Below are 60,561 nucleotides of genomic sequence, written 5' to 3' on the forward strand. Positions count from 1 at the left end.
ATTGTGTAGTCTGCCAGGAGGAGCAGCCAGAACCACAACCAAGATCAGTCCTGATGGGGGAACGTTTACTTTATTCAAGGGGGGCTTCTGAACTTTTGACCCACCTATGACTTGAGGGCACAAGCTATTTAAGGTTCGGTGCCAGGTGTATGCTGGTAAATGACAGCGTGAGGTCACTGAAGTCTTACATCTCCCGGAGAGCTCATTCCAGAGTCCAGAATAGAGTAGAAAATGGATTGCTTGCCCCCGGGTCCCGAAGACAAAAATGTAAGTAAAAAAACTAGCTTCTGACGTTTCTGAATGTAAAATGTGGGTGGTTTCCATAGGACAATGCGTCTAACATGCGCCCAGTTTACACGTTTTTTTGACGCTGATTTTGATGCGGACACAAATTCCTACTGGAATTTTGAGGCAGATTTTTCTGCCTGCAAAAAAACTGTGTGAACAGGGCCTTAAGGTGAAAGTCGACGAAATGGGTAATTTTCACAATTTTCGACTGACCATAATGTTATAATTTTACGTAAATGATTGTTTGCAATGACCGACGGCAGACTACTCTATTCAACGTCTAGGGGAATTACGAAAACAACCGAGGACATCGTTTAGCTGTTTCCGTCATTCTCATAGATCGTGAATGGAGTGACGGGCACATGCTGGACCGTCAACTCCATTCAAGCTCCTCCCCGCTTTGGTAGTAAGGAGGATCTGGGGGTTCGAGATCCCTATTCTCATGATCGATTGGGGTCCCAGCAGTGGGACCCCCAGCGATCATAAAATGATCACCTATCCTGTGTATAGGTGATAATCTATGATTTTGGGAATACCCCTTTAATACCCAAGAAATCCTAGTATAGTAACGGGAAAATTGCAAGTAGTCAATACAATCTCTTTCTTATAGTTTCTAACAATATATATATATATACACTGTTTGGGGGATCATTTTGCCTGTATGGGGACACAGTAGATAGTAATATGAGGGCATTTTGGCAGGACCTGTTTGGGGGCATTGTGGCTAGCAATGTATGGGGACACAGTGGGTGGCACTATATTGGGGCACTGTGGCTGGCACTAAATGAGGGCATTGTGTCAGGCCCTGTTTGGGAAGCACTATGGCTGACATTTTATCATGGAATTTTTTAGCTGGTACTGTTACGGGGGCATTGTGGCTGACACTTCTAATGGGCATTTGTAGCTGGTACAAAATGGGGGCTGGCATTGTTATAGGGGGTATTTGTGGTTGGGGGCATTGTTATAGACACCTCTGCTGCTGTAAATTTCATTTTTAAAATTCATGTTATTTAATGAATGATTGATATGTAGCTCCTGCTTACCCTTTAAAAAGAGGTTCTGCAGCTTCCGAGCTGTAATAAGGAATACTGTACCAACTATTGTAAATGATTACAATTATTATAAGTCACCTTGGAGTTACGTGGCTATAAAAGCGTGATACTCTGTAATGTCTCCTCTAATCTACAGCAGGGGGGCATTTTATGGACCTAATGACAATGGAACAGGTTGGAGGGGGGCACAATATTCGTACAGCGATTGAATGGGAGAACTCGGGCCAGATTGGTGAGGGCATAGGGAGATGGGCATTCTGCAGCGGCCTGTAATAAATAAAACATAGAAGCCATGTGAGCTACAAGCAATACAAGAGTCTCCCATGCATGATTTATGCCCCTTCTTTAAGATCAGGTCTAAGTTTACTGGTGCCCCCAATGGCCACGTCTGGTGCCCTCCCTGCCCTGGATGGCAGCAATAACATTACAAATATAGCAAGAGCAGGGCACCTCCTCAGAAAAGGTCACCAGATGTAAACATCCTGAGATAGCTACAAAGTGAGCAGATGACGGGGTTAATAGTCGCAGACTGGGGGTGGAGAGATGTGTTCAATGGGTGGAGAAGAAGAGATCACACAGGGCTGGAGCTGCACTAAAGTGTGACATTCCTGCAGGGAGGATGATGAGAGGCGCAGACCCCCTGGCAGTGCAGTGTCAGGGGTCTTCATGAGCATCTTCCCAGGGTGGGAGCAGGAGGCAGCATCTCTGGGTGAGTACTGATGGATCACTGTGCGGCAATGCTTCCTACATACATAATGCAATGTTTTCTTGGCTTTTGCAAAGCAATGATGTATACTCATGTACATCTGAGTTTGTCAGATGTAGCAGAGCCGTGTTTGTCAGATGTAGCAGAGCCGAGTTTGTCAGATGTAGCAGTGCCGAGTTTGTCAGATGTAGCAGAGCCGAGTTTGTCAGATGTAGCAGTGCTGAGTTTGTCAGATGTAGCAGAGCTGAGTTTGTCAGATGTAGTTGGGTCTAGAATGTCATCATAAAAAAGCTCAGTTTGTCAGGTGTAGCAGAGCTGAGTTTGTCAGATGTAGCAGTGCTGAGTTTGTCAGATGTAAGCAAAGCTGAGTTTTTCAGATGTAGCGGAGTCTAGAATGTCATCATAAAAAAAGCTGAGTTTGTCAGATGTAGCAGAGCTGAGTTTGTCAGATGTAGCAGAGCTGAGTTTGTCAGATGTAGCAGAGCTGAGTTTGTCAGATGTAGCAGAGCTGAGTTTGTCAGATGTAGCAGAGCTGAGTTTGTCAGATGTAGCAGGGCTGAGTTTGTCAGATGTAGCAGAGCTGAGTTTGTCAGATGTAGCAGAGCTGAGTTTGTCAGATCTAGTGGAGTCTAGAATATCAAAAAAGCTCAGTTTGTAAGATGTACTAGTGCCGAGTTTGTTATTTGGCACAGCTGATTGTGATATTATGATATGCGTTACCTGTAGTCTTACATAGAACTGCAGGTTAACCTACAGCCTACTGCACAAACAATGCAGCCTCCGATAAGAGTTAAATAACCAATCCAGCTCTGCTACATCTGTACAATAATTTATATAAATTGGTGAGTTTGTCTTGTTCTGCTTCAGCATCCTTCTTGCAAGCAGAGGTGTTTTTATTTTGGATATTTAGGGGTTAGTGGTGTGTTTGGGTAAGTTTATTGGGGCTTCGCAGCTGTTTGTACGGTCTGTTGTACGGCCAAAAAGGTTGTATTAAGGAATCGCACTGCGGGCAAATCTCTAATATCGGATTCAATCCTTTTATAAGTGTAGTGATTCTCAAACAAACCTGCAAGACTACCAGCAGCGTACTGGCGCTGTTTATGGAAGCCTGTATCACAACTACCTTTCACGGAATACAGGCTTCCAAAAAATGGTGACTGCGTTCTACTGTTATTGATCCTGCTGGGGAATTTGCTTCCCCCCACTTTCTGAAGGGTTATTATTTGACACACGGGGCATCCACTTTTTAGCTGTTTGAGTCATGAAGATTTCTTCGGAAGCCAATGGAAATGTTGCCCACGGTCTTGCGCGATTTGCAATGACTTATGAGGTGTAGGACAGTCGTGTAATACACACAGAAGGCTTCATCTAGTCCTTAATGCTTATTATCACAAGCCCGGCTAATCCTACCACAAAATACCAGCGCCATTTATGGCATCCTGTATTTTGCCTATGCAGCCACAAAGTGAGACTGTTGTAAAACATCCGATGCCAGAAGTCATTTCTGAACAACTTCTGCATGTGATTCCAGTTATATATTCAGGTTCAGATTGTGATACTAGCGCCTGATATCAATCTTCCCCTCATTATACACTCACGAGGGTCCCGGAAGCTGAGATATGAGGATCTATTTGCAGTCACAAGGTCATCTATAGCAGCGATACAGTGTGACGACAGTTCTCCGTATCTCAGCTTCCTGGACTTTGTGAAATGGGGGTTTGGGGGGTGTTTGGGTAATTGCTGAATTTTTAAGTTCAGTGGCATTAGGCATTGATGGCGTCCACTCTACGTAGGCCACATAACATAGCTCTGACCACCGTCCTCGGATCCCATATGCCTGATATATTTATTATTACACTATCGGGATCATTTGTAAAACAAAATGGCGCACGACACCTCTTCTTTTTATTACAATGGCTGGACCTCATTTGGTGGCGGTACACCAGTATATAATATACTTGCCTACTTTTGAGAAATTAATTCAGGGAGATCCCGCACTTAAAATATTCAGACTTATGCCCTGCCTATTAATATATACCATGCCCCGAAAATGCCTCCCAAACTTATGCCCAGGAATTATGACAAGTGCACATAACTGCTGTTTCCCAGAAAACACATAACACTAGCCACAGTGCCCCCATAATAGTCACACCCACAGGGCCACATAATAGTGAGCACCTATATCAGAGCCAGTCACAGTGCCCCCATAATAGTCACATCCACAGGGCCCACATAATAGTGAGCACCCATAACAGGATCGGTCACAGTGCACCCATAAGTGACACCCACAGGGACACATAATAGTGAGCACCTATATCTGAGCCAGTCACAGTTCCCCCATAATAGTCACATCCACAGGGCCCACACTATAGTGAGCACCCATAACAGGATCGGTCACAGTGCACCCATAAGTGACACCCACAGGGACACATAATAGTGAGCCCCTATATCAGTGCAAGTCCCAGCCCCCCCATAATAGTAACAACCACAGTGGCCACATAACAGGGCCAGCTATAGTACATACCGTTGGCAGCCACATGCCCCTTCATTTGGCTAGGGCTTCTTGCTGTCATGACGCCATTGGTGGTTTAGTGATGGCAGCGGGGATCAGCGTTTGTACCGACACAACCATAACTGAACTACCGGCGGCGTCACTCGTAATCCGGGAGAAAAACCTGCTCTTCCTGAAGTTTGAAAGGTCTCCCCTTTTCAGGGAGTCTCCAGGACATTGCGGGCGAGTAGGTAAGTGTGGTGTGTATCTTGTCTTATTTAAAGGACCTGGAATTGGTGTCGTAATGATGCTTCTTATCGAGGGTCCCCGGTGTATCCGCTGCGTGCAGGTCACGTGTCTCGGATACTTTTGCGTGTGTAGCGGGGCTGGTATGTGTTTCATAGGTGTTTATTCTCTAAAAAATGATTTTATGGATGAGTAATTTCACACGGGAACCTGAGAAAGAGGAACTGACGGACTGTGAAAACAAATGATAACTAGCACTCCTGGAGAGTCATTATAGAAGATATTAACCTGTGGGGACTACCTGTGTGGGGGGGGGGGGGGACGACTACCTGTGGGGGGGGGGACTACCTGGGGGGGGGGGGACTACCTGGGCTCCCAATACTAAGATAGTACTTTCTGGTGTATAGAAGTGCATGGAACGCTTTATATAGTAATTTTCTTAAAGAGCCCTGACCCCTATAAAAATCAATCCTGGGTAATTCTAATTCACCTTCTTCTGCCAAGTCATAAAAACTATTCCGCTGTTTCTGCTTCTGGTACAGCTGAGCTGCCACCAATATGATAAACTATGGACAACATTACATAGATATTCCTGGCATTGTACTGGCAGATCTGTGAAAGACTCCCTACTGGTAGAGTGTGGGAGAGTTTTATGTTCACTGTGGCTGTCACTGTTCTAAGGATATTACTGTACTGTACCTGGTACTGCTATGGGGTCACTGTGCCTGGCACTGCTATGGGGCACTGTGCCTGGCACTGTAATAGGGGCACTGTGACTGGCACTGTTATGGGGCACTGTGGCTGTCACTGTTATGAGGCACTGTGGTTGTCACTCTTATGGGGAACCGGGTCTGTCACTGTTATAGTTATAGGGAAACTATGGCTGTCTGTGTTATGAGCCACTGTAGCTGTCACTTTTATGGGGCACTGGGACTATCACTGTTATGGGGCACTGGGACTGCCACTGTTATGGGGCACTGGGACTGCCACTGTTATGGGGCACTGGGACTGTCACTGTTATAGCTACACTGTGACTGACAGACAGTGTTATGAGTCCTATGGCTGTCTCTCTTATGTGGAAACTGTGAAACCCGTGTTTGGAAAGGCACCATATGGCAGAGCGCATACGGCTCTGTATGAGGTCTTAGGAAACCTGTGATGTCAGTGATGATGTCAGAAGTCACTATAGCACTGGCCCGAACACAACTTCCTGCTACAGTGCAAGGATTAAGCTGTCACTTTCACAGCCTAATATGGTTAATGGCAACATGCAGTGCCGTAACCATAGAGGTCACAGCGGTTGTGACCAGGCCCCTTAGTCCAGGGACCCACATACTCCTCTACCACATCAGGTCCTTTACCAGTCGCTGGCGCTCACTGGGTCCTGATGCTGAACAACAGGGTCTGGTATTGGATTTGATGTCTCCCATGTCCCCATCCTGCAACTTCTGCTTATATGTGTGCGGCACCATTGTCCCGGCATGCTATGAGAATTTATCGGATCATGCCGGAAGATTTTGCAGAAGTTGCGTTTTATTTATTGAAACTCGACCGGCAAGTCTGCCCTCCCCATAGCATCTACATGGAGCTGGTAAATGCTCAGGGTGGCATTCAAAAGTTTGGTATGGCGCCCAGCATTTTCTAGTTATGCCCTGGGCAATGTGATACTTATCGTGTGTATATATATATATATTTGTCTGAGGTTTCTGGCTAGGATGAATATTGAAGAACTTTTATACTTCCGTTCGGATGTCCAGGCCGTCATGACACGGTGCGCATCTCTATGTATTTATATTTTGTTCACTTTCCGTGTTGTTTGTCACAAGGATCTTTTTAGGGTGCGGTGCCCAAATGGAATGTCCCGTCTAGAGGTCTATGGGGGTGGCCCCAGCTGCTTCTAGGGGAGCCGATATCTCGACTTTGGCTCCTGGTGGATACTGGGGTGGCAGTCAGGAGCAAGATGGCTCTCCCTAAGCCAAGGGAGTCCATGGATCAGAGGCAGGGCCATCTGGCTCAGAGGTTTAGGGAATGTTTACTGGGGATCTTTCTACTTTCGGAGAGGGCTTGCGCCGGACCGCATCCTTGTGCACATTTTTCGTATCACTAAAGCAGGTACACGACTTTTAAATAAAACGTGATACGTAGCGTATGTAAATGTACATTGATATGATAGTGGACCCTTCTCTGCTGACGTATATTTACGTTGGGTGGTCGCAAAGTGGTACTTACACCAGTACTGAAGGGGTTAAGTAACGCAGACATTGGGTGTAAAGAAGTAGAAGTGCAGCTCTGTGTGTCTACATGTGGCCCCATAGTAATTCACATTCACGTGTAGAATCTCAGACTTTTTCATATCTGTCATACCGAAGGGTGGGGAAAGGTTATTGTCTGGATGTATAATATTGAAGAAGAGGGGTACCGGGACCAAGAGAAAGTGGGGGGAGGGTAGAGGGCAAGAGTAGACGTCACCCAGGATGAAAGGCAATTTCAGGTGGAATTGCCCTTTAAAGGGTTTTCCCATAACCATTATTTATGATTTATGCACAGGATAGGTGATAAATATCTGATCGGTGGGGCCCCCACCGATCAGGAGAATGGGCTTACCCTGCCGTTCCTGGGAGCCCCATCGGAATGGAGCGATAGTGCGCATGCTCAGCCACCGCTCTATTCATTTCTATGGGGCTGCCGAACGCTATCTTCTGCAGCTCCATAGAAATGAATGGAGCGGTGGTCGAGCATGCGCAGTACCGCTCCATTCCTATGAGTCTCCCAGGATTGGCAAGGTAAGCCCATTCTCCTGATCGGTGGAGGTCCCAGCGGTTGGACCCCCATCGATCAGATATTTATCATGTATCTTGTGGATAAATCATAAATAATGGTTATGGAAAACCCCTTTAAGACCATAAGTTCAGTGAGGCGCGAAGCCAGCGTATCTAATACCTCACTGGGTTAAGATTTCTCAGAAAGCTGAGTGACCATCAATCTGGCCAATTCCTACCCGGCTTCTATATCACAGCAAATTGTGTCATTCAGGACTCTGGAAAAGTGGGACCTCTAATGGCAGCCATATTGGTCATCACACAGCTTTCCCAGAAACAGATGCAACTAAGACACATGGAATTTTTGTCAGTAGAGGACAACTCAAGGACAAGTTCTTACAAATCCTATTCACCTATTGGATGAGAATCAATATGGCCACATTTACACCTCTAATTAGGATTGTCACCCAACTTTTTAGAACCCTGAAAGGCAAATATATCTAGCTATGGAGCAATATGAAAGCAGTGAAAATATTACTGAATAACTGGGCAAAATTAGCTTTTCAGGATGCCAGGGAAGCTGGGTGACAGTACTAATGAGAGCTTTACAGACGGCCATTGTGGTCATATCTATATATTCAAGTCTTATATATGTAAATTTTGTTCATCAGCCCGGTAGACGAGCAGTTGGCGACATGCTGGGACCTTTGGTCCTGTTGTATTTGACAGGCAATACCAGGCCTCAGTGTAGGATTCAGTTCTATGTAGGTCAATGTAACAAAGGTTGCACTGGCGTCTGGCGTCCGTTATGATTTTTCACAAATTAGGGAAAAAAGGAGGATGGGAAAATTAAAGGTCGCCCAACTCTGACCCGAATCATCACGTGTTCTCCACCCCTTCCCCAACTGTGCGGGATCCCATTGTGATCCGGTAAACAGAACCGCAGACTTATTTGTTAATATCAGTCTAAAGTTCATAGACCGGAGTTACCACATGAGGTCGTTACATAAAAAGTGAAAACATTTTGTGAAAGTCACTTGGCAAAGCGGGTATGATGCAGAACTGCCTGCTATATTGTTATCCGGGGCAGGCTGAGGGTGGACATGGGCCCAAATTGTCATAAGTGACATCATCGTACCAGACAAGAGGACCTGTCAGCTCTACTGACATGTCTATTTTAGTAAATGCATTTTGCCGTTCCTCTGTTCTTCCTCCTGGAAATGTATTCAAAAAATTGACAACTGGCTGTTACCATTCCCCTTGACAATAGGGCGTGTCCCTACAAAGTTTGGCACTGATTGGACAATGTCAGAGTGCATTGGGAAGCTCACTATTGACAAGGCGAATGGGAACACCCAGTTGTCAATTTATTCATACATTTCCAGGAGGAATAACAGAGGGAGAGCACATACCAGAGTTCTAATTAAAGATGCTCCTGAATGTGGACTACAAGTATTTACTAAAACAGACCTATCAGGAGAGAGGACGGGTCCTATTGAAGCTTCAGAAGTTATCTGATAATCCTTTTTTTATTCATTGGTGGTTTAGGCAAGATGGCGTCTTGGACAAAAATGTCACATGATAACCCCATGCATTGTGTCGCACTGATGGCTGCCATTCAGTGTCAGAATAATTTCCCTTGGTGAACCCAAGGAATCCCAGTCTGAGGGCCACCCTCTATCTATACAGAACAAACAGGCGTCCACTCCATTGTTCTGGCAGATCATGGGCCCCCCGGAGGATCCCCTGGCAGTCTGGTGGGCCAGTCCGACTCTGCTGCCACTGGAGTAGATTTGGCAGTCACAGTTTGAGTAGCACTTGGTGCACATGTTTGAATTTGTTACGGAAGAATTATCCCCTATTATTTACTATGTTTGCACATTCTTGTATTGCATTTAGTTTTATTTTTTTTTAATTTTTATGAGGGTTGAGGATACAACATTTTAGAGTACATACACAGGGGCGTACATAAAGTTGAGGATGCCCCATAGCAAAAAACAAAATTGGGTCCTCTGCTGGTTCATGCTATTAGAACCAGCCATCCTGGGACACTGGGGCCCAGAACTTGTGCCCACCTCGCTCTTCCTATGCATTGTAAGAAAGTAGGCTGGCATGACTGTATCCCCCTCGCTTGCTTAGTTGAACTGCTTGTGGATAGTGGGATTATTTAGCCTATAGCGAAGGGGAACAAGCTGGGCACCCTCTTCTTATGAGCCCCATAGCAGCTGAATAAGTTGTCTTTATAGTATGAACACCACTGTATGTGCAAAGTTAAAACAACCCAATTGCCCACCTCAAGTCTCAATATGGTGGAAACCTGCCCTGGTCCGCCAAGACCTGTCCTACATCTGCTGGGAAAGTCCCATGGTAGAAGCCATCTGGGTCCAGCCATGGTAGAAGATATGGTGGTCACCCTGCATGTTCCTCATGAACTCTCTTAGATCCACTTAGTCCATCTTAGGTCCAGGAATCAGAATGACCCCAGTGATACTTTGCATATCTTAAAACGTGTGTGGCCAAACTGAATATTATGATCAGTGTTTGAGGAATCCGAGCGGAATCACTTGAGTCAGACTATGACCCCCATTGTTTCTGGACGCCATATTGTATGCAAAGAGGAAGGAGCTGAAGAATGTCTTATGGCGGGCAGAGCCAACACAAATAAAACCGCAGGTCATCTTATTAGAATATAATGGTTCTCACGAAGAAGAGTAACTAGAAATCAGATTTACCGGCAACCACATGATGAAGATATTTACAGATGTAGCAGAGCTGAATTTTTTGAGCACAGAATGAGAGAGAACTGTCCTATGTAAAACTACATTATAAAACAATGAGCCATGTCCAATAACAAAGCCAGCTCGACTACATCGGTAATCGGCAGGTTCTTTGGTCTCCAATGGAAAATAATATGTAATTCCTGTGTATTGGTTTTCAGGCATTATATGGTTTTTGTAGTGATTTTGACCAGGAGGTTCTTAGAAAAAAGAGGCCCTATAGCAAAAAGTTTCATGCCACCATTACTTGTAGTAGATATGGGCGGCTTTCCCTACTCTTGTTCCTAACAGTACATTGTGGTGTCTGTGGATAGGGGGAGACCTTTGCTTGTTCACAATGCCCATATTAAAGGTCGAAGGCAATGGCATATGTGCCATAGAGACAGACCAAGCGGCTGGAGAGAGGGGGCCCAGCCATTGTTGGTCTCATCTCCTTTTCTACTGGATTGGGAGAACCTGTATAAAACTTTCCTCACCAGAGAACTACATAGTTAGAAATCAAGGGGGTTAGGAATCGGCCCGCGTAATAAAAAGGGTGTTGAAGTCGGAAAAAAAACCACTGGACCTTTCGGTCCTTGGTGGCAAAAACAAAGGGCTGATCTTGATCTTTGTTATGGGACCTCCTCTCTTCTATAAACACCACAGGTCGATGGCATCAACCTGTAGTGAGAATCCCCTCTCCACCGACCCCTTAGCAGCCAGAGGGGCAATCTTTTTTTCTATGCGCGCCCTTGTATTTCCGGTGTCCTGGCTGTGTTGCGGCATTTAAGGCTTGTGGAGTTGTGTTTTGTGTGGAGATCAGTGGGCTATGTAGTCCCATCTGAGCTTCTTGTTGGGGTATCCAGGGGCATCACCATAGCTGGTGCAGAGGTTACAGACACATCTGAGTTCTGAGAAGTCTCAAAAAGTCCCTCTGCCCCATTTGAGATCTGCACTACAAATGAAGTGTAATAGTTGGGGAGCCCGTTTCCAAATTTTGCATTGGGGCCCAGGAGCTTAAAGGGGTTGTCAAGTTCAGAAAATCCATTTCATATACCCTATTAGGGAACTTGTAGGTTAATAGAGGGGGGTCCTATGTTCAGGATCCTCATCTCTTGGCCAGAGTGAAGAGTGGTTATAAAGAGCGTCTCTTCCTCTGGAGTCCTGTCCTGTATTACACAGACAACCTGTTAATATGAATGGACACTGTGTAATGCTTAATTTCCCCTGTGGTGGCGCTGCAGAGAAATTGAACACTTACTGCCAGGTATTTTCACAGATTACAGCCGATCGCTGGGGGTCCCAGCAGGGGGACACTTTGTGATCAGCTTTTTGTCTAGGGACCTTTCTAACAAGTAGGAATTGTTTATGTGTATAGACTTCTTTATTTTTATGGTTTCCAATGACAACCAAGGCCCAACTTTTTGAATTTAAAGTATTTAATTTTTTAAATTGTAAAGTTGGCTCGTCTGAGCTAGTGACACGTTACCTGAGGCATGAAGCAGCGGTCACACTCGTTTATCATTACATAATATGTTATACATTCAGCTATGTACAGTAGCTGCCGCTCCTATACGATCGTTTTATATCTCTAACCTCTGACCTTTCTTATTGTTAAGAGTCGGTTTATAGATCACCGCTCGTCTCCGTGGTTAATCATTGACCAGTATAAAAGCTAATCAATAACTCCAAATTCTTCAAAAATGTGCAATGATGACAATCTATAAGTTTTTATATATATATATACAGTATATGCGCTCGTGACTTTTTGTGTGCATTCTTTATAGAGGAAAAGTCACGTTTGGGGGGGGGGGGTCTGAAGCCTTAAGCCTCCTCCTCATCTTGATAGACGTTTCAGTAAGGAGGAGCTCACACTGAGTTTTTTTACGCAGAAACCACGTCGGAAATCGCGCAAAAACACATCCGAAAACGCCTTCCATTGATTTCAATGGGAGGTGGAGGCGTTTTTTTTCCCCGTGAGTGGTAAAAAACACTCACTGAGAAAGCGGTTTTCCCTGAGTTTTTTGCCCGCGGCGCTCAATGACCGCTGCCAAAAAACGCTGAAAAAAATGCAGCAAACCGCGTGCAGGCAGGTCAGAATCTGCCACAAAATTGCTGATTTTTCCGCCTGCAAAAAAATTCTGTGTGAACAGGGCCTAACTTTATAGCTGGAATCTCCAACCTGTGGCTCTCCAGCTGTTTCAGCACACAACCGTCAGCGTGCCTTGATAGAGCTTGCTGGAGGTTGTTGTTTTGCCACAGCTGGAGAGCCACAGATTAAAGGCCAATGTTTTAGAATTGAAAGTTCATTATTGCTCATGATTTCAAAAGAAGGGATAAGCGTCTATCTCACACATCTGATGCCGCTTATCTTCAGAGAAAATAAAGGAAAAATCCAATTTTATCAAATTTGTTCTCTCGATGGCGGCTATTGGGGAACTTGTCTATGGCAAACTAAAGCCTGAGGTCTATTTTATTTGCTGTGCAGTTGAATGCAGTCTATTGTCCAATGTTATCAGCCATTTCAGGCTCGAAATAGATCATTATTCTTCAATGGTAGGACTGAGAGAAAATCCAGAAAAATCCCTGACCTCATGATCACTACTTTACATATATCCAATAGTCAGAAAATAGCCTGAAGAGTCTTCGCGGGACGTTTTTAGTCTGGTAACAGGTCCGTGTGACTATGACTCGATGATCCCAAAAATTTGCAGTTTGGTGCAATATTTCCACACCCCGGCTCCCGCTGTGACTTTTGCACCCCATAGAGGATAATATCAGAATTGCACAACCACCAAAGATATTTTGTGCAAAATTTTGATTACAGATAAAAATGTCCGATTGTGTCGCACTTCCAATGTCCTTACAGCGATCGCTCTGTCTACTATGCGTGGCATTTGTGGTCGGGAGGAGCACTTTATAATGACAGAGCTTCTTTGTACTCTGACATACTGACAATATTGTCTTAGGTAAAGGGAAGGATCATTAATTGGGAAATTTAATCCTGTTTTTTAATTGAAGAAAATTTTTACCCGTTAATTAAATTCACGCAGTACAAGATGATTCAGATGGAGTGAATGTTACTTTTGATGCCCAGGTAAAGAGGGAGATCTATCTATCTAATCTATCTAATCTATCTAATCTATCTAATCTATCTAATCTATCTATCTATCTATCTATCCTAATCTAATCTAATCTAATCTAATCTAATCTAATCTATCCTGCAATTGCAAAGTCCATCACACTGACGGAAACAGCCGAGCACAGCACGTCAGTGGTCAGTGCCATAGACTTTGGATGATGAAACTATCACTCTATAGAAACTCCTCCTTGCTGCTGTTGAGCGGCTGGAGGGGGGGGGGGGGTAAGGGGACCAGGATCCCCCATTCTAGTGATTGGAGGAGGTACCAGCGGTCAGACCCCCACTGAACTAACCTTCGTCACCTTTCCAGTTGATAGTTGATAAATGTTTTAGGCTAGAATACCCCTTTAAACAAGGCTGCTTTCTTCATATACACCAAAAATACCATACACAATCAGTCCATATATTGTTTGTGATATTGCAGCTTAGCTCCATTGAAGTGAATCGGCCTGAGCTGCAATACCACATACAACCTCTGGACAAGTGTGGCGCTGTTTTAGATGAAAGCAGCTATGTTTTTCTAGTCATGGACAACCCCTTTAACCTTTAAAGGGTTATTCCCCAGCTCTGGGTCCCACACTAATGTTGTGAGCGGGGGTCCACCAACCTCGTCCCTTCTGGTGAGTCGGCCATCGAACCCAGATGGAAAATAAATGGAGAGGTAGCAGTGCATATGTGTGTCTCTCTCCATTCACCTCTATTGGAGTCAAGCGTACCTCTCCCTTCATTCTCCTGGACGCAGTTACATGTACAGTAGATATATCATTTTTCAGTGAGAAGCCCTTTAATAAGCCAATCACATATGGCCAGACATTATTGCGCACATAATAACAATAAAAGATCAGTCAACAGCAGTTTGCTGACATTTTCCATGTAACAGCAAGAGATTTATTTTTCCATACTGAGTGAAATAAACGGACAAGTGAAAATAGTAAAAAGATAATGAAGATAAATTACTAAGGTGCTGGATGTTCTAATTTGTTCACTATATAACCAATGCGGAGCTTCACCTTCTCTTAAATATCCCCCCTTGTGGGCCGTCCATAGCATTGCAATGTATTTTTGAAGAACAGTCACTGAGGGGTTAATTGTAGTCAACCTGTGACTAAGGGAAGTCATGAACAAAGACTAAAGTGACATTTGAAGTTCTCCAAAAACATCACAACCACACGCAGATCAGCCCGTAGAAATTCACACGCACTTCGCACAAAGCGATCACCGGGGGAGCGGAGGGCTGCGGTTATTAGGAAACTTCCATTTTAGACTGATGTTCGTTCATGATACAGAAAATCTGAATATCATCCCCCAATGGGCTCTGCAAAAGGTCAAGATCATCTCATGAAAAAAGAGGAAGAAATCGGCTGGTAAATTTTATTTAAAATTTTAGGAAAATTGCCAAAAATAATCGACCAATGAGACCTCCGATAAAATCCAGTACAATCAAAAAGGAGGTTCTGTTCATCGCAACCAATCAAATTCCTGCTCTTATGATTTAATTTTTTTCGGCTAGTAAATACAAGGCCCTTATTTGACAACCCCTGTCTATATGCCTTATTAGATGGACATCGTAGAGGCGGGTCCCCACTTGGGCCGATTTTATTATATATATCATATATAAAGTGGTCGCCCATTTTGTTGAATGGACACCATATATAACTACATTTTCATGATGTGTATGTAATATATTCACATGTATGTTTCACCTTAGTGGGGGACAGAAAGGGCTGCAGTATCAGACTACACAAGGTTTGTTTGTAGTCTGTAACCATGGAGACACAGGTCTGCTTAAGTGTATTTCAACTGTACTGGATCAATATAAAAATGCGCTTTTGGCCATGATTATGTAAAAGTCGCCTTTTTTTCTTTTTGTAAACACTCGGCGCTAGTGGAAAAGAACACACTGGGATTGTCTCACGAAACTGTCCTCAAAGGGGCGGTCCTTTTACAAAGGTGGCATTTTTGGCACTTTTTGTGGCTTTTTCTTGGCAAACCTAGGATAAGGCATAAAAATGGCACACAAATTCTGGAAGGTATGCAGTTCAGCCGAAGTGCCAGGCTGTACTGCAGTTGAAAACGATGCCACCATGCTGTTTTACCACAAATCGGTGCTGGTTTTTCTACTAGCGCATTGTGTTTTTGTGTCAATTCTTTATTTCAACTTTTTTGTAAAGAAAGTTTGCAAGGGACATAATGAAGGGGAAGGATGTTGTAGGTGGGGGGGCATTGTCTTCTATTATTATTATTGTCGTTATCTTCATGATTTTTATACACTATATTTTTCTTTTCGCAGTTTTTCCTTTTCCCACGTCCATTCCTCTACATCCCTTTCACCACGTCCACTGTATAACAGGCCACGTCTGGCGTTCATCCTCCTGCCCGTATGACTGGGAGTCAGACCCTGCTGCCGTACTTCACGGTGCAGATCAACAAGATGGGGTCATTCCGGCGTCCTCGTCCTCGCTTCATGAGCTCCCCGGCACTCAGCGACTTACCGCGGTTTTATGCCGGCAGGCAGACTGTGCAGCTCAATTCCAGTGCAATGTGGAACAGGTAAAGTGACATAAAGATTTCTGCAATAAAACCGCCATCGAGATAAATATAAGAACATTCCACCTTAAAATAAAAATAAAAATACCACAAATATAAAAAAATTCTGTTCAGCCAATTTTACGTTATACCTTTTTTTTTCGGGAAATCTAGGTGACAACCTATAATATCGCCGTTACAGCTCTCACAGCTTTTCTAGAATCCTGCATTGCAATCTACCTAGGTATGTGATGTGGCAGATTTGCTGCTGGGAAAGTTGGATGACCGCAAAATATCTTTTTGGTTTTCTTTTTTTTTTTTTCAAGATTAAGCTATGAGGGCAATGTTGTGTTCTGTCGTGTATCTGTGCCCTTCTTCTCAGCGGTCTAGTGCCTCCGATGATGAAGTTGGGCGCCATTGACTGCTGCATTCTCTTAAGTATGTGCAGATATCTGAGCAACATTGACGGTGGTGACACATTTGCTGTCCCCCTCTGTGCTGCTTGCAGGAGCAGTAGAAATTGATTCGTCCTTCCAGGGGTGTACATAGGAGTTGCGGGGCCTCACTACAACAATGAAAATGGGGTGCATGTTCATACCATCACACCCCTATATCCAGACAGTGCTTCTTCCCCCTTCACATTGGGCCCCTGATCATTATGTCTGTTCTCCACTCCCCTTTTTGCAAACATTGTGGGGCCTGTCAAAAGGGAAGCCTTGGGCCCATGCCAGCAGGACATTCACAATGGGTATACAGGATGTGGTATGCTTTGAAGGCCATGGCAAATATGCAGCTTGTCAGAGGTTTCATAGTTCCCTCATAAGTGATCAAGCCATAGATGCCTCTATAACACTGCCAGCCAATGATGCCAACATAACCCTGTACCAGCCACAGATACCTCTGTAATAGTGTGCAAGTTACAGATGTCCCCCCCCCATAACAGTGTACAAACCACAGATATCCCCATAACACTGTAACAGCAACAAATGCCCGTGTAACGCTGTACCAGCCACAGATGTCTCCTTAACATTTCAACAGACAGGGTCGGCTCCAGGTTTATGTAGGCCCTTGGACGACACATACTTAGTAAGCCCCTTTGCGGGGCAACTCACGGCGTCACAAAAATGGCAGAAAATGTCACTTTGTGCCCCCATTTAGACGTTAGTCCCTGTTTATGCCCCCATATAGAAATTAGACCCCTATTTGTATCCCCATAAATTTCGTGCCATCTGTAGATAGTGCCACAGCCCCCCTCCTCCCAGGTAGTGCCACACAGCCCCCTTCTCCCAGGTAGTGCCACACAGCCACCCTCCCTGTAGGTAGCGCCTTTGGGGTTCCCTCTAGTAGTGGAATCCCCAGCCAGAGCATTGCCGATGCTCTGGCTGGGGATTCCGCTTCAGGAGAAACCCCTCATGTCACTGTCCATATACAGCTAGTGATGTCAGGGGCAACCTCAGAGCCAAAGTCCCGGGCAGAGCGCTACTAGCGCTCTACCTGGGACTCCTTCTCTCCTCCGAACATCACTGTCCATATATGGACAGTGATGTCAGGGGCTTCCCCAGAGATGGAGTCCCGGAACAGAGCCGCTTGTAGCACTCTGCCTGGGACTCCTTTTCTCCCTCTGACATCACTTTCAATATATGGACAGTGATGTCCATATATGGATAGTGATGTTAGGGGCTTCCCCAGAGACGGAGTCCTGGAGCAGAGCCACTAGCGCTCTGCCTGGGACTACTTCTCTCGTCCTGACATCACTGTCCATGTATGGACTGTGATGCCGTGACAACGGCAGCGAAAGCACTCGGCGGCCGAGTGGGCCCCCCCAAGGATAGTGTGCCCCGGAACTTGCCTGGTTTTGCCGGGTGCTGACGCCGGCTCTGGTACCAACCACAGATGCCCGAATAACACTGTACCCGCCACAGATGTCTCCGTAATTGTGTGCCAGTCACAGATGTCTCCATTACACTGTGCAGCCGCAGATACCTCTGTAATAGTGTGCCAGTTACAGATTTCCCCATAACAGTGTACCAGCCACAGATGCTCGTGTAACACTATACCAACCACAGATGTCTCCATAACACTGTACCAGCCACAGATACCCGAATAACCGTGTACCAGCCGCAGATGCCCCCATAACACTGTACTAGCCACAGATGTCTCCGTAATTGTGTGCTAGCCACTGATGTCTCCATTACACTGTACAGTACGGGACAGTTGTCTGGCAGCGAGGCAGGGACTCCTAGCGTCGTACATAACTATGATGCTAGGAGCCCGGCTCCCTGCACTGTGTTCGGTCCGGGACTTGCGGCCGAAATACATCCGTCAATTACGGACGTAATGACCTCGTGTGAATCCAGCCTAATTGTGTGCTAGCCACTGATGTCCCCATAACATTGTGCGAGCCACAGATGGCCCTCATAACACTTACCAGTTAGAGACACCTTTATAACAGCGAGCAAAGCACAAATGACCTCGTAATATTGGGTAAATGCCATTGCACCTCTAACAGTGTGCCAGCCGCAGATGCCTCCATAATAGTGTGCCAACAACTGATGACCCTGCCACAGAAGCCACCACACTATGCCAACCGCAGATTCCTCCATAACGGTGCCAGATACCGTTCCTTTTGCATAAGAGACTAATTGTCGCTGGTGTCCCCCTTTAAATGAGCCCCACAGCAGCTGCCTTGACTGCCTCTATAGTACGTATACCCCGGCTTCCTCAACTTATAATGAAATATAAAATTCTAGTTTGTTGCACATTGATATGGGAAGTTCTCTCTGGCTGATAAGTCTGATGTCCCCTCATGTCCCCTCTTCTGCTGCCTATGTTGCAATGCGGATTTAGCATTCAGGTGGAAATACCTTTCTAACACATTATTGAGTTCATTTCCCTATTGAGCGTTTCCCATGAAGAATTAAAAAACCTGTTAATATATCTTTGAGTTTTGCCTCTATACAAATTGTGGTCAAACACTATCTGTTTTTGGGAAAGCTGGGTGACTACCTGTATGGTCATGCCGCTTGTGACTTCGCAGGTAATGATTGTCTGTGTGATCGCATTGCGACATGCAACCTAACGCAACTGTGCCGCGAATGTTGCAAAAAATCCAAACTTGCTGGAATTTGGGTTGCATGTTGCAAGTTTTTTTTTTTTGTCGCGTATAGCGCTATCCTTAACTAGGCAGACTTGTCACTTAGGATACTAGGATATTGTCACTCCGCTTTCCCAGGCTCAGATATATTAAAAAAATTACTGAACTGTGTTTTTAATTTTTTTGTATCGAGGGGTGGGATATTCTATGAGGTCATCGCTTCTATATTTTCTTTTTTTCCTTATCAAACATTCTATATGGTGTTTTATTGCCTGTTTTTATATGTCACCACATTTTACGTTCACGCTGCTCAGCTGTTTCGGGACAGATGTCACATACTGAATATTTAGTGGTTTCCTTTCTCAGCGTACAGAACGCCGTCATCAATGTGTTCAAAGGAGGAGGCCTGCAAGCGAACGAACTTTACTCCCTCAACGAGAACATCAGGTACGGTGCGGAGGAACACAGCTGTGAGCGAGGTCAGCGCCACAAACGAGACCACAACATCACACGTCCGACATTTCTCACACTCGCACCTGCTGCATTATCACTAGTCTGAGGCTGAACTGTTAGGATGGACGCACAAGAGCTCGCTTTGTGGCAGTTGCGCAAAATTGAAGCAAAAATTTTACAAATTTCCAAGAACAAACATATACTATAATAAATTGCAAAATAAATTACATAATGAGAAAGTGGATAGTGCTAAAAATGTAAGCTTTTCCGGATTTGGGTTGACATTTTTTATTTTTTTTAAATAATAGATCTGTCAACAGCATCTTGGAGACCGTCTCCAGTTCTCCTACACAAAAAAAGTGAAAAAACGTATAGCGGAACCTACATATATCTAGACTGGTGACTACCCTGCCTACTCCTTGTTCGAGCCATGGGCGGAGCTTCACTATAAAACAAAAGTACTGATTGTATCCAGACATAGATGCTAATGTGTTCTTAAAAGCTCCTCCCATTCCATAGCACAACAAGAAGGTCTCACTTTACAGCGTAGATTGTAACAGACACCATCCAAGGCCCCATTCACACAGCCGTAATTTTGATCCGCGATTACGGACCGTAATTCCGGCTCAAAGTACGGACCCATTCATTTCTATTGTCCACGGACACCCTCCCGTATATTTACAGTTGTCCGGGTTGTAGAAAGGATCGGCAAAAAATAGGACATGTCCTATTTCTTGATTTTACGGACCGTGCTCTCATACTTTATACGGGGAGCATGGCCTGCAAATGCATGTGACTGTCGGCGGGCCGTAGCCCTAATCACGGACTGGGAGGCCTTAGTATTTCATGGTCTGCAAGTCAACGTGTCAAGGAAAATATCTTTTTTAAATTGTTGGTTATTTTTATTGTTGATATTAAAGATTAATTTCTATGAAGTTCAATATCATTCCGGAAATGAAAGTTGGTATTAGCAAAACATCTCAGGATCACTATGACTGTCCAGGTATATAAAAGAGCAAAACTGAAAGTAGGTGCGGAAAGTGTTAATGAACGAAAGAAGGAAGGTGTGGGGGTGGGGAAAAAAGCAATAAGTAATGTAGACAAGAGAAGAAATTCCAATTTTAAAATGTACAGTGAAATGTAGAGAAAATCCACTAAAGGAAACTTTTAATAGTGATCATGAGATCCACGCACCTGATACTACAGTGATCGCCACTCCTGTCAACAGGACAGGACCCACAAGGGGCAAATGGGTGACCAGGATCTAGTGCACCGCCATTTGCGTAACTACCAGGGGGTAGCAGTTGCTATGAGGCCCAGCAGCTCACCTCAACTATTAAAGGAGCCTTGAGACCCTTTTACACGGGACAATGATCGGGCAAAGCGTGCATACGTTCCTGATCATTGTCCTGTGAAAACAGGGTGACGATCAGCTGATGAACGAGCAAACGGTAGTTCATCGGCTGATTGTATCGTTTACGCAGCTCAAAATATTATCGTTGTCGGCAGCACATCTCCCTGTGTAAACATGATGGAAATGTATGGGGACGAGCGATCGTAGTAATGATCGCTCGCCCCCAATCGTTTCTGATCAGGAGCAAACAAGCGCCGATCAACAAGCTGTCTCGTTGATCGGCGCTCATTTTTACGGCCAAAATTGGCCGCTGTAAAAGGATCCTTAGGTCGGGTTCCCACGAGCACTGTATCCGATCTGGAACGTGCAGCACCTTCCGTCCGAAAAATTGCACCACATTGTGGAGCAGTTTTTCGAGCGAAATTTTTTTTTGAAAAATAAAATAAAATACGCCGATACTTACCCCCTTCCTCTTCTTCTTTGCGCGTAGTCTGGCCTTCTACCGTTTCAGGCCATGTGATGCTGCCACCTGTGATTGGCTGCAGCGGTCACATGGGATGAAACAGCATCCCAGGAGGCCTGACTGCAGGAAGAAGGAGGGCGTTCTGGGTAAGTATGATTTTTATTTGTTTTGTTTTGTGATTACGCCGCAAAAGTCGCAACGCTTGGCTCTATGTTGTGGGTTTTGCATCCACATTGAATTCAATGGGGGAAAACCGGCAACAGAAAATCGACAAAAACGCAGCCTAAATTGACATGTTGTGGAATATTTCGCACGGCAGGTCAATTTATTAACGTTTACGCTGCGTTATTTTTCCGCAGTGTGGTCATGAGAGTTTCAAAATATCATCCACTGCTACTGTTGATGCTGCAGAATTTCCGCACAAAATTCCGTTGCGGAAATTCCGCAGCGTTTACACTACGTGGGAACTTGGCCTTAGAGATGAGGGGCAGAGGGCAGAAGGGAATAACAAAAAAAGCCCAGGGGACAGAGAAAAGACCCCTTGCTGCAAAGACCCCATGGTTGTGTATTGCTTTTCTGCTGAAAAATCAGCTCCCTTGCCACTTGAGATTGGTTGAAAGGGATTAGGATGGCGCAGCGCAGATTGGATGCGAGTGTAAACAAGGCCTAATATTTCACATTTGCATTGAGTTTGCAGCTTGTCCCAGGAGTCTGTGTAGAATCTGGACCTGTCTAAACGGGTTCAATCATCTTCAGACTCTCCGCCAAGAAAGATTCTCTTCAGCAGACAGAATGTGACCGTAAAGCCCCGAGCGTACTGCGCCTGTCACCGTGACTTAAAGTGCGACAAAACGTTTCAGAATTATTCATGTTAAACAACACGCCGGCCCGCTAATATGAACGGAATTAATCAGTTTTAATTAAACTTCCCACTATACAATTAGAGCCATTCAGACATTGCGGTTGAGGTGCAGTTAAAAACCGCATTAAAAAAACGCACCAAATCGCTGTTAAAGCTCATGAAGTTTTCGTAATCGCTTTTTTTTATGTGGTTTTAACCGCAGCTTAACTACAACGTCTGAATGGACCCTAAGCCTCATGTATCATGACCGTCCCAGAGAAAAACGTCCTTGTTGCCCATAGCAACCAATCAGTGACTTCTCAGAAAGATGAGCTCTGATTGGTTGCTATGGGCAATAAGACCACTGTTGCTTAGAGACAGTTTTCATACAACATGAGCCCCATAGACATGGCAGGAGGATGCGGTGTAAAAACAATGGAACAGATAAATGAAGAGAAATATAGATCTGTATTGAGTGGTTTGTTTTTCAATTGGGCAAGGCTGCAATACCAGACAATGCCCTTGGAAGAGAGTGGCGCTGTTTCTGGTAAAACTCTCCACTGAAAGCTGCAGCCCCTTCATTCTCGTGATTGTAGGGGGTCCCCATGGTTGGACCAGCGATGTACTGGGTTCCTTGGGTTTACCAGCGGACGTGATTCTGAGGACCCACCTTGTCAGAGCCTGGGCCCATTGGAGGATTCTCTGGTGGGTCAGTCTGACCCTAAGCCAGACCCCCCACCGATCACACATTGATGGCATATTCAAAGAAATTTACCATCGATATTTAGAAGTACAGTACCCCTTTAAGACCAGGACTACACGGCGATTTAACTCGTCTTGATTATCGCACTTTGCAATCGCGTTGCATCAATGGAGTTAGGGGTAGCATGAAATGGCATGGACACATGCTGATCGTAAAAAATCTGACACCTACGATTTTACTCACCCCCCCCCTCCCCAGATGAACGTTAGTGGCGGTAATGAGCGATATCGCACTGTTATCTGCCACGATCCCAAAGTGTGATAATCACAGCGTGTGAATATGTCCCTATACTGTACGAAAACCATGCAGGGATTTCACTACTAGTCTATATAAATGACGCCGTATATATTATATAGCCTCATATATTAACCACGTTTTTGTGTTAAGGTGGAATTTTCCTTTAAGGGGTAAACAATTAGACCGTTCTTAGTTCGAGGAGATATTGGTAAAGTAGTGAAATCCTGTTCCTGTGGTCACGGCTGGTGCCGGGTTTCAATGCAAAGCGGAAAGATAACAAAGGAGGAAGATTCAGGGACAGTGGCGTCTTTGTTTTCTTTCAGAAATAACGAAATCGCACCGGCCAGCAGCACAGATCTAGATGGAGCGTCTCATCTTTTTCTTTAAAGAGACACAGCCCTATTTCTGATGACTAGTGCAGAGAAAAAAAATGTAGGCGTGGCCTACAGCAGCCAATCAAATTCTAGTTGCATGCAAATACAAGCAAGTGTTCGATTGGTTGTTTGGGCAATAGCACTAGTCCCCTATATAAGGCTGGTATAAAACGTTTTATTTTTTTTTACAGCATATGACCTTTAAAGGGGTCTGCCTTAGACAAAACGTGTAAAGTTGCCCTCTTAGGGAATATAATTATGATGGAGGGGGTACCCTATTTTAATAGCCAGAGTGGAAAATGGCTACAAAGAGTCTCTCTTAGTCTGGAGGACCTGGAACATCCCTGTATTGAATAATCAGCTCATTGATTTCTATGATAACTGTGTAATTCTTTATTTCACCTGCGGGGGTGCTGAAGAGGAATTGAACACCTGCCCCACAAATTATAGGTTATCGCTGAGGGTTAACCTGTAATCAGTTTATCATTGGGGGACCCTTTTACCAAAAAATTGTTGTCAAATGCATAAAGCCCCCCTTTAAATGACAATTCAACACATTAGTCCGTCCTATAAATTTATACATTTAAAAAACTTTACAACAATTATATTTTTTTGAATAATTTTTACTGGGTCTTTGGAGATCGTTGAGGCACTACGCACATTATGATTCTTATTGAAGGTTGTCATTGATTCTCATTGTATCGTATTATTACGTCTATAGCCAGCCTAAGCCCCTATATTTCTATATGACCCCCAGTTATTGTCTTTTGTTTTTCCAGACATTTGCTGAAAAGTGACCACGGTCCGTTTATCACTGATTACTTTCAGGTAAGTCATGAAGTTGTCGTGTAGAGACCTGCTGGGTTTGCCCCCGTAATTTCACAGCAGCTGAAACGGTCTCACCGCCGCCTCCTACTGTTCACCCCCAGTTATGAATCATATGGGGAAACTTATCTCTTGCTTTCATGGTTAGCCTCCTTAAAGGGACGCTAGACCTTCAGTCATCTGTTTATAAAAAGAACCATTTATACAAAGAGCTGCTAATATCCGTCACATGTATGAGCGGGAACGTCTTAGACGCTTCTCAGAACTGGAGATATGTGAGATAAAGTAGTGATTGTGCCGGCAGGGATTTCTCAGATTGTGATAGTCATTCTCTCTCCAACCTAAAATGATCACTCAGAACAGTAGACTGTATTCTGACTTTTTGTACCCTAATTTTCTTGCAATGTTTTGGAAATCGCACCAAAAAATTGTGACGATAACATGTGTGACTAAAGCCTTAAAGAGATATTTACCATGTTTACCAAGTCCCATCTCGAGGACCAGCACCTATCTAGAAAGGGGAATCCCTAATGCCCGTCCTACCTTCTGCAGCTGTCGCTGGGCTACGGCCGCTGTCTGATAAAATGGCCAACTTTTCTGTACACAGACAGTGCAACACTGTTTAAAGGAAATCCAATAGAAGTGAATGGATGTAGCTCTGGAGTTGCGGAAACAACGTAGATTGCTGTGCTACGCTATTTACGTACCTCCCATTCACTTCTGTGGAAGTTCCCGAAACAGCGTAGCCAAAAACGCGCTCGGCTGTTTACGAAAAACCTGGCCACTTTGTAAATTAGTGGCCGGAGCCTAGCAACCCCGACAGGACGGGGATCAGAGTTGCCGGTCCCAGAGGTGGGACCCGCATCTATCGGACATTTTTGCCATCTCCTGTGAATATGCCATAAATGTCCGAGATGGGAAAACACCTTTAAATGGGGTGTTCCCACCGTATAATATTATGTCAGGAGTTTAGCCCTAGGGACTGTCACAGTGTAATTTTAATAGTCTGACTGTTGTTTCTTAGCAACAGACTACAAGCTGCCACTTTGTCAGTACTACGTCTGTTACTAAAAAACCACTGACTGAGGTGCACGTGGGTGACAGTCCTGGTGTCAACTATAATGGCAGCCATATTAGATGTCACCCGGCCTTCCCAGATTCACGATGAATGGCATTTTTAAGAAATTGAGAGAAGGACTTCCATTTACTGGTGGCCTAACGACCTTGTATTTGGATCAGTTCTCCGTCACTTCTGCGTTTGTCCGTGTTTATTAATGACTACCACCCTCATGTATGATCGCTGCACTGAAGCCTGACCTGTTCTTTGTGTTTGTAGAATCAGCTGCTGTCAAAGGGTTTAGCCTACATGGAAGAGAAAGTCAAGCTCTACGAAGGTGAGAGATACTGACCGCCGGAAGACAGGACCGTGTGAGGGGGTATAAGGACTTACCACAATACCACATGCGCACGACCATAAAACCGTGGACCGTACCACGATCTGCGGTTTTACGGACCCATTAGATTCTTTTGGCTGCGGACACCTTTCCGTAGCGCTACGGATGGGTGTTCGTGACGTAGAACTGTGCCGGGAATTATGGAGCATGTCCTAATTTTCGTATTTTATGGGCCGTGCTCCTATACATTGTATGGGAGCACAGCCCGAAAATGTGGGCAGCCAGCCATGCCCGCAATCGTGGGCTGTGATTACGGCCACAGCCGTGTTCATGGGGCCTCACACCTACTCTGCCGGCATCATGACCCGCAGGACCCTGTCTGCAGTAAAATATAAATGTGACATATTGCTATCTTGGGTATAAGATATTTTTTAATCTGTACCCAGTCCACCAGCAAAGGGCCAATGTAATTTCCAATAAAATATCAAGGACAGGGCACAGTATGTACAAATAGGAAATGGAAATAGTATATACCAGTGGATCAATTATTGTGTTTATCAATATCTCACCAGACACCGTGTATGGTATATGCTACTTTCTTGGCATTGATTAAAGTATATACCAATGGGACACTATGGACTGCTTATAGTATATGCCACTAAGTTCCTAAGAATCTGGCACCTCATTTATCACTGGGTCCCCATAGATTGGGTATACTATAGACCACTGCGTCACGATTTATTAGTTATTGTATATACCACTGGGTACCATGGATTAGTTCTAGTATATGCAGGGGCGTAACTGGGAAAGACTGGGCCCCATAGCAAACTTTTGACTGGGGCCCCCCCTCCCCCGGGTGTCACACAACCCCCCCCCCCTTTGTAGATAGTGCCTTTTTTACAAACCCCCCCTTTTGATAACGCCATACAGCCCCCTTTGTAGATATCTACAGAGGGGGCTGTATGGCGCTATCTACAGGGGGACTGTATGGCGTTCCCTACAGGGGCGGGTGTATGGCGTTCCCTACAGGGGGGGCTGTATGGCGCTATCTACAGAGGGGGCTGTATGGCGCTATCTACAGAGAGGGCTGTATGGCGTTATCTAGAAGGGGGACTGCACTATGAATTTGTAATAGTATATACCACTGTGGTACTATGAATTAGTAATAGTATATACCACTTGTGTCACCATGAATTAGTAATAGTATATACCACTGTGGTACTATGAATTAGTAATAGTATATACCACTGTGGTACTATGAATTAGTAAGGCTGGGTTCACACGACCTATTTTCAGACGTAAACGAGGCGTATTATGCCTCGTTTTACGTCTGAAAATAGGGCTCCAATACGTCGGCAAACATCTGCCCATTCATTTGAATGGGTTTGCCGACGTACTGTGCAGACAACCTGTCATTTACGCATCGTCGTTTGACAGCTGTCAAACGACGACGCGTAAAAATACAGCCTCGTCAAAAGAAGTGCAGGACACTTCTTTGGACGTTTTTGGAGCTGTTTTCTCATAGACTCCAATGAAAACAGCTCCAAAAACGGACGTAAAAAACGCCGCGAAAAACGCGAGTTGCTCAAAAAACGTCTGAAAATCAGGGGCTGTTTTCCCTTGAAAACAGCTCTGTATTTTCAGTCGTTTTTGGTTACTACGTGTGCACATACCCTTATAGTATATACCACTGTGTCACCATGAATTAGTAATAGTATATACCACTGTGGTACTATGAATTAGTAATAGTATATACCACTGTGTCACCATGAATTAGTAATAGTATATACCACTGTGGTACTATGAATTAGTAATAGTATATACCACTGTGGTACTATGAATTAGTAATAGTATATACCACTTGTGTCACCATGAATTAGTAATAGTATATACCACTGTGGTACTATGAATTAGTAATAGTATATACCACTTGTGTCACCATGAATTAGTAATAGTATATACCACTGTGGTACTATGAATTAGTAATAGTATATACCACTGTGTCACCATGAATTAGTAATAGTATATACCACTGTGGTACTATGAATTAGTAATAGTATATACCACTGTGTCACCATGAATTAGTAATAGTATATACCACTATGGTACTATGAATTAGTAATAGTATATACCACTGTAGTACTATGAATTAGTAATAGTATATACCACTGTGTCACCATGAATTAGTAATAGTATATACCACTGTGTCACCATGAATTAGTAATAGTATATACCACTATGGTACTATGAATTAGTAATAGTATATACCACTATGGTACTATGAATTAGTAATAGTATATACCACTGTGGTACTATGAATTAGTAATAGTATATACCACTGTGGTACTATGAATTAGTAATAGTATATACCACTGTGGTACTATGAATTAGTAATAGTATATACCACTGTGGTACTATGAATTAGTAATAGTATATACCACTGTGTCACCATGAATTAGTAATAGTATATACCACTATGGTACTATGAATTAGTAATAGTATATACCACTGTGGTACTATGAATTAGTAATAGTATATACCACTTGTGTCACCATGAATTAGTAATAGTATATACCACTGTGTCACCATGAATTAGTAATAGTATATACCACTGTGTCACCATGAATTAGTAATAGTATATACCACTGTGGTACTATGAATTAGTAATAGTATATACCGCTGTGGTACTATGAATTAGTAATAGTATATACCACTGTGGTACTATGAATTAGTAATAGTATATACCACTGTGTCACCATGAATTAGTAATAGTATATACCACTGTGTCACCATGAATTAGTAATAGTATATACCACTGTGGTACTATGAATTAGTAATAGTATATACCGCTGTGGTACTATGAATTAGTAATAGTATATACCACTATGGTACTATGAATTAGTAATAGTATATACCACTATGGTACTATGAATTAGTAATAGTATATACCACTTGTGTCACCATGAATTAGTAATAGTATATACCACTGTGTCACCATGAATTAGTAATAGTATATACCACTGTGGTACTATGAATTAGTAATAGTATATACCGCTGTGGTACTATGAATTAGTAATAGTATATACCACTGTGGTACTATGAATTAGTAATAGTATATACCACTTGTGTCACCATGAATTAGTAATAGTATATACCACTGTGGTACTATGAATTAGTAATAGTATATACCACTGTAGTACTATGAATTAGTAATAGTATATACCACTATGGTACTATGAATTAGTAATAGTATATACCACTGTAGTACTATGAATTAGTAATAGTATATACCACTTGTGTCACCATGAATTAGTAATAGTATATACCACTTGTGTCACCATGAATTAGTAATAGTATATACCACTTGTGTCACCATGAATTAGTAATAGTATATTACACAGGGTCACAATTAATTGGTTACAGTATATACACCACTGGAATACCATGAGCTGGACCTTGGTATACCACTGGGTCACCATAGGTGTGTGTGTGTAGCAGAGCTGCGTTGTTAAGATGAAGTAGAAGTAAGTTTGTCTTCTAGCACAACAGCATTCTACATTAGGTCTCCAGGGACTGTGTTGGGAATAAAATAGTTTTAATACTTTTATATATTTCTATTCAGGTGAAAATTGCGTCTTGATTCTTTCCGAATTGTGGGATCATTTCTTCACTGAAATCCTGCCAACACTCCAGGCTATATTTTATCCTGTCCAGGTATTTTTCCAAGGAGCTTAAAGAAAACCTGTCAACGTTCTTGTCATGTCTGTTATAGTAAATATAGTATTCCCCATAAAATTACAATTCAGGACATTTTGCTGCTCCTCTGTTATACCTCTTGGAAATGTCTGAATAAATTGACAACTGAGCTTTACCATTCTCTCTACACACCCTGACACTGTCCAATCAGTGCTGACAATGTCAGACTATCATGTTTGTATGGGTTGTATAGTGAATAACCGTATCCTCAAGATAGGTTTTCCCATCTCATAAATTGATGGCATATAGCTAGGATATGCAATCACTTTATGATCGGTGGGGGTGTGACTGCCAGGACCTTCACCGATCCTGAGATTGAAGGGGCTGTAGTACTCCGTCCCCTTCAGAATTTCTTCCAGCATAGCCCCGCTCTTGCCACCCACTGTGCCAGGGAACTGTAGCCCGGCTCCATCCAGGTGACTGGGGCTGGGCACAGTCCGTGGCTGAGAGCGCCACTGTACAAAAAAACTGAAGCGCCTAACCAGGGCTGTCGGACCCCCGCCAATCATAAAGTGTTGGCATTTTCTAGCCATATGCCATTTATTATAGTGTATAAGCTCACACATTAACTTGAGCCTTGTACAACTTACCCTCATTAATTCTTCTTAACGTGGAAGTCCTGGTTATTAATTAACATTAAATTATATTTCTCCTTGTGGCTGCCGCTTAATAGCCGCTCAAATCTTCTAATGAATTAATGATTCGCAGCTGCAGAAAACGGGAGCATTTCCAATGTATTGGCAGAAGAAGATGAAAAGTAAAAAAACGCTTTAGGTCGGTTCCACCCGGTCGTAATATGGCTGCGTATTATGGCCGCAAGACACCCCCCCCCCTTTAGTTCTACTGAACCCAACTTAGATCACCATAAAACTCTATAGTAATCGAAGTTCAGTTCAGTTAACCCATGAGGGGTCCAGGTGTTGCGGACAAAATACAGATGCTAAACAGTGGCCGTAAAACATCCATGTGAAACTGGATTTGAAGTGAAGGTCCACCTTTTGACACCATGTCGTTTTTAGGACCAACATTTTGTGTTGACTAATTTATTAATATATATTTATAACTGTCAGAACTGAGTTTTTGTGATCCAGAGCTCCAAATCCCCAGGATAGACATAAAATTCTGTCTTTCTGCAGTAACCACTAGAGGGAGCTTATTGCATACTGTGTTATTATTGAATTCAATGCATGGACAGTCTGCATTAAGCTCCCAAGCTCCCTCTAGTGGTGACGGCAGGCATATAGAATTTTATTTATTCTGGTCTTTAGAAGGCATTTCAAGCTATATATTGGGAAAACTGTGCTTTGACTAATATAAAGATGTATTTTACAATTTCTCAGCACAGAATTTGGAACTTATTTAGAAAAATTAACCTTTAGGGGGCGCTTTTCACTGTAACGTTCAAAGTTTACTCTACCACTATTAAATGTGAAGACCCCAACAAGACATATTTTTGTTACAAATCATATTCTGTGTTTTTCTCTGTATCACAGGGCCAGGAACTTACTATTCGTCAGATTGCTCTCCTTGGCTTCAGGGATGCAGTTTTACTAGAAGTGAACCTGGACAGAACGCTGCCATTGATGCAGTCACCGATTCCACCACCGATTCTACAGATGCTGCTGGTCCTTCAGGTAGGTCAGAGTTTCAATCAGTTTCATATTTAGGGAGAAATATGCACACCAAATTCATTTAAAGTCTGATTCTACTATTTTTACGTATACAGCTCCTATGCAGAACTATGCGTCTTCATGATTACAGACTGCAAGCAAACCCTGTGTGTAGTCAGATCCTGAAGTCATGCGTTACCCTATTCCACCTGCAGCAATTTCTACTGTTTGTAGGTTAACAAGAATTGGGGCCGAGGGGTGGGGGGGTGTTATGAGCGAAGACAAATAAGTTTGCATCAGAGCTGTAGACACAAAACGGTAGAATTTTTTTTTCCAACACCTTATGCATAGTTGCTTTATTTTTCATTTTTGTTGCATTGGGCCAAGAGAAAAAAACGCTTGCAAAAGTATACATACCCGTTATCTGCCTATGTAAAAAGGCAAAATGACTTCCTAGTGCTGGTACCTAGTGCAGGTTATAACCGCTATGAGGCTGACCCATCAACAAACCATATAGAACTTGCTAAAAGTATTCACCTTAACATCAGGAATATTCTTCAGACAGTCCCATGATTCAACAGGATAAAAAGTCCTAAGAAAGGAGTTCACATGCTTAGTTCTCCAGATATGACAACATCATTATTAGGGTCAATTCACACGGTGCTTATTACGTGGTTTTTTTGCGTACGTAATTTGCACGCGGCAAAACCGCACCGTAATACAGTACCAGCAAAGTCTATAAGATTCCAGGTAATCTCTTGTCCACGCTGCAGTAATTCGGACGTAATGTCTGCATGGCCCCATAGACTAATATAGGTTCGTGCGACTCGCGTGAAAATCATTTCGTGTAAACAAGCCCTTATACTAAGACATTAGCGATACTGAAGTGTTTAGACAGTGAATAGACATTCCACGGGATGTCTATTCACAATCTCTGCACTTCGTTACTGTGTCTGTGGTAGTTACAGCAGAGGAAGCGTGATCCCGCGAGATCACGCTGTAGATGTCAGGTTACAACGAGATCACGCTTCCTCTGCTGTAACTACCACAGACAGAGTAACGAAGTGCAGAGATTGTGAATAGACATCCCGTGGAATGTCTACAGTATTCACTGTCTAAACACTTCAGTATCGCTAATGTCTTAGTATAAGGGTATGTGCACACACACTAATTACGTCCGTAATTGACGGACGTATTTCGGCCGCAAGTCCCGGACCGAACACAGTGCAGGGAGCCGGGCTCCTAGCATCATACTTATGTACAATGCTAGAAGTCCCTGCCTCGCTGCAGGACAACTGTCCCGTACTGTAAACATGATTATACTACGGGACAGTTGTCCTGCAGCGAGGCAGGGACTCCTAGCATCGTACATAACTATGATGCTAGGAGCCCGGCTCCCTGCACTGTGTTCGGTCCGGGACTTGCGGCCGAAATACGTCCGTCAATTACGGACGTAATTAGTGTGTGTGCACATACCCTATGACAGCACATAGTGATCTAAAAGGATCCCTATGCGCTAAATGACTAAATGAATGGAGAGGAGTGCATGAGGCTGATTGGTCACTGATTGGTCAGCGTCATACACTCCTCTGTACAACGCCCACTTGGTCTAAAGTAAAAACACGCCCACTTGTGCATTAAGCAACTCATTAGCATAAATCTAAAATCGCTAATAAAGTGGTGAAAACAGATCGTTTTTTTAAAATAAAAAGCATTACTGTCACCTACATTATAGCGCCGATCTCCTTATGTAGGAGCTAGGGCACTTATAATGGGGTGACAGAGCCTCTTTAAGTTCTGTCTTAAGCAAGTGAAATGCAGCTCGTTCGGGTTGAGATCTGGTGACTTGGCCATTGCAGAATATTCCACTTCTTTGCCTTATAAACTCCTGGGTTGTTTTCGCAGGATGTTTTGGGTCATTGTCCATCTGTCCTGTGAAGCGACGTCCAATCAAACTGCTTCATATGGTTGAATCTGAGCAGAAAGTAAATCCCTGAACACTTCAGAATCCATCCGGCTGCTTCTGTCTTCAGTCACATCAAGAAACAGTAGTGACCCAGTGCCTTTGGCAGCCATGCATGCCCATGCCATCACACTGCCCCCACCATGCCATCACACTGCCCCCACCATGCCATCACACTGCCTCCACCATGCCATCACACTGCCTCCACCATGCCATCACACTGCCTCCACCATGCCATCACACTGCCCCCACCATGCCATCACACTGCCATCACACTGCCTCCACCATGCCATCACACTGCCATCACACTGCCTCCACCATGCCATCACACTGCCTCCACCATGCCATCATACTGCCCCCACCATGCCATTACCCTGCCCCCACCATGCCATCACACTGCCCCCACCATGCCATTACCCTGCCCCCACCATGCCATTACCCTGCCCCCACCATGCCATTACCCTGCCCCCACCATGCCATTACCCTGCCCCCACCATGCCATTACCCTGCCCCCACCATGCCATTACCCTGCCCCCACCATGCCATTACCCTGCCCCCACCATGCCATTACCCTGCCCCCACCATGCCATCACACTGCCCCCACCATGCCATCACACTGCCTCCACCATGCCATCACACTGCCCCCACCATGCCATTACCCTGCCCCCACCATGCCATTACCCTGCCCCCACCATGCCATTACCCTGCCCCCACCATGCCATTACCCTGCCCCCACCATGCCATTACCCTGCCCCCACCATGCCTCCACCATGCCACCACACTGCCTCCACCATGTCACCACACTGCCTCCACCATGCCACCACACTGCCTCCACCATGCCATCACATTGCCCCCACCATACCATCACCCTGCCCCCACCATACCATCACCCTGCCCTCACCATGCCATTACCCTGCCCCCACCATGCCATTACCCTGCCCCCACCATGCCACCACCCTGCCCCCACCATACCATCACCCTGCCCTCACCATGCCATCACCCTGCCCTCACCATGCCATCGCACTGCCCCCACCATGCCATCGCACTGCCCCCACCATGCCATCACACTGCCTCTACCCTGCCCCCACCATGCCATCACCCTGCCCCCACCATGCCATCACCCTGCCCCCACCATGCCATCACCCTGCCCCCACCATGCCATCACCCTGCCCCCACCATGCCATCACAATGCCTCCACCATGTTTACAGAGGATATGTTGTGCTTTGGATCATGAGCCGTTCCGAGCCTTCTCCATACTTTCGTCCTCCCATCATTCTGGTGCAGGTTGATCTTAGTTTCATGCTGTTCCAGAACGGGGCGGCTTCTTTACATGTTGTTTGGCAAAGTCTAATGTGGCCTTTCTATTTTTGAGGCTGATTAATGGTTTGCACCTTGTGGTGAATCCTCTGTATTTCCTCTCATGAAGTCTTCTCTTTATGGTAGACTGAGATACTGATCCACCTACTTCCAGGAGAGTGTTCTTCACTTGATGTAAAGAGAACACTTCCCAGAATGCAAATCACCAGATTAAACTCTGTGCAGACACTGGACCAGCAGGGAATGCTGGCAGTTATGAGCTCTGGACTATAATATAGGTTGTAAGCACTTTTCATAGCGGGCATCCCCTATAGTGACTGTATATGGGGCATATTGATATCGGTATGGCCAGGTTTCTACTGCAATCAAATCTTTAAGGGGTTTTCCATTTTTAGGCCAACGTGATCTATTGACTTTTCTGCCTTGGAACTTGTTATACACTTTCTTGTTTTCTTTCTGTGATGTTTAGCTGGTGTAACTTGGCTGTGGTTCGGTTGTTTTCTCGTCCTGGGATATGACACGGCGCTGTGATGTTTTCTGCTTTGGATACAATTGTGTCTAGAAGGGATTTCTGTGTTGCAAGAAAAATAAACAGCTCTGATGATACGAGTTGTTGGCTATGAAAATGAATAATAATATTGTTATCCAGCATCTGTGGCATATTTTATAATGACTACCTATTAATCTTGTGCCACGTGCTGGGCCACCATTATTTGAGTGAGCATATTGTTAATAAATCAGCACCCTTAGGCTAGGTTCCCACGGGGTATTTTGCCGAGTTTTTTGACGCAGAAACCGCGTCGCAAAACTCTGCAAAAACGGCCCGAGAACGCCTCCCATTGATTTCAATGGGAGGCGTCGGCGTCTTTTTCCCGCGAGCAGTAAAACTGCCTCGCGGGAAAAAGAAGCGACATGCCCTATCTTCGGGCGCTTCCGCCTCTGACCTCCCATTGACTTCAATGGGAGGCAGAGAAAGCGTATTTCGCGCTGTTTTATGCCTGCGGCGCTCAATGGCCGCGGGCGAAAAACGGCGCGAAAATCGGCGTGCAGGGAGAGGAATATCTGCCTCAAAGTTCCAAACGGAATTTTGAGGCAGATATTCCTCCCCCAAAATACTCAGTGTGAACATAGCCTTAAAGGGTATATCCACCATTGCAATGGACCTGATACATGCTCATGTGAAGGAGCCCTTAGTCTTATTTATTTTTGGTCCTTTGAATTGAAATGTGGGACAGAAAAAGTTAGAAAAAATGAAGTTATGGCCAGAAATGGGCCGTTAAACATATCTTTTACTTTACTATTTCAGGGCTGCAAACAGCTTTAGAAGTTACTTAAAGGGGTTGTTGCTTTTTACAATCCCTATTTATTAAAAGGGTCTCCCATAAATAAACTCATCACAGGTTGTCCTCTCCTGGGATCCATAGCGATCATCTTTAATCTATGAAGGAACATGGGAGCAAGTGTTCAATTCTCCTGCAGCGCCACCACAGGAGAAATGAAGCATTACATGTTAACCATTGAAATAAATAGGCTGTCTGTGTAATGCATGGACATGCCGGGTCCTTCAGAGCAAGAGACGTTTTTTTTGTAGCTGCTCTGGCAGATAGACGAGGGTCCTGAACAGGGGACCACCCCCTTCTATTAACTCAGAATTCACTAATAGGATTAAATATTGTACGGACAATCTCCGTGTAGCTTGGATTTAGCTTCAGGATTACAGCAATAACCCAGTGACCTGGTCATCCATTGTCTATTTATAGGTCCTTATTTGGTAACCCATTAGTGTTGTATAAAGAACTAGTGTCCTGACTTTGTTTGATTTTCTGGGTCATGTAATTGCGTTGCTCAATCCTTTGAGAATATATTCCATAAAGGGTCAGAGAAAGCCTGAACGGATGAAACTGACATTGCAAAATATCTGCAAAGCAAAAAAGAAAAGACTCACAATGAAGATATTACAGTATTATCATATAGATAACAACGGCAAAGGATGAGCCTCATTAATAAGACATGAAACAATCTGTTCCACTCCTTACCTGGAAGCTGATAATCTGCTAATTATCTCCAGACTACAATCATGTTATTTAAAGGGAACCTGTGACGAGACCCGGATCGTTAAATTGGAGGGGTCTCAGTGAGGCATCTTATCCTTGGTACAACTACTACCCCTACACTGCCTTAGGAGTCATATGAGTTAGGACTTCTTTCTTTTAGGCTTCGTACACATCTGCGTCAGGACTCCGTTCATGGGTACCGTCGGAGCTTTCCGTCAGGGGAACCTATGAACGGAAACCCTAACTGAAACAAAGGGAAAGCATAGGTTTCCGTTTGCATCACTTTTTGATTTCAATGGTGACGAATCCGGTGCAAATGGTTTCCGCTTGTCACCGTTATTTAAGGGATCTGTAGTTTTGACGGAATCAATAGCGCAGTCGACTTCGGTATGGATTCCGTCAAAACGATGGAACCCATGAACGGAGTCCTGAAGCAGATGTGATCGAAGCCTTACCCCTCCTTAGGAAATTATGACTTCAAAGGGGCATTGAGAGAGTACAATTATCTGTGCCTATTTTGAACACCCTCCGTCTCCCCTCCTCCAGTGCTAGTAAGTGTGAAACAATATGAGAAGAAGGATGATTGTAGAACTTTCCACTGGTTTTTCTACCATGGTCACAAGTCATACTGCACCCTGAATCATAAAAGGGGATGTACGAGCATTAGTTATGGATGGTCTATACTTAGGATAGCACAAAACGAAAAGATTCCACAGCACTGGACTGCAAGTGGGTGCACGCCTCAATTAGACCTGGTCCGCAGTCCTGGATATCAAGCAGACAAAGAATGGACAGAGGCAGCACTTCCAAAAAGAGCAAGAGCTATTTATTCACCCATGCAACGTTTCAGTCCAACTGGACTTTTTTCAAGCACTGCTATACTTAGGATAGGGCATCAATATCATATCGGTGGGGGTCCGACTCCCGGCACCCCCACCGATCAGTTAACTGAAGGGGGCGCGTCCTCTTCAGTGTTTACCAGGCACATCGCCGTACACTTCTGTAGCGGCTATGCCTGGGGATCATTTGAATGGGACTGAACTGCAATCCCAGGCACAGCCACTACAGAAGTGTACGGCGCTGTTGCCTGTAAACTGGCCCCATCAATCAACTGATCAGAGGCTTAAGATTGGGTATATGTCCTTGAGAGAAAGAGAGATATGTTTTGATATTATATTATCTTCTCGGTACCTTGTAGACTTTATGGTGGCATCATGTGGGGTTCAGGATGACCATATGTTTTTTTTTCTTCTTTTTAAGGGTATCCATGAACCATCTGGACCTAGTGAAGGCTACCTGAAGCTGGAAGAGTTAGTGAAAATGGTGGTATCTCCATACCTGGCGGGATATGGGGACAGGAGCTACAGCCACAATAGTTCTCCCTGTCTACTTGGTAAGAACATCTCTACTCTCATTTGGCTATAACCCAATATACGTACCAACCTAATTTCTGCAGCCGGTGCTTACACATTTCTGAAAACGGATGTAAAAAAAGTAACACCTGTATTTTTGAGAGACCAAACAGCATGCAACAGAAGATCACGTGCGTTTTTCTTCTGGGTACTAATTGGTTTCCTATGACATTGGTTCTAATGCCACAACTGCCCCTCCATAAATATGACAGCTGGGTTGACACCCGCTAGGCATCTTGATCTGACATCTTCAAAAAGTCCTAAAACCTTGGTCTCCAAACTGTGGTTCTCCAGCTGTGGCAAAACTACAACTCCCACCCTTCCCTGACAGCTGCAGGCTGCTAGGAGCTGTAGTTTTCCAACAGCTGTAGAGCCACAGGTTGGAGAAAACAGCCCTAAAACAGAGAGAACCTGACCGGGGAACAGGATGCCTTAAATTTTGGTAATTCCAGACTATCTAAAGTAACAATGTCAAGAAGTATTAAAGGTACAGAAGCAGAGGCAACGGTGTAGCTATAGGTTAAGGGGGTTTTACACTGGGCGATTATCTGGCAGACGAGCGTTCATATAACTCTCGTTGCCGATAATTGCCCTGTGTAAAGAGGGCAGCGATCAGCAGATGAACGAGCAAACGATCCATCATCTGCTGATCGTATTGAAAAAAGTATTTTAAAAAGTGAAATATTATGATTGTCGGCAGCACATCTTGGGGTGTAAACAGGGAGACGCGCTAACGACATGATAATAATGTAATGGGACGAGCGATCGGAGTAACGACCGCTCGTCCCCAACCATAGCTCCGCGTGACAGGAGCAAACGAGCGCCGATCAACGATGTCTTGATGATCGGCGCTCGCTGTCAGACGGTGTGTAAAAGGCCCTTTAGGCAGAAGTTGAAATCACACTTGGGACTTTGGTGCCTGGGGGGGTTCAAAACCCCCTCATCTACATAAGAGTATAGCTGATATATGATCGTTGCGGGGCAGATATTTTGCATTGAGGCCCTGGAGCTTCAAGCTGTGCCTCTGGGCAGAGGTTTGGAAGGGCTGTGGACATTGAGTGCCATGTTGAGTAACTGAGGCCCCAGGAATAATTCAATTTTTTATCCGCGTCAACCAATAGCCATAAAAACCTTGGACTCTGTGACCAGATTAGAACAACCTCGGGCCATATGCAGCGTTCTCAGCCTCCGCAGTGTGGGAATAAAGCAGATTGCGTTACATATGTTCCGGTAATTAACCCTGTTTGCATACTTACATGTTTATGTTGCTATATAAAAGCTAATCCAAACCATTTAAAACGGAAACCTTAGTCAAATATTATTTCCGAATTCCAAATCCCCATCACGTCTGCGGATATGATTGAAAGGTCTGGGATATGTAAGCATCAAGGCCAATTCACCCTACAGATGGAAATTCAGTGGAATGTAATCACATTGGCCCTTTGGGGCTCATGCACACGGCCATATTATGGCTGCGTTTAGTATAGGGCTGTAATAGGGCACCCATAGGGGTGCATGAGGCCTCTACTGTACCTCCCATATATCTCTCATTTCATATGGTGGTATATGTTTTGTTTTTTTCTGTCTGTCCATATAAAGCCAACATTAAAACAGCTGTAGCGTGCGCCTTCGGACTCCGCGTGTACAGAGGTATTCTCCCCTAGAAGGCTTATTTTTTCAAGGAGGGAGTGCGACTCCTTAGTAGGGAATTGACCGCGCTAACATTTGGGAATTGCCGACAATGCGATACTAAAAAAACAGTGGCGCCAAATCAGAACTTCAATTTAAAGCTTATCTCCAATGCTCGATATGGGCCATAAAAACAAGCGCCGATCAGTTGATGGGCGCTCGTTTGATCCTTACACAAGGATCTATGTACGGGGACGAGCGCTCATTACTACGATCACTCGTTCTCATAGATTTCCATCATGTCGGCAGCGCGTCTCCCTGTGTACACATATAAATGTGCTGCCACCAACGATAATATTTCTTGCTGCATGAATGATCTGATCCGCTGATGTACGAGCGTTTGCTCGTTCGTCGGCTGATCGTTGCCCTGTTTACACAGGGCAATGATCAGGAACAGGCATTTTATATGAACACTCGTTTGACCGATCATTGGCCCATGTAAAAGGGCCCTAAGTAACATCCTGTGTAATAGTCAAGAGCTGCATTCACAATTCTGCACATTGTTATGAGAAACCGTTCACAATCTTGTCGACAGACATACCCCTAACAGCTGAACTTTGCCCTTTTATTGCCATGCTATGGGCGGCAGGACAGTTTGGAAGGGTTTGACCATAATAACAAATCTCCAATGAAAGTTCAGATTTTGTGTAGATTTTGATGTGGCATTTGATGCAGATTTGACTGTGAATGCAAGGGTGAAACTTTTCCACGACAGAAATGAGCATGCTACAGATTTTAAAATTTGTAGCAAGCCCTAACATTTTTGGAAAACCCCATTCGCTTGCATTGTGCGTCACACTAGAAAATCTGCAGCAAATCCACCCTTTGTGAACATAGCCATTGTGTTTCCTACATCCGATCACTGTTTGGTGATTTGCCTTCTTGGAAGTGAATTCTTTATAGGAAGCCCCAGAGTAAGGCCCCATGCACACGATCGTGTTTGCTCCGTGATAAACGGTCCGCATGTCCCGGACCGAACACAGTGCCGAAAAAACAATATGTACCCCCGTCGTGTTAGACTAGGGCTAGACCCAACATTTTTATCACTCGATTATTTTGTGGTGAGATAAATGCTCTGTGTGTGGCCCTAGCCGAATGCAAACCTATGGGCGGCGATTTTTTTTTTTTTTCACAGTGCAGAATACAAAGTCTTGGTCTAGCCCCAACCCTAGGCCAGATTCACTCGATCGTGGGGAAACCCCCATGGGGTTCCGTTTCACGGATCCCTATAGACTTGAGTCTATGGAGAGATCCGTGAAAATGGAACAAAATAAGACATGTTCTATGTTTCAATGGACCCTTCACACGGTCTGTTGTTTTAAGGGCCGTCACACGGACGTCCTCTACATTCGTCTGAATTTGGCCTTCGGGTGACTGGTCCACTTTAAATACCTTCCTGATATCCATTCCTGCTTCTAAGTAACCCAAAATGACTTGCTTGTTGGCCCTCGTTCAGCCGCACATGTCCTCAGCACTTAGAATGTTCTCCTTGGCTTCCGGCCTGATGTGATACATGAAGTGTATGGGACCGCGGCCGCAGCAAAGAGGCTCATGAAATTCAAAGCAGCTGCGTGATTAATCGGTGCCAAAAAAATGACTCTGCTCATAGCTGTCTAGTGTTCAAGTTTTCAGCGGGTGTGCGGGGGGCTAGCAGCGGGGCTTTATGTGCTGTCATTTGTTTGGTGGGCTTTTCCTTAGAATTATTATTTGAACCCACTATTCCGGGCAGCTGTGGAAACAAGGAAAGCGGGGTGCATACCAATTAGTTGCCATCATCAACACTTCTGGGATGAAATTCCATGCAGAAGAATCATTGCATTTCTGTGTCATTATGTCTCCTAACTAATCAGGATGGTATAGAACTTGTATCACAACCTTAAAGGGGCAATAACCCTAAAATCTGTCACACTGTCTGTACATTGAAGTACATGAGTTCGTGGGACGGCCATTGTTTTAACGGAGCGTGTAAAGGGTCCGTGAAAAAATAGGACATGTTCTATTTTTTTCCGCTTCACGCAACCCTCCATGGACTCTAGTCTATGGGGGATGCGTGATAACGCGTCCCACACGGGTGCACCTTGGACGTGAAAAAACACAGTTTTTTCACGTCCGAGGTTAGCCACGTTGTAGCCTAAGTAAGAGTACCCTAGTCACAAACCTCTGGTCAGATCCATCTCTGACTGTAAGGCAACTGGCTGCAGCAGAAGCCCTTCCCCATTCCTTTTCCCATAGAAAGAGTCCACCCCCCCTTACCTGAGCTTCACTCTAAGTATTCTCCAAAAAAGAAGATAACACCTGTGTCCGCTGCAAAATTCTGGGGGGCTTAGTCTTCCTTTAATCCACACTATTGTTCCCTGTTATCCATCATTTCAATCTAGGGAGAGACTAGATGTAGGATTCTTTATTGGAATGACTGACAGTTAGTCAAGAAAATCCCAGCCGCCAGTTTTGAGGATTTCCAGGGACTATTACAGAAATACGTGTCAGTAATGTTAGCAGCTCGTCTTGACATGTGACAAATGTTGGCGTATATACAACTGGAGATTATTTTTTTTTAGATAAAGTTGTTTTTGGGGTAGGAGTGGGGGTGGAATGCGTTTTTCTGCACACAACAGTCTTCCTATAATCATTTTATATGCTATTTGATTGTTTTAAAAAAATTGAATAAAACAAAGTCGTCGCCCAACGGCTCTTCACTCCAGTTCATACAGGGGGGTCCCCATCGAGGAAGTCCTCCTCTATGATGTACATATGCCCTAATAGGGAATTTGGTCAGGGGTGTTCTTCAGAGACATTGGTCAGATTCTTTTTCTCTGCCTTTAATGAAAGAATAAATAAATGGATTTTTATCAATAATTCAATGTTGATCGTCAAATTCACTAAATGTGAAAATAGAAAAAATTTTGGGTTCAAAATTAAAACAACAATAAAAAAACAACTTATTCTACATGTGTCCATTCTATCGTCCCTCCTTCTAACAGACTCTTCAGATCAGACCAGTCTCTGCCTGGGAGGTAGTTTGCTGCATCAGCAACCTTGCCCCATTGATGTCTGCAACAGAAGATTGAGAAACTTAATGAGGATTTCTGGTTAAAAAAAAATAAAAATTCAACACCCTATTAGATTCTGGGTTAAAGGGGTTGTCCGGAATTTAAAAAAAATAAAAACAACTAAAAATGATGGCTGCTTTCTTCCAAAAACAGCACCTCACTTGTGTATACTGATAGTGTGTGCTATTGCATCTCAACCACATTCACTGCAATGGAGCCAAGCTGCAATACCAGACACCACCCATGAATAGGTGTGGCGCAGTTCCTGGAAGAAAGCAATCATGTATTCCTATTCCTGAATAGTCCCTTTAATCCTAAATTGATAGTGAGGGATCCTTGTTCAGGACTCTCATCTTTTAGCCCCAGCTGAGAGCAGCTACAAATGGCATCTCTGGCTATGGTGGAACTGCCATGTCAGTGCATTACGTGGACTGAGAATCGATTTCAATAACCACTGAGTAATGCTTAATTTCTCCTGTGGGGGCGCTGCGTCGGTACTGAGCACTTGCTTCTTGGTTTTCTCTGCAGATTACAGCTGATTGCTGGGAGTCTCACCAGCCAGACACCCTGTGATGAGCTTCTCACTGGAGGAAGATTCCAACAAAAATAGATTGGGCAATCCCTTTAAGTCCCACCCTTTTAGCTAAGTCCCACCACCTCTGTCTATTCCAGATGAGAATGGAGGAGATCCTTGGTGGAAGGATTTGAGTATTTTTAGGGGGATCTGGAAGACTACAAAGCAGCAGCTGTAAATACATTCCTCACCCTCTATCGACCTCTTATCTTGTTCATGGATGTGTTCACTCTTGTATGTATGTCCTTAAAGTTGACGTGAAGACCATGTGCTTCAGGAGATATTAGCAACTACTTCTTTTTAATATTCTAGTATCTGGACACTACTTCCCACAGGCAGAATGTGAAGTTGAATAGTTCAGCAAGTTTTATAGATTTTGTTGCTCGGTTTCACAAGTCTGAGCTCATCTCTACCCAAGTGTCATATATTCCAGAAAGTCCCGAATCCCTCTATTGACCTTCTAGAAACCTGAGTGTAATGAGTGCGAGTCCCTACTATACTGGGTCTGTAGTCCTACTCCTACCAGTGGTGACTTATTCCTAGTGCAGTGGTCATCAACATTTGGTTCTCTTAGGGCCTGTTCATCAACATTTGGTTCTCTTAGGGCCTGTTCACATCAGCATTGCCCTTCCGTTGAGGGGTTCCATCGGAGGTTTCCGTCCGGTTAACCCCTCAAAGGAAAGTCAAACTGAAACCTTAGTTTCCGTTTCCCTCACCATTGAACTGAATGGTGACGGAAACCTAGCTAATGCTTTCCGTTAATGGGTTAACCCGACGGAAATCTCAGGCGGAACGGTGATGTGAACACAGCCTAACTTTGGCAAAAAATACAAATCTAAGGACGTCCTGACACTTGTAGGTTAAAGGAATTGTCTAGTTTTGAAATCCCGTTTACACACACCCTATTAAGGAATTTAGAGTTAATAGAGGGGTGGTCCTCTGTTCAGGATCCTCATCCCTTGGGCAGAGTGGAGATGGGGTTACAAAAGTGTCTCTCTCTCTGGAGGACCTGTCCTGTCCTGCATTACACAGACAACCCATTGATATAAATGGGCACTGTGTAATTCTTTATTTCCCCTGTGGTGGCGCTGCAGGGTAACTGAACACTTACTACGAGGTTTCCCCACTGATCGCTGGGGGTTCCAGCAGGGGAACACTTTCTCATCAGCTTATTGTCAAAGGAACGCTTCTAACAAGTAGACATTGTCCAAAGCGGAGGAGCCCTTTTAAGGTGATCATCTAACATTAATTGTCTTATACGTAATTGGATGGTTCCAGAGTTATGAACCATGTAGAGAATTGTTTCCCCCGTTTTTTTGCTGGGAGTTGTAGTTTTGCCACAGTTGGAGAGTTACTGGTTGGAGACCAATAGTGTAACAAGTTGGCGTTAGCTGGGAGGTGGTAAATGAATATGTATCGTTTAGGGTGGCCCCAAAGCAACATTACTATGCACCACACTCTAATATCATTGACTAGTTTGATTCTGTACTGTCTATTTAGAGCAAGATCTCAACATTTTTGGATTATTAATGATATTTTAGAATTTGCTAAAAAGAATCGTCTTTGTAAATAGGAAAGGAAAAATGACACAGTGGCACCTACTGGCTGGGAGGTGGTACTACAGTCTTTGCATTCAAATTTGCCGGTTAGCGTATAGCTTTTAAACGTGTTTCCTTCAGCTCCTGTTCTATTTTATGGATTCTTTTTCTAATTGATATATTTTATACTGATAGTATTGATGGTAGTCCTATGATCCCTGATAACTATTCCTACATTCCTTCTCTCTCCAGATCATCGATTCCCTAAATGTCATCTAAGATTGGATGCAGTACCCTACACGCCACATGGTGGTACTTCCTTTTCGGTTGAGCGCTGCCTTTCCCCTCTCACTGAGCAGGAAGGGGAGGCATATTTGGAAAAATGTGGCAGCATCAGGAGACACACAGTAGCCAATGCTCACACGGATATCCAACTTTTGACAATGGCTTCCATCATGCATCCCAGATCCGAGGAGACGGATCTTTCCGACCCGTGTCTACTACTGCAGCCCAGTTTTACCCAGAGACAGTTTAGCAGTGAACCAAATATTGCGGACAGTCCATCAGAACTGCTCAGTACGGACCTCCATGACGGCTCAGAACACAGCTGCCCATCCCCCAGCTAACGTACCCCAAGAACTATGTAAAGACGGAAAAATGTATATTTGAATAAAAATTGGGATTTTGGGGACCTCTACGAGAAGCTCAACAACTTCTAGTCCACCAAGTGACAACAGACTAACTACACTGTCTTACCACGAGGGGTTAGAAAAACATGGCTGATTTTTAAAGGAAACGGCGCTGCACCTGTCCATAAGTTGTATCTGTTATTGCAGCTCAGCTCCATCGGGATGAATGGGGCTGAGCCGCAGTACCACACACAACCTGTGGACAGGTTTGGCGCCGTTTTTAAAAGAAAGCCGCCATTTTTTTTTCTAATTTTGGATAACCTTTTAAGTGCAGCGGACGCCATAGTAACAATATAGAAATCGCTTTTTAAAGGTACTTTAACTTTTTTCCGAAAGATATTTTGATATAAGGTACGTTTTTCTGGGGGCCTTTGTATGCAAACCCTTCACATCTTTGTATCAAGGGTGTGGAAATGGCAAATCATCCTGCAGCGAGGGATTGGAATGGGCTTGGGTTGGACTATGCCCATATACCCGGTTAGAATGGTGCTTCCTTTTGTGCAAAATTTGAAAACCGTTTTTAGTTTTCTTTGTTTTTATTGAAGTGCGTTTTAGATTTGGGATTCGGAAAAAGTAAAACAAACTGGAAAACGAAATACATTTTTATTTATTTAAAAAAATCAGCTCTACTGTTATTATTTTTTTTAACTTTGTGCCTTATGTTGAAATAGAACTAAAAAAGTTTGTGTTTTTTTTTTCTTTTTGCAAAGGAGGGTGTTTTGTGATTTAGTATGAGTCTGCCATTGTGGCGACTATTACGAGACATGGGGCCGGCACCAGGTGCTTGTGGGTCCTTGGGACAGAGTCACCGTGCACTCCCTATCTACCCTACAAATGGCTTGACAAGCATAGACTACGATATGTTTACCCTCATCACTAAATGCCCCTAAAGCCCAGTGGGTCGTGGCATCTGGACAGGTTTACCAAGCTGGCACTATAAGGACTACTACTAGTATTGTGAGGATGAAGGTATGTCGATCAGGGGTTAACAAGGTATGATCCTGGCATTGAAGCGTGAGACAGACGTCACTTGTCAGAGCTGTTGCACGTCATTATTGCTCCTCAGGCACTCGAAAGGCTCGAATTGCCCCTTACGATAAATGGCACAAGCGAACACATTGGATGGGCCGTTTTTTTTTGTTTTTCTTCCAGTGATCCCCAGATAGGGCTGGTTTTGGCCATATTAATTGGGGGAGTGGGACATACATTTGTGGTCTCTCCCTATTAAAATGAATAGGGGTTATGGAGACTGTGGAATACGTGACCATATTCTTCACTAGGGGTGAGACAAGCTTGGTGCTGCCCATGACGGCGGTTTCAGTATGCGTCCCACCACCCTCAGTCCTTCAAATTCAGTATGATAGTTGTTGAATGGACAATCGTTAATTTAGTTGTCCACCTGATGTACCTTTCCCCACAATCCACCCAGAGGCATAACTTGAAGCTCCGGGCGCCCCAAGGCAAAATCTACAACATCTTCCATGTATCATTTATAATACTGGTGTCTTCTTATGCGGCTGAGGGTTTTTTGGGTCCTCTCAGGTTCCAGGGCCCGGGTGCGACTGCTACCTCTGCACCCCCTATAGTTACTCCCTTGAACCCACCTATTTATACAAGGGAAACACTGATTGGTAATGTTAGAGTTATTTGTATAAATTTTAAAATTGTTATCAAAATGACTGCACTGTCCATCAAACCATTGGATGTGCAATCTCTACCGATCGGTCATTTTTGTGAATTTGAATGAACAGTGGACAAATTCTGTTATCGAGAAAAGGAACTCAAGAGTGATGGAGATCACCCTAACAGTAAGAAATGTAGAACATTGCTTTTCGAGGGTACCCTAGACAGCCCCCCCCCTCCCCCCGTTCCTCCCTTGCTTTTCACTGGCCAATAGGACGAAGGGTTAAGGGTAAAAACAGTGGAGGACGGGTCATCACCAATCACTGCTTTTATAATTTTTGTCATCGATAGGGTAATAAAATATTGTGGTGAGAAAACCCAACGTTATATATTGTAAAACGGTTTTCCGATGGGCAGCAGTACTTAAAGGGGTTTTTCGGGAGTGTAAGATTGACGGCCAATCATTAGTGTAGGCGATCACTATCTGATTGGTGGTTGCCTGAAGGGGCGGTCTCTTTCATTGTTTACTCAGACATAGCGCCGTACATTTGGTAGTGGCTGTGCCTGGTACTGCAGCTCACAGCAGCTCAGTCCCATTCAAGTGAATGGGACTGGGCTGCTGTACCAAGCACAACCACAACCAAATGAACAGCGCTGTGCCTTAGTAAATAATGAAGAGGACCACCCCTTCCTGTAGCTTATCGGGGGAAGGAATGCTGGCCAACACCCCACCGATCAGATATTAAAGGCCTATCCTAAGTATAGTCCATCAATATTGCAGTCCTGGAAAACCCCTTTAACCAAATTGATGTCACATAGAAATTGAGCAATTTTTGCTGTAAAAAAACAAAACATTTGAAATTTTTTGTTGATGCTACAAAAGAGGCTGCAACATGCAAGTCGGACAAATTTATTTCTTTGCTATGAAATAATAAAGTCATGTGAAGCGCGGTTATGTCCTGGTGAGGGGGTGGCAGCGTGTCATTATACGAGACCAACCGGTTACATACAGTGTTTTCCACCATGTAAATGGATTTTACGCTCTTAATGGACGGATTTAAGTGATTGACATGTTGTTTGGGTTATTAAAGCGGCAGTACAAATAATGGGCGGGGTCCCCATTCAGGTGTCTCCGTCAAAAGGATCTAAAGGCGAATGTGACTGATCAGTCATAACCTAAAATTTTCTTTCATCCAGAAAATAAAAAAGAAACGCAACGGAGGCCGAGACGTATCAAACAGGGCGAGCGCCGCATCTGAGGTGTATATGTGAATGGGGCGAGAGATAAAAGAGGTGACGTGGACGTACAAATTGTGGACCTTTTAGAAGCGTCTTTCTTCACTTCTATAAAACTTGTTTGGTCTCGCAACAAACGCTGCCGGTTCTAAGACAGGTGCAGATGATGGTAAGATAATATAGGACGGAGACGTCACGTAAGAGACTCGCCTGCTGTCTGGACACCGCGCCGTTTTATGGGTATAAACCGGATATAGGTACAAAAATGGATACGGAAGAGGGGAAGAAACTAGAACAGATAATGGAAAAAAATCCATTATGTAACAAAGAGTAAAAGGGGTTGTGTTAAGAAGATTTTATTAGCCTATTAGGGTATATGGATGTCATGGAGAGGGGTCCCACGCTGGGGACCCCCTTCTATGAGCCAGAACAGAGCCTCTCTGTAAGAACGGCTGCCTGCCATTCTGGTGGACTTCAGCTGTCCATGTATTACATCTGAATGGCTGCCATGTAATACTACATTTCCTGCGGGTGGCTGTCAGCGGCTGGCCGTGCCCGTAATAACGGACAGTGATTACGGGCACGGTCGTGTGCAGGGGAACTTAAGCAGGAAATATTTTCAGATTGGATACTATTGTCAAAGATTGTTTAATGTATGAGCTGATGACAAGACATAAAGTTTTGTATATATGCAGCTTATTTGTTGGATGTAATTGATGCTGGAAATAGTGCTGGGACTTCCTGCTGGGAGAGGGAAAGAGAGAGCCACTTCATCTGGAAATAAAGTTGCTTACATGGCGGTTTCAGACACCACACAATGATCAAATAAAGATAAATACGTAAGAAGCCATTTATTGAATGTCATTCTCCAAATGTTACAATAACTGTCAGGTTTCATGTTCGTTGCCTGTAGGTGATATGAGAAGACCTTTTATGACTTGTATCCTGTGAATTCTCCCAACGTTGTGCAAGACTCAGGATTTCTATGATCCATTTAATAAAGGATTAGCGATGCACAACACTAAAGTGCTTTTTAGAAGCCGGAATTTAAGAGCTGGAGCAGGCGGCCATTATGGCTCAAAAAATAGACTGTTTGGCCAAATAATTTTCCCTGGTATGTGCCCATCTGTGACCAGCCGCGTCCTGATCTGATATTTAAGATTCTGATGCTTGGTAAAAACCTCTTATGTTCTGCAGGATGACCCAATGCTACCCTGTTATTGATAAGTCAGCTCTGTAATACTGAAGTATTTTAAAGATCACATAGGAAATCCTACCAACGGTATTGGGGTCAGTTCACATGTAGCGTAAATACTGCAGTGGTCACATGGGATGAAACGTCATCCCAGGGCTGCAGAGAGTCATAACGTCAGGACGTTGGAGCGACGCGTCGCCATGGTAAGTATCCTTTTTTTTTTCTGAGCGGTTTTCTGCAGCGGACATTCCAGCCGAAAAACATCACCAAAATTTGGTGCGGTTTTTCAGCCAGAATTCCCTGCGGCGCACAGCGTGGATACGCAGTGTGCTTTTACGCAGCATATCCGCCCTGTGTGAACATACCCTTACAGACATGTTAGCAATGGTCTCCAACCTTCTGCTGTCCAGTAATGCTGGGAGTTGTAGTTTTGAAACAGGTGGAAATCCAGAGGTTGGAGGCTCCTAGTCAACAGGGTGAGTCAAAAGTCCATTTATCTGTAGGACACTTAAAGGGGTTGCCCACTTTGGATGTTCACTTTTTTATTAGAAGAGTTTGCCAACTATAAATTAATCACAGGATGCTCTGCTGCTTGAACCCCCAGCGATCAGCTGTAATCTGTGGCGGAACTTGGCAGGTGTTCAATTTCCCTGCAGCGCCACCACAGGGGAAATTAAGCATTACAGTTCCCATTAAAATCAATGGTCCATCCGTATAATGCGCAAATGGGCCGGGTCCTCCAACGTGAGAGATGCTTTTTGTTGCCGCTCTCCAATCTGGCTAATAGATGGAGGCCCCCCCTCTAGTAACTCAGATTTACCTACTTGAATATTGGCTAATGAGTTCTCTAACCATTTATCTTTACATTAATCTTATCATTCTGTAGCAAACCAAGGAGTGCACACGCCGCATCTTCTACGCTACCCTCCTCCTTATCTCTAAATAAAAGGGGCCATGATTCTGTTGGGGGACACACATACCCATCTAGCCAAAGTTACTCTAAGATATAAAGTGCACAAGTCATCTTGCTAATATTACACCAGCAGGAGGGCATATAAGACAGACCGCTTATTCTTTAGGTTGTTCACAATTGGATAAACATGGCTGTTTTCTTCCAAAAACAGCACCACATCTGTCCACAGGTTGTATGTGGTACTGCATCTGAGCCCCATTCACGTCAATGGAGCTGAGCAGCAATACCAGGCACTGTGTAGAACATTATACTGACTCTTATGGTGTATCCTATAGTGCCCAAATAATCTAATCATACAACGTACTGCTACGCTGGTGCCTAAACAACTCTGCCCAATATAATAACTATGGAATGATGTATCCTGTCCGTAGGCTCGGGCATCAAGTACTGGATCGGGGGGTGTAATCTCCGAATGCCTAGACCATTAACATTCAGTAAAGCGGCGCTCTGTGCGATTGCCTTGATAACTGAATATGGCTGTCAGTACAACCCCAATAAAAGATGTCACCCAGCTTTCCCAGATTCCAGAATGATAAGCATGCCTATATAAATCTATGTTATATAACCCGCCGTTACAAGCACAGCAGATGCTGCCGTTATATAACAGATTGGTCATTTTTGGATGATTCACTCTGTTCGTTCTGATAGGCTTCCTGCGAGGCTGCATAATAGTCTAACAACAGGAGGATTTACAAAGGCACAGCAGGTGATCGCAGGTTCTGCCTGCTGGTAAAATGGTACAGAATTGCTCCCGGCATGAAGCAGGTACATATATTGTCTAGACTCTAGAGCATTGATCCAGTAGGGACGCTTTACGTAACCGCCTCCCAGATCCAGTTTCTGTTTTATAACTTTTGCTGTTTATATTTATCATTAAAAGTATAAAAAAAAAGAAAATCCCTTTTCTTGACATTGTCGGGTCTGAGGCTGAACGGACATGAAAAATGACATTGTATTAATATGCGGTGCGTTTATTAATACTTTGGGCATTATATTAAAAAATCCCATTTATTATTATATTTAATATATTAGGTTGGGGGAGGGGAGGGTTATGTACGCAGCAGTTGTCGGCCTACTTTCATATCCGCCCGGTCTGGTCGACTTTGTTTGACTGCTGGTTAGGAAGCCGGGGACCCTCTTATCTGATGCTGCAGCGTTGTGTATAATGGGGCACTGCAGAAAACTTCCTGTTATTAATGTCTTGTAATAACCGGAGTGTAATATTACGTTACGAGAGTCACATTGCCATGTGCCAGCTTTCCAGATTTCACTTCCTAACGCTTGCAACTGAAATCGGGCCCCATGTATAAGGGCCAACTGGCTTCCTGCAACACATAGGAAGCTTTCACATTATTCTAGTCATGGGGGTGGCAGCAAGGACTAACATATTTTTTAGGGTCACCGTGGACATTTGTTACCCCTGCAACAAGCTGATCATAGGGTGTCCCGCAGCTGAGACCCCAGCGATCAGCTGTAATCAGTTTGGGAACCCAGCAGCAACTGTTCAATTGTCCTGCAGCGCCACCACAGGTGAAAGTAAGCATTACACAATTACCATTAAAATGAATGAGCTACTGTGTAATGTATAGATGGGTTGGGTCGTCCAGAGCAACAGATGCTTTTTGTAGCCGCTCTCCGCTCAGGCTGATAGATGGGTTTCTTGAAGGGGACCCCCCATTATTACATCAGAATTCCCTTATAGGGTATTTGAAAATGTGTTTTCTAAAAAAGACATCGACCTTAATTGATCTCTTGTCAAACGACACGGTTTCTAATATTTGCCAGTTTTTGGAACTTAAAAAGGACCTGTCACCTCTCCTGACGTGTCAATTTTTAGTAAATATTCGTATTCCAGATCTGGAACATAGTTCTGTTCCTCTGTTATTCCTCCTAGAAATGTATGAATAAATTGACAACTGGGTGTTACCATTCCCCTTTTTAAGGGGCGTGTCCCTACAGTCTCACTCTCTCAGCAGTGATTGGACAGTGTCAGTCTGTTGGGACACAACCCCCAATGGTAACACCCAGTTGTCAATTTATTCATACAATTCTAGGAGGAATAACAGAGGAACGGCACAAAATAGAGTTCTAAGAAAAGATGCTTCAGAAATGTTATTTTATGGGGAATACAATTATTTTGTAAACCGGACCTGTCTGGAGAGGTGACAGCTCCTCTTTAAAGGGGTTGTGTGGACAACCGATGACCTATCCACCGGATAGGTCATTAGTACATGATCTGTGGGGGTCCAACACCGTTAAGCATTTTAAGGTGTCTAACATGGGTGCGTTCTCTAACTCTTGACACAGTTTAGGGTACAGGCCTGGAAGGGGGAATGTTGGACCCTATAACGTCCCCCCTCCTACTGTTCAGAGCGACCTCGAGTAAACCTCGTTCTAACACAGCGGAGGATTAAATTTGCACATAAAGTGCAGAATCACATCGTTAAATCGCCGTGCCAGGAATTACGTCACATGTTCTCTCTATTCCTAAAACATTAACGCGCTCTGCATTATTTATGGGGCGTCATGTGAAACTTGGTGTCTGGTGACCCTATAATAACAAACAGCCCTCAGTCAGCATTATTACCCTCCAATGTGAGGCCTCTAAGACAACAAAGTGCAACAGACTTGGCATGGTAAAGGCAAATATGTATAAGATTTATGGTCAACGTACAGATGTAGCAGAGCTGAACTTGTCATTTACCATTTCTGGCTGGTTCTCTGAGTTCGGATAATGAAGCACGTTTACCCGCAGTCCTATATAAAATCGTAATGCGTTGAGGCAGATGACAAACTCAGCACTGCTACATCTATAAACTGACTTCGAGTTGCCAACCTCTTTTTTAATTTTTAAAACTGCTGGAGCTTTTTTTTGGTGGAGAAAGTCTATGAGCCCGTACTCCGCTACATCGGCTTTCCGGAAAAAGCCGAACAGAAACAAAGCGGCTGAGCGTTCACATGAGCGCTTCTGCCACTTCGTTTTAGCGATCGGTGGAGGTCTTAGTGCTCGGACCCCCACCAATCTCACTATGACATGTCAGAAGTTTCTCGAACGTTTAGTTACCCTTTAATGTTAATTACTGTGCTGCAATTATCCTGTAGAGGGCAGCCTAGAGTCTGGGGTCAAGTTTAATATTATATGATGTCCCCAGATAGGGCAACATTTATTAGGTGACTGGTTCTCTTTACAGAGATTCTTCAGGACTCCTAAATTGCCACCATTTATTTTCTACATCCTTCGGCAATTCCTTAAATTATACAACACAGCTGCTGCAGAACCTCTTTTTAAAGAGCAATCAGCTGCTTCATGTTAATCACTGATTTAGTATCATGTACCTCTCATTAGGAACTTCCTCTTCCTGTGTCAGATCTCTTCTGACAGAGGAGAGATGAGCAGCGGCTAAGTAACGCCGCTTATCTCTATAATTGGCACTTTGTGATGTCAGAATGTGACAATTATACAGATATTATTTACAGACAAGTCAATGGAAAAGCGATAAACTACAGATCATCAGAACATTGACACAAGGGGGCGCACTCCTCAATGTATCCGAGCTTGTAGACTGGCATTACAGCAGGGGTCAGCAACCTTCGGCATTCCAGCTGTTGTGAAACTACTATTCCCAGCATGCCTAAACAGTCTTTGGCTCAAATATTAACCCCTTAGTGACCACTAATACGCCTTTTCACATGAGTCACTAATGGGCTTTAGGCTAGGCTGACGCCTTTTCACGTCAGCCTAGTCTAAGTCCTGCACGGGTCTCCCGTGCAGGCTGGTGCCGGGGCTCTGCTGTCTGATGACAGCTGAGCTCCTGCTCCAACGCCCGCGATCGAAGTTTACTTCGATCGCGGCCGTTTAACCCGTTAAATGCTGCCGTCAATAGCGACCGCGGCATTTAACTTTGTTTACAGAGGGAGTGCGCTCCCTCTGTCACCCATCGGCGGCCCGCGAATGCAATCGCGGGTCTCCGATGGGGTGTCATGGCAGCCGGGGACTGATAAAAGCCCCCAGGTCTGCCCTGGACATATGCCTGTTAGGACGCGCCGGAGGCACGTCCTAACAGATTGCCTGTCAGATTTACACTGACAGGCAATAATGCTCTGGTATACGAAGTATACCAGAGCATTATAGCAGCGATCGGAACATCGCACAGTAAAGTCCCCTAGTGGGACTAATAAAATCCGTCATCAAAGTGAAATAAAGATTATTAATAAAAAGTACAGTAAAAAAATAAATAAAACCATTTTTTTCCATAAAAAGTGGTTTTATTTAGTAAAAGTGTAAAAAAAAAAAAAAAGTACACATATGTGGTATCGCCGCGACCGTAATGACTCCATTAATAAAGTTAATATGTAATTTAAACCGCAAAGTGAACACCGTAAAAAAAAAACGCAAAAAACTATGGCGAAATTGCAATTTTTTTCCATTGCCCCCCAAAAAAGTCATAATAAAAATGAATCAATAAGTCCCATGCACCCCAAAACAGTACCATTCAAGACTACGTCTCGTCCCGCAGAAAACAAGCCCAAAAAATCACTACATTGATGGAAAAATAAAAAAGTTACGGCTCTTGGAAAGCGACGATGCAAAAACAAAGAATTTTAGTTCAAAAGTGTTTTTATTGTGCAAAAGTCGTAAAACATAAAAAAAACCTCCACATATGTGATATCGCCGTAATCGTACCGACCCATAGAATAAAGGTAACATGTTATTTATGTCGCATAGTGAACGGCGTCAATTTAAAAACGCATAGAACAATGGCGGAATTTCAGTTTTTTTTTTATAATCCCCCCCAAAAAGGTTAATAAAAGTTAATATAAAAATTATATGTACCCAAAAATGGTGCTATTAAAAAGCTCAACTAATCCCGCAAAAAACAAGTCCTCATACAGCTATGTAGACGAAAAAATAAAAAGGTTATAGCTCTTTGAATGCGACTATAGAAAAACGAATAAAATTGCTTGGTCATTAAGACATAAAATGGGCTGGTCACTAAGGGGTTAAAGTCTTTGGCTGTCAGGGCATGCTGGTAGTTGTAGTTTCACAACAGCTGGCGTGCCGAAGGCTGCCGACCCCTGCATTAGAGGCTCCAGAAAACCGCCAAGAAAGAATTATGGCTAGAGCTACACGGCGACTTTGGTCGCGCGACCTCAAGTCGCACAACCAAATTTTTTTTGCAGATTTAGGATATGATTTGGGCTTGGCGATAACCAAAACAAGAAAAATCGCTGAAATGCGGCAAATAAGTCGCAGTCTTACATTGCAGTCTATGGTGGAAAAGTCACTCACTATTTAGGATCTGCAACCAAAATGTGGATTTTTTTTTTCCCGACTCTCATGTATAGTAACGTGACCACATTCATAAGTATTACTTGCGATGACACAATGCAACCTTGCGATCTTCGTGTTGTGCGACCAAAGCGCAGCCTATATCCGGAGCACATAGCGTTCCTTTACAACAGCCCGTAGCCTGAGACATTTATCACGAGTTGTGAGACATATATGACGGCTCCCAAATTACTTTATGGGCATCAGAATCCGCCAATATAAATAGGACCAGTCGCACCATTTATCAGGATCTGCTGCCACCTGCTGGATATTTGTAGGATTGCATGTTTGCACTTCGCATCAATTCTAGATGATAGGAAATGCCCCTGAGCTTGTTGAAATACGGCTGAATAGTAGATGGTAAAATACCGCAGCGGCCAGAATGCAAGTATGAATTTGGCCTTATTGACAGAGGGAGCACTGGAATTTGTCGTTTATTTTTTTTTTTGTTGCTTTTAATGTCATTTTGTTGATGCTTTTTTTGTACTTTGTGAAGTTCCATGTGAAAATAAAACCAAAAAAAAAGGGCCACACCCTGGGCATGCTGTGTAAGGGTATGTTCACACGAGGGCGTCCGTTACGGCTAAAATTACGGGGATGTTTCAGCCTGAAAACATCCCCGTAATTTCAGCCGTACCGGCATGTGCAGGCGCTTGAACGCCGCGTCAATTACGGCCGTAATTAGCGCTGCTATTCATTGGAGTCAATGAATAACGGCTCCAATTACGGCCAAAGAAGTGACAGGTCACTTCTTCTACGCGGGCGTCTATTTACGCGCCGTCATTTGACAGCGGTGCGTAAATTACGCCTCGTGTGAACAGACAAACGTCTGCCCATTTCTTTCAATGGGCAGATGTTTGTCAGCGCTATTGAGGCGCTATTTTCAGACGTAATTCGGGGCAAAAACGCCCGAATTACGTCCGTAAATAGGCCGTGTGAACATACCCTTAGGCTGCAGTCATACGCAGCAGATTTTGTTGCAGAATTTTTTGGGACTGAAAATCTGTTCCATTTGTCCGATTGTGGCTGTTTCTGCAGCAGATGAATGGAACTTATTTTAAATCCCAGAAATTTCTGCAACAAAATCAAACACCACGGACCACAAAAAACCACCACAGTTTAAGTAGTGCATTAATATTTTACTACAGACTACAAAAAAAAAATGCACTGAGAGAACCTCTAAAAAAAAAACAAAACATAACGCCGGGTTCCCACGGGTCGGATACTTTGCGTAAAAACTGCGCAGCGTATCCGACCTGGAACCTGCAGCACCTTCCATTCGAAAAACCGCACCACATTCGAACTGAATCTCCACTGCGTAAAGCTGAAAAAAAAAAAAATAAGTTCATACTTACCCCCCTCCCTCACTTCTGTGTGTAGTCCGGCCTCCTATGATGATGCTGCAGGCCATGTGACGCTATAGCCAATCACATAGGATGGAACGTCATCGTAGGAGGCTGGACTGCAGGAAGGAGGAGAGCGTTTTGGGGAAGTATGAATTTTATATTTTCCCGAGTTGCGATTTTTGTAGCGGAATCACTGCGATTCCGCTGCAAAACTTGGTTTTCTTTTGCAATCCCATTGAATTTAATGAGGGAAACCCGCAACAGAGCAGCAACGAAAACGCAGCATTGATATGCTGCGGATTTAAATTCCACACCGCAGGTCAATTTATTAACGCTTACGCTGCAGATTTTTTCCGCAGCGAGGGCATGAGATTTTCTAAGTCTCTTCCACTTTGCTGCTACTGTAAATGCTGCGGAATTTCCGCACAGAATTCCATTGCGGAAATTCTGCAGGGTTAACGCTACGTGGAAACCCGGCCTTAGGGTATGTGCGTACGGGGGGATTTTCCGCAACGTATTTAATGGTGGAAAATCTGCAGCATTTACAGTAGCGGCAGAGTTTGTGATTTTAATAAATCGCATCCACACGCTGTGAAAAAAAATCCGGAGAATTTTTTTTTATAAAATGACCGGCAGTGCGTTTTTTTAATCCGTAGTATGTCAAATTATGCCGCAGAATTGTTGCACTTTTGTAGCGGTATTTCCCCATAAAATCCTATGGAGAGGTTAAAACCCGTAACAAATAGCAAATGTGATTTTTAGGACAGAAAAGCGGTGAATCCGCCACAAAAATCTGAAATCGGAATTTATTTCACGTTTAAATTGAACTAAAAGTCCATACTTCCTCTGTGAACATACCCTTAAAAAAGCCACAAAAACAGCAGAAAAACATAGCAAATGCTTTGTGTGAATCCAGACTTGGTGTAAGGGTATGTTCACACGGCCTATTTTTAGCCGTAGACATCTGCCCATTGATTTCAATGGGAAATACAGTGTTCCGTTCCCACGGGGAGTTTTTTTTACCTAAGGACACGTTTAACAAAATACGGATCTGTTATCAAGGGAAAGCAGCCAGCGATTTTCAGCCGTTATTTAAGCAACTCGCGTTTATTTGCAGTAGTTTTTGGAGCGTTTTTTCTATTGAGTCAATGAAAAACGGCTCAAGAATTGACAAGCACTTCTTTTTTTGCGGGCGTCTTTTTACATGCCCTTATTTGAAAATGAGGCGTAAAATAACACCCCGTCGGAACAGAATGCCGTATTTCCCATTGAAATCAATGGGCAGATGTTTGTAGGCGTTCTGCTTCCGATTTTTCAGCCGTTTATGGCCTGAAAATAGCCTGTGTGAACATACCCTAAAGGTGGTAGGGGGCGTAAAGGGCAATGTACCCTGGGAAAATGTATGCAAAATAGCTCTCCTCCAGATAGAAGAAATTAGTTTCTCTAGTGCCACCTATGGGCGACCTGAAGATAACCGACTAGCTGGATCTCCGTACGGAGAATAAGTATCTTCCCAGAGCCGCTTCACAGGCATCTCACGGAGCCAACAGAACCCTACTCTGTACTGATGAGGAGCAACACCTCTGAAACAGTGTGGTCTACAGATGGTGTGTCTGGTTTGGCCATTAACCAGAGTCCTGTTTCGAGGCTCTATAAAGGGTCAGTCATTGACTTGCAGGATAGTCACCTATAGGTGGCACTAGGGAGACAGTTTTCTTCCTTGTAGAGGAGAGCTATTTTGCATACTTCTTCCCAGGGAGCATAGTCCTTAAGGCTCACTCCAATAGCCCTTAGCCCACCCCAATCACCACATCACTTGGGGAGATCAGCTGGATCTCCCCAAGTAGTGTCAATACCCTGTAATAATGGATAAGTAGTAGTAGGAGACAGATGGAGGTTTGTGTGACCGCAGGATCAGACTAGACCAGATTTGATTTGATTTAAAGGTTACAGTGCGGCACATAGAGCTGCATACATAAAACGGTAGATTTAACACCATACCTGGGAACAGTCTCAATTGTTTTACGCAACTTTTTTTTATAACTTTTTACACCTGTCAGACTAGAAAAGGTGATGACATAAACCACTTTACATAATATTTATACGACTGCGATCTCAAGGCCTTAAGCGCTTCTCAGAATTCTTCCACCTTCAGAGTTACAGAACAGGAAAATCCACATCACAATGAGCCCGGCAACGTCTTATGCGATGAATGACAATTTGGAATATTTGTTTGTAGCTGACGGGAACTCACATGGTCAGGATTTAGGTCGCCTTTTTGCAACAAGTTCATTTCTGTGACTATGAATTGAAAAGGTGCCAATCAATGGTGAAACCAAACTGGAATCCACGGGACAGGTACGCGATCGCCTGTGGTGGTGCTCAGGAAAATACGGAAGGCGAAGTATAAAATTGGAAGATCAAGCTTTCAGGTTTGTGGTCGAGTTGAGCCGCATGTGCCTGGTGGAACACATCGTCCCGATGACACGACCGGCCTTGTAATCAGACCGTGTCCGGCCGGCTATAGACGACTTCTGGCCTCAAGGCTTTGGATTTCCTGTAAGACGTTCAAGACCAAATCTCATTTTTAAATTACCCAAATCCCATTAATCACCATCAATGGTAGGAATAAGGGACCCCCTGCCAAATAAGCGGACATAACTTTTTGAAACACATACAGGCCGGTGCATATTATCAATAGTGTTTTCATAGAAGGCAACATACGTTTCAAGTAAAACTCCAATCATCACATAGTAACACACGGATGATCCCCTTGTTGTCAACCAATGATGGTGGGGACTTGAAATGTAGGTATTGGAATGTGACTTGCTAAGCAGCAGTTGGAGCCCCAGCGATCATGAGAATGAAGGGGCTTTAGACCCCTTTTAACATGTTTTCTGCACAGCTCTGATCCAGGTCCTGTACATTCTAGCGATTGGCTCCAAAGAATCAGCAATTTTAGCAGGACGCCGTTACTTTATTGGGTGCAAAAACCTCTTTTAATGGAAGGAGGTGGGTTCGGACAATCATTAGCTGGTGTGGGGGATTTTTTTTTTTCGAAGTTATAGCCACAAGTTGATACAATGTGGAAACTTTACTGTAACAGAAATAACAGAGCACAAAGACTTAATAATATGTAATCAATAGGACATTAGTGGCATATCCTAGTGATATACCACAAATACCTGAGCTGAGACAACCCCTTACATGAGAAATGTTGATTGGCGGGAGTCCGAGCACTGGGACCCCCAACAATCGCTAAAACATAAGCAGCAGAAGCGCTTCGTTTCTGTACGACTTTTTCCGGAAAGCCGATGTGGCGGTGTACGGCCTCAGACTTTCTTTTCATTCCGTACACCGCTACATAGAGTTCCAGAAAAAGTCGAACAGAAACGAAGCGGCACACACGAGCGCTTCTTCCGCTACGTTTTAGCGATTGGCG

At 44.0% G+C, this 60,561-nt stretch overlaps 1 protein-coding gene across 3 annotated transcripts; it reads left to right on the plus strand.

Moving 5' to 3' along the window:
• The first annotated feature begins 1,904 nt into the window (after positions 1-1,904).
• On the plus strand, positions 1,905-46,031 carry PRR5L (proline rich 5 like). 3 transcript variants are annotated; one of them, XM_075838021.1, is made up of 10 exons: positions 1,905-2,049; positions 15,731-15,990; positions 16,141-16,210; positions 19,411-19,507; positions 24,325-24,373; positions 25,707-25,764; positions 29,387-29,478; positions 31,014-31,154; positions 37,726-37,858; positions 44,981-46,031. In XM_075838021.1, the coding sequence occupies exons 1-10, from the start codon at positions 2,007-2,009 to the stop codon at positions 45,352-45,354; spliced, it is 1,317 nt and encodes a 438-aa protein (XP_075694136.1). In that variant the 5' UTR covers positions 1,905-2,006; the 3' UTR covers positions 45,355-46,031. The 3 variants fall into 3 exon arrangements, with proteins under 3 accessions (XP_075694136.1, XP_075694138.1, XP_075694139.1); XM_075838023.1 differs by lacking the exons at positions 1,905-2,049; positions 16,141-16,210 and adding an exon at positions 14,742-14,804 and having other exon boundaries at positions 19,427-19,507; XM_075838024.1 differs by lacking the exons at positions 1,905-2,049; positions 16,141-16,210 and having other exon boundaries at positions 15,845-15,990.
• The last annotated feature ends 14,530 nt before the right edge of the window (positions 46,032-60,561 follow it).

This window comes from Rhinoderma darwinii, chromosome 9, assembly GCF_050947455.1.
Source record: "Rhinoderma darwinii isolate aRhiDar2 chromosome 9, aRhiDar2.hap1, whole genome shotgun sequence".
Lineage (NCBI taxonomy): Eukaryota > Metazoa > Chordata > Amphibia > Anura > Rhinodermatidae > Rhinoderma > Rhinoderma darwinii.

What these genes read in the sequence shown, in the direction of transcription:
- PRR5L (XM_075838021.1), top strand. Translation starts at nt 2,007, where the DNA reads ATGAGCATCTTCCCAGGGTGGGAGCAGGAGGCAGCATCTCTGG. An exon ending in CTGCATTGCAATCTACCTAG is followed by an intron (nt 16,211 to 19,410) that starts GTATGTGATGTG and finishes CTGAATATTTAG; the next exon opens with TGGTTTCCTTTCTCAGCGTA. An exon ending in CTATATTTTATCCTGTCCAG is followed by an intron (nt 29,479 to 31,013) that starts GTATTTTTCCAA and finishes TCTGTATCACAG; the next exon opens with GGCCAGGAACTTACTATTCG.